At 39.8% G+C, this 71,284-nt stretch overlaps 2 protein-coding genes across 6 annotated transcripts in view; one reads left to right on the forward strand and one right to left on the reverse strand.

The window, feature by feature from the left end:
- The first annotated feature begins 42,827 nt into the window (after nucleotides 1-42,827).
- On the forward strand, nucleotides 42,828-58,577 carry SERBP1 (SERPINE1 mRNA binding protein 1). Of its 4 annotated transcripts, none has more exons than XM_036103725.2 (8): nucleotides 42,828-43,264; nucleotides 46,922-47,072; nucleotides 47,743-47,883; nucleotides 48,014-48,085; nucleotides 48,719-48,838; nucleotides 51,484-51,661; nucleotides 54,871-55,044; nucleotides 56,360-58,577. In XM_036103725.2, exons 1-8 carry the CDS (start codon nucleotides 42,952-42,954, stop codon nucleotides 56,414-56,416), a joined length of 1,206 nt encoding a protein of 401 aa, XP_035959618.1. In that variant the 5' UTR covers nucleotides 42,828-42,951; the 3' UTR covers nucleotides 56,417-58,577. The 4 variants fall into 4 exon arrangements, with proteins under 4 accessions (XP_035959618.1, XP_035959617.1, XP_035959619.1 ...); XM_036103724.2 differs by having other exon boundaries at nucleotides 42,829-43,264; nucleotides 47,996-48,085; XM_036103726.2 differs by having other exon boundaries at nucleotides 42,829-43,264; nucleotides 47,996-48,085; nucleotides 48,764-48,838.
- Nucleotides 58,578-66,446: 7,869 nt separating this feature from the next.
- IL12RB2 (interleukin 12 receptor subunit beta 2) overlaps nucleotides 66,447-71,284 on the reverse strand; it is a 78,621-nt gene continuing 73,783 nt past the window's right edge. For both annotated transcript variants that reach the window (XM_078072945.1, XM_036103723.2), the window contains one exon: nucleotides 66,447-69,202. In XM_078072945.1, coding sequence (XP_077929071.1) covers nucleotides 68,660-69,202 — 543 coding nt within the window. In that variant the 3' untranslated portion in view covers nucleotides 66,447-68,659. The remainder of the gene's footprint in view (nucleotides 69,203-71,284) is intronic.

Genomic DNA, 71,284 nt, shown 5'->3' on the forward strand with positions numbered 1-71,284 from the left:
TTGATACTCATTTCTTAAAGAAGTGACATCTAAATCTCCTTTTCCTGTGTGTGGGCTAATCTTGGTGACTCTCATCTGAGAAACAGGGCAAAGCAGAAGTGACAGTGGCACATTTCAGAGACTAGGTCATAAAAAGCATTGTGCTTTCTCCAGCCACGGCCATATGAGTGAGCCGTCTTGCAAGGGACCCCTGGCCCTAGGCAAGACTTCAGATGACTGCAACCCCAGAGCATCTTGACCGCAACTGCAGGAAAGACCGTGAGTCAAAACTACCCAGTTAAGCCTTTTCTGAATTTCTGACCCACAGAAACTGTGAGAAAATAAATGTTTGTTGTTTTAAACCATTAAGTTTGGGGGTAATTTGTTATGCAACAATAGATCACTAATACAACCCCATAATCAAGCATACGGATAATTTTGTCGTACAGTGTCTAAATATTCACAGCAAGTGGTTTAAATAACATCGGCAAAACAAAACAAAACAAAACAAAACAAACAAACCCTGCAGTCATGTTCAACTGCAAAATGAGCTTCCCCAAACTTAAGACTTTTGGTTTTCAGAGCATTTTTATTTGATCTTCTTTCGGAACTGTAGATGAGAAATTGGGAACTGAGGTTACATAATGCAAAACACTCTGGGGACATTTTTCAGCCCCAGTGTGCCTGTTGGACAACAACCATGGCAAGGAACCAGTGCCATGAACTGAGTTCATTCCATTATAATAAACATCAACAGCAGCAAACTGCCTTCCTCATTAAACTGTGTACTTGGCATGTATGGACTTCCCCATCTTCACAGACTTGCAGCCAGAGGGAGCCTTAGAGATCATCGAGGCCAGAGTTTTCCAAAGTAGAGTAAAGAGGTCAGCCCCATCCGAATTGGGCAGGTTGGGGCAGGTTCTTGTAATGCAGATTCCAAGGACTTATCCAGGCCTACTGAGTCAGATCTCAGTGGTGGACCTAGGAACCATAGGCTTCGTGGTGTTAGGTAAGTCAGTTAATCTCTTTAAACCTGAGTTCCTGCATCTATCAAAGAGGGGTAGTAATACCTGCTTCTTAAGCTTGTTGGAAGGATCAAAGGAAATGATGCAGCAAAGTGTCTAATACAGTGCCTGGTACAAAAAATGATTTCTGAACTGAAGTATATAAGAAGGCTATAGCTTGATTCTTGGGAGACCAGCCTCTGGGGACTATATAACACACCTTCACTGCCATCTGAAGTGTCAGCAGGGTACAACAGTGTGATAATAATAATAACAACAACATAATTGTTGAATGTTTATGTGCCAGGTACTGATCTAAGCACTTATCTAACATGAACTAATTAAATCCTCCTAACAATCCTATGAGGTAGATACATTTTTCAGACCTCGTCTACAGATAAGGACACTGAGGCGCAAAGCAGGTAAGTAACGTGTTATACTTAGAGCTTCCAAGGGGCAGAGCCAAGATTTGAACCCAGAGGACCTAAGTAATTTGTAACACTAAGCTCTACCCAGGTCTGCTTGTCCTAAATTGGGAGAGAAGGGACCCCATGTCCCTAAATGTCCTCCTTTTCTTGATGAATGCTGCTCTGGCTCAGAGCCATAGCTGAAGGCTGAGACTCCAGATGACCCTGTAGATTCTTATAGATCCTGGAAAAGTGGGTTCTCAAGCCATGACCAGGAACACGTTTGGACGGAACAAAGGAAAGCAGTGGAGGCCCCCACCAAGAGCAACTTGGCTATCTCTGCTTGCCTGAGCTGACCTTGACTTCAGAGCCTTTACACTGCCTGGAGGTCTCCCCTTGTTTCTTTATCCTTCATGTTCATTATCCTTTAAGTGCAATCCTTCACATCCTCAGAGCAGTCTCCTCTGATTATTCCATTCAAAATAAATAGTCCTGTCTCATCCTCCACTCTTGATTATTCTCTGTAACAGTCCACTCTTTATTCCTACCCTCACTCACCATAATTTGCCATTATTGAATTTAACTGTTAACTTCTTTCTGATCTTCCCCACTGCTGCAGAAGGGCAAGAACTGTATCTGTCTTATTTGCCATTGTAAACTCCAGGCCCTGATTGTAAACAAGGTCTGGCACATAATTGATTCCATCAGGACTTGTTGAATGAGGGTGAATACACTGAAAACCATGAGTGCACACCCTGGCCTTTCCCTCTCCCCCCTACTTTGACACTAATCCTCATCACTTCACTCTGCACCTTTCCCTTTGCAGGGAATTGCTGAGCAAAGGCTCTTGAGCAAGGGACATACCTGTTTTCAGCACCCATCACTGTCCTCAGTGGGATTTCTCCCACTCCCCCACCTTCAGTCTTTACCACAAAGTGCCCACATCTTTGTGCAGGAAGGCTGAGCCAAGCACAAATGAGTGACCTGAACAGAGTGGACAATGGCTCAGAATACCTACTTACGTATTTGTAAAGCGGACCAGCTTTAGAGCTTTAGAGTCCTCATTCCTAGAAAGGAAAATAGAATGCAATTAAGTGACTCATGCTACAGGAGGCAAACGTCTTTAAGCTAGAACCAGCGTCATTAGCCACTGGACACAAAATCTCTTTAAACCAATCCATTGAATGACACTCAAGGTTTGAACCAATTAATCCACAATTAGATCACTGCTGGAGACAAGTGATGGCAGAGAAAAGGCACCAGGGCCCCATCGCACATCCCAACTGTAGACAATCCACAGTCCTATTGACTTTACCAAGGAAAGGAGACCATTGGGGGTTGTTGACTGTGTTCTTCCCCCACAGGGCCCTAGGAAAATAAAACTGATAACTAGGGATGAATTAAAAGTGGCAAATGGTGCAATTCAATGAGGAAACCAGGCTTTCATAATCATTAAAACAGCAGTATCTCCCAGAAGGCAATTCCTAGAAATAAAATGCCAAGCATAGTGTAAGTCATCAGAAAGCCTCTGGAGCTGGAATTTCCAGCTTGACAGAAACCATCCACTTAGTGTTCAAAGAGAAAAGAACAGCATTATCCCAATTTCTTACACTTGTGCTGTTTCTGAGACTTAGAATTGATTATTCAACTAAATAATTGCTCCAAAATTCATTTGACATTTTTAGCTCCATGACCCTGGGTAAATTACTTGACCTCTCTTGGTCTCTATATCCTGTAGAATAGAAATAATTGTAGTACCTGCCTCATGTTGTATAAAGATTAAATAAATTGTAACATATGTAAGTGCTTAGTACAGTGTCTGACAAATGGTAAATGCTATGAAAGTGTTGAAAACCAACTTCATTTTGCAGCTGTTTATATGGCTACAGCAAATATGCTCACAATGAAGTTTGCACAGACCTCTACCACCTCATCTCCTAAAGCCAGTTTGCTTTTCCACTTCCATTCTAGAGCAACATGAGGGCAAGGACTCGGTCTTTTTCTCTGTGTAAGCAAATTATCTGACAAATAATAAACATCTGATAAGTATTTGTGATGAACATATAAGTAAAGGAATATTTCTCTGAGGTTATAAAATGAGTAATACACAGTACTTGCCCTTGAAGAGCTTATAGTCCAGTGGGGGAGAAAGACACTAAACAAATCCCCATCATGTGATTGGTTAGGGTTCTAAAAGAGGTATGGAAACCCTGCTGTTAGAATTTGTTTAGCTTGGGGGATTGAGGGAAGAAGGTGATATATAAGCCAAACTCAAAGAAGGAGAGGAATTTCACAAGTAAAGGTTTGGATTCAAGGAGGTGCATCTGAACCGAGTTTTGAAGGATGAGTAGGAGTTATTCAGATGAGGAAATTAGAGAGGGCTCACTGGGCAGATGAGATAGCATGTGCACGCTTCAGGCTCTTGTGTGGAGAGGGTGTGTGTATCTGTATGTGTGTGAGAAAGACAGCTCACCATCACACTGTTCCTATAGGACAGGAGTCGGCAAGTTTTTTCTATAAAGGGCTAAATAGTAGGGGCACCTGGGTGGCTCAGTCAGTTAAACATCTGCCTTCAGCCCAGGTCATGATATCGGGGTCCTGGGATCGGGGACCTGGGATCAAGACCTGCTCGGGCTCCCTGTTCAGTGGGGATTCTGCTTCTCCCTCTCCCTGTGACCCTCCCCTCTGCCCGTGCTCTCACTCGAACTCTCTCCCTCAAATGAATAAATAAAAAATCTTTTTAAAAAAAGGGCTAGATAGTAAATATTTTCAGCTTTGTGGGCCATCCAGTGTGTCACAACTATTCAATTCTGTCATTGCAGCAAGAAACCAGCCATAGGCAATATGTTAGACAAGAGATGTGGGCAGATTTAGCCTATGGAGGGCTGGATTTGACCCATGGGCCCTAGTTTGCCAACCCCTACTACAGAACAAGGAAACCACCCTCTGGCCTCCCAAGGACATGGTGCATAAAGGTGACCAACCCACAAGGCTTATGCTAGAGGGCTCTTCACATAATCAGACTTGCCCTTTGCGTGGGTTATCAATTGCTGTGTTATAAATTAGCTCAAAACTTAGTGGCTTAAATCATCAATATCTATCACAGTTTCTATATTTCTTCTTACCTAAGGAGGAGTTTGGGCAGTTCTGGCTTAGGATCTCTTATGAGGTCGTAGTCAAGATATCAACTGGGGCTGTAGTTATCTGACGGTTCTACTGGGACTAGAGAATCTGCTTTCAGGGTGGTTCACTCACTTGGCTGACAAGTGGATGCTGGCTTTGGCAGGAGGCCTCAGTTCCTCCCCATATAGGCTCCTCCACATGGCTGCTTCAGTGTTCTTCACAACATGGCAGCTGCCTTCCCCCAGAGCAAACGATCCCAGAGACCAAGGTGGAAGCCATGACTTAGCCTAGAAAGTCACACACTGTCACTTTTGCCATATTTTATTGGTCATACAGACAAACATGGATTTAATGCAGGGAGAGACACTATGCAAGACATGAACACCAGGAGGCAAGGATTATTGGAGGCCATTTTGAGGCTGGCTACCACATCCTTTCTTCCTATCCACAGTGAGATGTACCTTTCTCTTGTCCCTATCTTCTCTCCCCTCTGTCAGCTGAATATTCTCATGGAAACTTCAAAGAATCTAAATGTTCCACATCCCTCACATTGACCATAAAAGACAAGGAGAAGACCTCTTGGATAATATGGAGACATATGTTGACTCTCCTGAAGAACATGAGAGAGACTGGGCGCAATCACAGGAAGCTCATCTCTGAAATTCTCCCTCAAGGAAATGTCTTATTAGACAGAGCCATTAATTGCTCCCTCTCAGTAAATGAACCCCAGCCTTCCACATCCCAACTTCCTCTCTTGCCTAAAGGTGAGCTACACTAGACAGCCTGTTCCTTCACTCTGTACCTTCCCTTTCCATAAATGAAGTAGAATCCAAAAACTGCTAAAAACTTTACCTAGAAACACAGCTTACTGTTTCTGAAGCAAACCCAGTGAGGGCTATTGAAGGAAACAAGCTGAAGCAACTCCATTTCTCTTAAGCTAGTTGGGGCTTAGGATTCTAAAATTTTAGAATTGATAAGATCTTACCATTCTTTCCAGCCTCCAACTTCATCCCACACCCCTGAGAATAGTCTTCTTGCTTCTGCTTTCAGGCCTCACAGATCCTTTCTGACTGAGTAAGGGCTGGGGGGAAGCAAGGTGACATCTCTTCGGAGTTCTCTTCACCTGGTGCATGGAGGCTCTGTGTTTTGTGGCTGGGGAAAAGAGAGTTTTATTTATTGCAGCTGTCCAGGTGACATGAGACAGTTGAGAAAGAAGCAAAGGTGACAGAGAGGTACGTGAGTTGTAGGGCCCAATTCCATCTGGTGGACTGTCTCTGAAAGTCTATACCCAAGGAGATGAGGGCCAGTAGCTGCGAGGGACATTTTATTGTGAGAGACAGAGGACTCTAGCTAAAAGTATCGTTTCTTGGGGACTCAGATGACAAACTGAGGCACAGAAGTCTCTCAGAACCCAGAAAACCATAGGCCTTGAACCCTATGGACTGGGGCACATTGTGAGGAAGCCCCCTTGGCACACACATTAGTGGTCCACAATTAGTATAATTGGTGAGGCTGTGTGAATAGCACTGAGAGCTGAGACATCACCAAGAGAGAAGCCATGGTGCATGACAGGTGCATGCACCTTATCCACTAGGTTGTAGGTATAGATAGACACTCTCTGGGGACTCCTGGAAATAATCTGGGCACCTCTGGATGAGAGAGCCTAAATCCTATATTTGACATGCAGGAGCCTACGGTCATATCTTGGGGGTATTAATATAAATGTAACCTCAGTATAGGAGTTAAGAGCATGGATGTTTGACCCAGACTACAGTATGGGCCTGGGCAAGTTACTGCACCTCTCTCTGAGTCTTATTTTTCCTCATCTATAAATTGGAGATAAAAATACACTTATTTTAGAAGGATATTATAAGTATTCTGGGAATTATATGTGAAGTACTCAGAATAGTGCCTGGCACATAATAAGCACCACATAATTATTGGAAAAAAGTTTTGCACTCTCAAGTTGATGATGCTTGAAAGAAAGCTGCTACACGGACTTCCTCTGATGAAAATCACCTCCTCAGCTATGGAGCCTACAGCGTGTTGGAAAATTCTCGTTACTAAAAGGTCTTTTTATATTAAAGGCAATTTGCCTCCTTGCAATTTCTCCACGTGGGTTCCAATTTTTCTCTGAGATATTATTCCAAAATAAACTTTTCTCATGCTAGCAGCTCATTGAGACCATCTCAGGATCTCCCTGAGTTTTCTCTTTTGCAAGCTAAGCAGCCCCAGGTCTTTCAACCGTTCCTCAGAGAACTGGCCCCCCAGACCTCTCTCCAACCCAGGTGCATGCCCCCGAATGCAATGCAGATTGCCAGTGTTGGGGAGGTAAGTATACGGCCTCCAAGTAGAGAGCCCGGGGACCGTCTCCAGGAGACCCCACCACCCACCACCCCACCTTCATATGAACATATGTTCCTCAGAGGAAGAATGTCAGATTAACCCAACCGTTTCAAATTAATTTTGTTTGGGAGAACAAGAGGAAGGGGATTTCCAAACAGGGCCAAGGACTTTGTCAAAGCTGTTCCTCCAAGATAGAGATGGACAACTGGCTGCCCTGGAGAGGGGCCAGCTGGGAAGTGTAACTCTGTCCAGGGATGTGAGCCAGGATTGGCTCCTCCTCTTGGGAGGTAAGAAGGAAAAGCTGGTTTCCTCAGTAGAGATAAGCCTATGGTGTGCGCTCAAGGAAAAAATAAGACTTCTCCTTCTACCTGGCCGGGGCCCTAACTGATGCTCCCAGCTGGAACACATGCCCCCCTCATTCCACTTTCACTGTGAGAAGCCGTGGACAGCAGTTGTCTGCTCTTCACCTTCGGGGCATGAGGCTGCCAGATACAAGCACGGCACATTTCTGGTTTCACTTGCTCAGGACTTTTTGAACCATTTTCTTTTATGGGCCTGTGGGGTAGAAGAACAGGAGGTAGGAGGGAGCATGGAAAACGTCACTTTTGATCTCAGTCAGACTTTGTTTTCTATAGAATGACAGCTGAAACTCTCTTGGGTTGCTTTCTGTTGAGCAGAGAGTAAAGATGAAGAAGGATTATACCCAAGGACTGTTTGGGAAATAAGGCCTCTCATTGCTTTTATTAAAAAAAAAAGGTTTCCCCTATTATAAAAGGCCTGCTCATCAATCATAATTCACCATCCAAAGCAGACTTCTTTAACACTTCAGTGGATCTCTTGCCAGAATTTGTCAGAGCTTCTAATCTTCTTTCCAAATAATTGTAATCATAATTCACAATGCACGATTCCAACTCATTCACAAATACCATGAACATTTCTTCTCTTAGTGTATACTTTACACAAATGTATTTTTAATAATTTTATAAAGATATAATTCATATGCCATGTAATTTGCCCATTTAAAGTATGTAATTTAATGGGTTTTGGTGTACACAGAGTGGTACAACCATCACCATAATAAATTTGAGAATATTTTCGTTACCCCAGAAAGAAAGCTTATGCCCATTAGTGGTCACTCCCCATTCCCAACCCCTACACAACCACTAATTTACTCTCTTGTCTCTATAGATTTGCCAATTCCAGACATTTCACATAAATGGAATTATACAATAAAGGTCTTTTGTGACTGGCTTTTTTCATTTAGCATAATTTTTTCAAGTCTCATCCATGTTAGGGCATATATCAATACTTTATTCTTCTTTATTACCAAATAATATTCTATTATATAGATACACTGCATTTTATTTATCACTTTGTCAGTTGATGGACATTTGTGTTGGTTCCACTTTTTAACTACTATGAATAATGCCGCTTTAAACATTTGTGTACAAGTACATGTTTCTATTTCTGAGTGGAATTCTATATGGAATTGCTGGGTCACATGGGAACGTTTTTGTGGAACTGCCATACTTCTTCCAAAATGGCTGCTCCATTTTTCATTCCCACCAGCAGCATTATGAGGGTTCTAATTTCTCCATGTTTTTGCCAGCACTTGTTATTAACTGTCTTTTTTGGTTTAACCATCCTAGCATGGTTTGGATTTGCATTTCTCCAGTGGCTAATGATGTTAAGCATGTTTCATATGCTTATTGGCCATTCTTATATGTGCTTTGGTGAAATGTCCATTCAGAACCTTTGCCCATGTTTTAATTAGGTTATTTGTTTTTTTATTTTGGAGTTGTAATTTTTAATATATATTCTAGAACGATACAAGTCCCTAATCAGATAAATGGTTTGCAAATATTTTCTCCCACTATTTCGGGTTATCTTTTCACTGTTTTGACAGTGTTCTTTGAAGCACAAAAGTTTTAATATTGATAAAGTCCAATTTGTCTATTTTTTTCTTTTGATGTTTGTGCTTTTGACGTCATATCTAAGAAGGCTTTGCCTAAACCAAGGTCACAGTTACTCCTATATTTTCTTCTAAGAGGTTTATAGTTTTAGCTCTTAACCATTTTGGCCTATGATCCATTTTGAGTTAATTTTTGTGTATGGTGTGAGGAAAGAGTCCAACATCATTCTTTTTCACGTGTATATAAGTGTCCTTTTTAATGGTTGCAAAATATGACATTTATTTGAAGATATTTTAATCTTTCTAATTTGTGTCTGCTATAATAAATTCTATGAAGACTCTACATCTAAAATCTATTTTCTTTTTTTTTTTTTAAGATTTCATTCATCTATTTGTCAGAGAGAGAGGGAGAGAGAGAGAGAGAGCACACAAGCAGGAGGAACAGCAGGCAGAGGGAGAAGCAGGCTCCCAGCTGAGCAGGGAGCCCAATGCGGGGCTCGATCCCAGGACCCTGGCATCATGACCCAAGCAGAAAGCAGACGCTTAACCAACCCAGCCACCCAGGTGTCCCCAAAATTATTTTTTTTCAAATAAATCAATAAAACTTAGAAGACTCTACAAATGGATATGTAACAATCTAGAAATAGGATTATCAAATCAAAGAGAATAACCATTTTAGAGGTACTTGATCTGTGTCACCACATTGATTTCTCAAATGGTTTTATTGATTTATATTCCTTTCAGCAGTATATGAGAAAGCTCCTCCCCTTTTTATTGCCTTAATGGCAAAGGAAATTATATATTTTTTTAATTCTTGCTAACTTGATCGGCAAATATTTTCCTCACTAATTTGTTTTCTAGTTGCATCTCTTACCCTATGAATTTTCTAATTCCCTTCCCACATTTATCTGTTTTTCTTACTGCTTTGTTTAAATTCCTCCATCTCATTGTTTGGCTCCCTATCATCCATCACCCTGCAGCATATTGATCAAAACTTCTTGCTGGATCACTTGAATCTTCTGTCTCCACAGTGAGAACTTGCAAAGACTTAAGTCAGATTTTAAAAATGTTTTAGCATCTTTTTACCAGGTGTTCCCACTCCTGGAAATGTTCATCCTGTAGAACTTCTTATGGCAGCACCATAACATTTTTGGCCCTTTGCTTTCTCCTGAAAACTTACCAGTCCTGTGTTCCACGCCTCAAAGCTCTTCTGGTTGGCTCATTTATTAATTTAATTGTGCAAATAATACAGTTATATCAGATAAAGCATTTTTGCATGTAGTACCTCTCTTTAGCTCATGTAAACGCTAAGAGATAATTATCACTATCAACCCTGAGATGGGAAACCTGAGGCACAAATAGGTTAAGTGCCTTGCCCAAAGTCACACAGCTTGTAAGTGGTTGAGCTGGACTTTGATCCCAGGCATTCAGACTCCGGAGCCATTGGGGTGGCTAGCTAGTTCATCTGATCCATGAAATCACATTAAGGTAAAGGGGGTGAATAGGACCAGATGTTACCAATCCAGGTTAACATGTACACTTTAAAAGTCACCTCAGCCCAGAGTTATGACTAGTTCTGAGCACCAGACAAGACTGATACAAGGTAGAGGAGCTATTTTAAGGTCAGATGCCATTCTTTTCCCTTCCTCATAGCATGCTACTTTACTCTATACTGTATTTGAGCTAAATATGTACAGGCCTAGCATAGAGTAAGTACTCAAGAAATGATGGCTTTTTCTCCCTGTTTCCTTGGCCCTCAGACAGGTGCCCTATCATCATCAGTGCAGAACCTTGATGATGGTCTATCAACTTGACTAATAGCATAATAATGAGAGCTACTTCTTAAGTGCAATCTACTGCCAGACTCTAAGCATTTCATATGCACTGCCTCATAAGCTCATGTCAATCTTAACACATGCTTGAGAAGTCAATCTCTAGACACATAGTCAAACCACATGTTAAAACATCTGGAAAGTTGGTCATTTTCCACATGGACCAGATCACGTTATTTCTTTTCTGCTCAATACAACACCCCCTCCATGGCTTCCCAACGCATTTAGAGTAAAATCTAAAGGCTTTACGTGTTCCAGCCACCTTGATCTTCTTACTCTTCCTCAAACATTCACTGAAAGCATAGCTTCCTTAGGGTTGTCACATCTGCTCTTCCCCCCACCTGGAATCTTCTTCTCTCCACTTAGTTCATATTTCAGCTCAGATGTCACTTTCTTAGGAGAGCCTTCCTTGACTACCCCTTCTAAATAGCTTCCCTCTATCCTTCATATATATCCCTTACTCTGCTTTACTCATTGCACTTGCCACCTGGCATCCATATTTATTTATTATCTGTTTCACTCAACTGAACTCTTACATACATGAGAAAAGGAAATTTGTCCTTGTTCATTGCTGTATTTATTCCCAGAGCCTTGAATCACACATTGCAGGTACTCAAAAAAGTATTTGTTGAAGGAGAGAGGGGAGGGAAGGAGAGAGGGAGGGAGGGAAAGAGAGGATGGAGGGAGGAAAGAATCCTTCATATCCCCATTTCATAGATGAGGAGTCAGAGAGGTTAAGTAACTTGCTCAAGGTTGTACAGCTAATTGAGTGGCAAAACAGAGATAGGAAACTTCTGCTCTTAGCCACTACATGGTTCTGTCACTAAGTATCACCTCACACATACATGAGCATTGGAGGGTTTATTTGCAATATTGCGTGACTTTAAAAATAAAAGAGGCCCAAGTCATTGTTATTTATAGACTACTTGTTTAAAAAAAAAAAAAAAAAAGGAAAAAGAAAACACAGGAAGAACCAAAGAATGACACATATATTCTGGGTGAAAACACAAAGAAGTACTTGAATACTATAGTAAGTTTGGGTTTAGTACCTTATTTTAATTCCCTCTCATATGTATGCTCAAAAGGCATGGAATAATCCTTTTGTCTGTGACATAGGGAAGTCGTTGCAAATACCTAGGCATGGGATTTATCTAGAAGGCCACAATCCAAGCACCTTCTCAGAGTGCTAACTTATTCTTTTTATTTAATCCGAAGTGACAATCCTTTAGACATCTAATTTGTAGATCAGCTATAACATGGTTGGGAAACTGGGGGCTGGATATCATCCTTTTTCACTCTTTTCAGTTTATAATAAACAAAAAGTGGTATATAATGTCTGAAATACATAAACCAGAGAGCACAAGTACTGGAAAGCCCTTTAGGGAGCATCTGGTTTACCCTCTCATTTTCCAGATGAGGAATGTAGATCCCTGGGAGGTGAATTTCTACATATATAATAATTATGCTTGACATTTGCTTTCAAATTTAGCATAGAGATATGTCAAATGAACCAAAAAACTGAGAATATGTGGCCAAAAAATTCTATGTGTTTTCTCAGGAAACTCATTGAATCATGACATCAGTTTCTTTTCCCAAGTCTCTAAAATCTGAGTCTAACTAAAAATGACCTCATACCTCACAAGGGAATAAATCTATAGGGACTGTTAACCTCAAACTAGCCAAATATTGACACTATGTGCATTGTGGTTCAACCCACCAATCTTTGTTGAGCCTCTGATTCAACCCACCAATCTTTGTTGAGCCCCAACTCTGTTCAAGAGTACTGACCATTCACTACAGATATGAAGTTGTGGTCTTTAGCCAGGTGTGAACTCAAGTCTAAGGATGGTCTATGTGCCTGCAGTGAAATCCTCTGCACAGGGAACTTATCAGCATGGATGGTCAGAAACAAGTTGCAACAATTTCTTTTCCTCTTTTTTTTTTCTATTTGATTGTCGTTTTATTTCCCACTGTTCCTTCTTTTCTTCCTTCCTGATAGTAAAATAAATACATGTTTGATGTAAAAAAAAAAAAATCTAGAAAGAACAATTAAGTACTGACAACATACATCTATAATTTCAAACATTGGTAACACTTTCATGTGCGGCACTTAAAAGTCCATTGATTAAGCAAACGAGGCTCTTTGGGAGAAATATGGGACCTTGGATTTGACATCTGTAATCGGAACCTCTTCCACATCTTCCCAGGGCCCATATTGAGAAAGAATCTCAGAGTAGATAGTGGAGTCCATGGTGGGAGATTTTGTTATTGAGAACCTGAAAATAAATTGCATCAGCTGGGTACCTTCAGACTGAAATCATGGTAAGGGAGAGACAAAGGTCAAGGCTGTGGTAGGCATATAATGGTTAAGCCCCTTGAGGTTCTGGAGCTTGACTCCTGGGTTAGAATCCCATCCTATTACTTTTAGGCAGGTTGGTTCCTCAACCCCTCACAGCCTCCTCTATAAAAATGGAGATAAAGATCCCTTCTCTGTAGGAAGATTATGAGGATCTCATGAGATGGGCCTACACAGACCTTAGTGCAGAGCCAGGCACATAGTGTGTCCTCACTCAGCATGAGCCACTCTTGTATGGTGACCTCCAGTGCAATGTCATGGCAACCAGAACTCACGGAAGAGTCAGAAAAGGCAAGTTCCCTGCACTGAATCATCCATAGTTTCACAGGGGCTCTGCCAGCAACCTCATGGTAGGTGAGCTATGGAGTCCGGCCTGGGAGCATGCATAGCATGCCCACAGCTCCAGGCTTGGGAAACCAGGGCAGCAGCTGCCAGGGATGCAAAGTTAATTTGGGGGCTCCCTCCTTCATCCCAGCATGCTGTCCAAGTGAAACCTGGTGAAAATGAGAATTTTGGACCACCAAAGCAGCCAGAGGAATGGAGGCCCCAGAGGGACAATCTGAAGGCTGAGGAGGGGCAGTGTGAAGTCAGGGAGGTGATGCCCAGCTCCAAAGCCTTAGTGGCGGGAAAGGAAAACCAAGTCAGTCCAGCTGGTTCCTACGACAGGAAGGGGAACTCTGCAAGCCAGCGCCCTTGGGAAATCAGTTTAGGAAATTAGGCACAGTTTAATTTGTTAAACCATTGGAAGGATAAAGATATGGGAAAGGGATTCCAGGTACCTTGGGAGAAGGGACAGTGGGTGGCACATCCTCTGCAGGGAGAGATAAATGCATTTATTCTTCTGTTGTCTGCTTTTCAGTGGAATGGAAAAATGCACACTCTCTCTCCTCCATAATAAGAGGTTTGGTCTGTGCCTCTCTTTGACTTCCTCACAAACAACCACAGGGAGCAGACAGACTTCTCAGATTACTCTTGACCTCGGGAGCTGACCCTTACAAATGCATTCTACTTCAAGATCTGAGAAAACAAAACCCAACCCAACCAAAAACAACCTCTTGTGGAAGATGGTTTATTTCTGCTGGGGACCCTGTTCTCCCTCTCTACTCCATTGCTGCTCCACAGTTAAGATAGCTTTAAAACACACTCACACTCACACTTACACTCACACACACATATCAGATCATCTCTCTTCTAATCAAAACTCCTCACAGCTTCCCACTGTCCTTAGATTAAAATCTATACAGCAAACTGTGGACAATGAAGTCTCACATGATCCAGCCCTTGCCCACCTCTGGGACCTCATTCCACACCAACAGCCATTCTGGCTGTTCCTTATGTGCCAGCTACCCTGACCTTGTTCTTCTTCCAGGCTTATTCCCACTTAGGGCCCTCGTGCCAGCTGTTCGCCATGTTGGAGATGCTCTTCCCCCCTGATTTTTGCATGGCTGACCCCTTCTTGCGTTTCACATCCCTCTCAAATGTCACCTTCTCAAGGAGACCTTCCCGAACTACCCAGTCCCTATCCCAATCTGTACCCACACTGTGACTTGCCAGCACTTAATCACTTTCTGGCATTTTCTTCTTGTGTACTTGCTCCTTGATTGTGTTGTTTGTCACTCCTACAGAGACATGAGTTCCATGACACTAGTCTCTAGCTGTCCTGGTCACCATTGTATTTACAGAGTCTAGAGTTTTGCCTGACACACAGCAGAGCTCAGCTCAATATCTATTCATAAATGGGCAGAAGGAAGTTCATACTTCCCTACTCTCTCCCACACTGCCATCTTTGATGACTTTATCATCTACCTGGATGACACCTGATTCCTTCTCATCACGCTTCCACACCACCTAGAAACCAGGAGAGCCATATTCGGGTCTTCATCATTATGCTCTAGGGTTCCTACCCAAGCATTTCCTGCTTGAAACCACTCTGTTGTCTTCAGAGCCTCCACATCTTCCAAGCCTCCTTTACCTCCCTACCCTAAGGCAGGCGTTCCAATTGCTCAACTCTTCCCTAATCCCCAACCCCATTAGCTTCCTCTCCACTTGACTCCCTGCACATTTTTGTCATTGTGGCTGGGAAGATAAAGGTGATAGTCAGACTAGTGGCCAGAATTTGAGGATTTTAGTGAGGATTAGGTAAGCACAATGCCTGGCACATTAAAAGTGCTCAGTCAGCAGTTGCCTGTCTCATTTCTATCACTATGACGATGAAAGTCTCTTCTTAGCCTCTGCCTCCTGCCCTTTTCTTTTCTCCCTCCCCTTTCACTCCTACTTGATTAGTTTTACTCTCCTTGGTTCATTTATATGAGGGACAGTGAGGACCTTGCCTGGTCTTCTTGGTGGTGACTCAGAGTTCTGACTGGATAGAACCAGCATGGTGCAGGTTGAAGAAGAGCTGGTTGCTTTCCAGGCTCCGTGGGAACCTTGCATACCAGCAACCAATGCCCTTCAGGCTCTGGCTGTCTGGTGTCCACAGGTGGGCCTCTGAAGCTGTTAGAGGCAGGGGATAAGGCCCCCAGGGCCAGGGTAGGTTGGACTGATGTTCACCCGTGTTTTTACTTATTAGATGTTTAAGAAACCAGTTTCTGTCCCTTGGGATCATCAGTTCAAGATTTACTATAATCCTTTCAATTTTTTCACCTTTCTCGTTCAAGTTCTCAAGAACCCAGAGAAGCAGTCCTTGGAAACAACCATGAATAATTCCTGGCCCAGTTGCCTGGATGGAAGAGCAATGGAGTAAACACAAACAGAGGAAGCTGCCTGGGTCTCCTGGCTGTGATTCTGTGGCCCAGGCAATCTGAAACTGGGAGACCCTTTCCTAGCTTCTCTGCAGATAGGTCTCAGGCCCCAATTGTGGGGAATTTTTCATTTGAGGAAGTCCAATTAATTTCAGGATGACTGATGCCGATCACATACCAGATTGTCAAATATTTGCTAGAAGAATTTATAAGTGACTAAATAAAGGAACTCAGAAATGGATATGACTCTTGACCCTCCTGCTACGAGGGATTGGCAAGTCTGGAATAAGCAGGGTGACTTTATAAAATGAACTAATTATTTCCACAAATGCCCTGGGCACACAGTATGTGCCAGATACTGTGACAGACGCTGGGGATACAGGGTGAGACAAGTAGGCCCAGTCTCTGCGATCATGGAGCTCAAAGTTGGAGTGTACAAGTGAGAAGGATACAGTATGACAGGTGCTACTGCCAGAGGGAACATACTGGGTGATCTATCTGGAAACACACGGGAAAGGACATTTCACTCAAAGCCCCAGGCTTGGAGAGGGCTTCTTGTGGGACAATGTGATGCCCCAAGTGAGGCTTGAAGGATGAATGAGTCAACCAGGTGGCAGGAGGGGAAGCAAGGTTAAAGTAAAGTTTCCAGGCAAAGCCAAGAGCATGTGCAAAGGATGAAAGATGAGAGAGGGCGTGATGCTCTGCAGGTCTGAGGAGTAGCCGAGTAGGGCTCCACCATCAGAGATTCCGACTTAATTGGTTTTGGAGAGAGCCCAGCCTTGGGTATGCTTTACAAGCTCAAGTCTGTTTTAAAGTAGGTGACTTTAATGTGCAGCCCGGGTTGAGAGCTACTGGACCAGAACATGGGATGAAAGGGAGGGAGTGGTAAGAGGTGAGGCTGGAGATGTGAAGTGGGCCAGATCACACAGTGCCCAGAAGGCTGTGGCAAGGAGTTTGAGTTTTCTTCTCTGAGCACCGGGAAGCTATTTAAACATTTAAGCAAGGGGAGAAGTGGCATGATCAGACTTGCAGACTTCAGAACATCCCTGTTGTGGAATATGGATTGGGGGGGGGGGGCAGGAATGGAAGTAAGAAAAACCAGTTGGGAGGCTCTTGCAATACATGACACAAAAGATAATCACAGCCTGAATTAGGTAAGTGGTAGCCGGGATGGAGAGAAGTAGATGAATTCCAGAGATATTTAGGAAGTAGAACTGCTAAGGCTAATCAAAGATTGGCTGTGAGAGGGAGAAGTCAAGGGCCATCCCTTTGTTTAGACAGTTGAATGGGTGGAGCATCATTCCCCAGGACAGGGCTCACTGGAGGGGAAGCACCAGGAGACGAGAAGAAGCTGGTTTGTGGATGTGTGGGCAAGGACATCAACCCACAGCCTGTTGAGTTTGAAGTGCAAGTGGGACATCCAAGTGAGACGACCAGCTAAGAGATGGTAGCTTAGTCCTCAGATAAAATATCTCAGTTGAAGACAGAGGTCTAGAAGTCATTGGAAAAGGATGAGAATGGATGAGATCACCCAGGGGAGAGACTGTGGAGTGGGAAGAGAAAAATATGTCCACAGAACCTTGCAAGTTGCTCCCTTCCTCCAGGTAGACAGCCCTAAACCCATTAAGGGTAATTAGGCTAAGTGGTGATGTGACTTGTCCTAGCTAGTCCTCCTCACATGTGTGAATAGGCTTACCCTAGCCAATGTGAGTCCCTGCTGCTGGCCTATATTCGGCCCATCACTGTCAGTGCAATTGGATCAAGTCAATCTGCAATGAGAAGTGGCTGGCAGTTGTGTCTTGCACCTATGGAGCTTAGCTGCGGGAAGCAGTTCCAAATTCCATGGCTCTGCTTAGAGTTTTCTAAATACAGTGGTAGTTATGTGTTAGACATCAGAGACATTTTAAAGAAAGTCAGCCTGAATCATCTGACAATTGGAACATCCAACAACTAACTCAACACAAAGGTCCTGGGAAGAATTTGCTGTGGAGAAGGGAAGGATGGGTAGGCAGCTAGTAATGCTTTTATTCTAGGCTCTGTGCAATTGTGATTCTATTTTTGGTTTTCAGTCTGCCTGGATCTAAGTGCCCTGTTATGCCCTCAGATTCCAGAACCAACCTCTGTTGTATTGTAAACCATAACAACAAAGCACTTTGACATTAAGCAGTTTCTTTTATTCCTAACAACAGGCTTATCAAATAAATAAGGCAGGTGTTAGTCCCATTTTAAAGATGAAGAAACTGAGACCGCAACTAATTCACTTACCCACGTTGCAGAAAATATAAATGTGGTTAAGGAGGTGATCCAGTTTCTTACTCCAAATCCACACCAACCTCCTATTCTGGCTTCCAGCTCTTTAAAAAGGGCATTTTTTTTAACCCACTCCAGAGAAGAGCTGCAAGAGGGGATGGGTGGGAAGAGTATTTGAAAAGAAGCTTGGCAGGTACCTCCTGTGATAGCCGTGTTTGCGAATTTTTGCTTTGCTCTTAATCTCATTCCAACATAAATCACACATGCCCCATACTGAAAAGTTAGAAGACAGTTGTCTGGAGCAGGTAGCAGAGTCAGGGAACCTGATGACTTGTACACCCTCAGGACTGGAAGGGATCACTGGGTCATCTACTTTAACCCCTGGGTGTACAGATGGGAGAAAGTGAGGAGAAGGTGACTTGTACACACTCATCTGGCTAACTGTGGTGAAAAGGAGAACAGAACCCTACCTAGCCTGCTGATGTATACCCAAATAATAGCGTGAAAGTAACCTTAGACTCTGAGCACTGAAACAGAGAAACAGAACCAAAAACTCTGAGTGAATAAAGAGCTGACCTAAAAGAAACAGTACACACTCTGCTATGCATTCCCTTTTTCTTTTGGATATGTTTTTATAGGGCTCTGATGGAGAAAGTTAATTAGGGAAATTATGATGGTACTCTCTTTCTCTTGTCTTTGACTCAAGTCATGGAAGGAGGTAGGCGGAGGTGCCTAGCAGGTAGAGTGGGTGCAATTGGGAAACTGCTCTGTAAGATTCAGGTTGGTGACAATGGGATTGTTGGTTCCACCAGTTTATTATTCACTAGTCACTAGAATTAAATGTAATAATAGCTTGCATTTGTATGGTATATTCTAATTTACAAAGGGCTTTTATGACGTTATCTCATTTGATCCCACTGACAACCCCGTAAGGTAGACAAGGCAGGTATAATTATCCCACTTTATGGATGACAGAACTAAGGCCCAGAGAAGTGAAAAGACTTGACCCAGCACATTCAGTTATTAAACTGAAGTCTGGACTAGAAACCAGGCGTTCTTACCTACAGAGCTTCAACTTTGCAATGGTCACACAGCTAAGTAAGTGGAACTTGAATCCCAGGGAGGCCGCCTCCAGAGCCTGTGCTTTTGACTACCATGTTTTACTAGTCATCCAAAAGACATTTGTTGACTGTGTCTTGTTTTCTTAATTTCCTGCTCATTGTACATATAATTCATGTGCTCTTGCTGAGGCAGGTACTCATTAGTGAAGGCATGGTAAAGGCTTCCAGAACCTTCTTCATACCTCAACAAACACAAGCCTATGGCCTAATTTCAGAGTCTCCATAAGCAATAATTGCAGGGAATATGTACCAAGAGGAAACTGATGTGTAGCCCCCCCCCCCACATAGATTTGAGGCTCTGGGCTCATGAGAAGCTGATGTGCTACATGTCCAGCCTGGGTCCAACGAGAAGTGAGGAAGCCAGGAGACCCTGGTTCCCCAGGAGTGTTTTGTGTTGTCCTCTCCCTTGCTGTGTTAGCCTTTCTTAGTAAAAATTAGTAGCAGCTGTTGGCTAGTCTTGAAAATTGTCCATCCTCAGGAGAACGTGTCATGAAGTACACAGGGCCTCCTTGGGGCTGGACCCCTGGGACAGGCAGCTCACTCCTGGGACAGGCAGCTCCATAAATAGCACCTGTGCTATGCGAAAGCAGAGGTGGGTCAGAAAAGCAAGCTGACTCTTCTCAGGAATCATAAACCAGTGAGTCTAAGTGATGACTCTCAGAAAAAAACAAGTTCCTATTACGTAGGTCTAACACTGAGGAGTCCCTTTGAGAGCTAATTTGTATTATAAGCTGTTTAGGACTTTCTTTTCCTTAGTCCTTCCCTCTGCTCTCTTTCTCTCAGTTCCTGACTAACATGCCTTCTCCATCCTGTCTGTCAGATGATACTGTATAAGAATCCAGACTGAGTGCTTCTGACTATTTATAGAAGACAGTTGTGCTGCTTTAGCTACTACAGGAACTGGAGTTTGGTTCCCGGTTATGTTTCATGAAAAAAACTTACAGAAATGTATTTGTTCTCAAGTGTTCCTATCCCACTCCTGTACCATCACATTGAAGAGTCCTTTCTGAGTACCATTTCCCTCCCCTGTGTCCTTTTTTAATGAAAAAAAATTTTTTTTTCTGATTACAAAAGCAGTTTGTGCCAGTCAAAAGTGTTAAAGACTGTATAAATGTATAGCTAAAAATGTAAAAGCGCCTCTCGATCTCTAGCCCAGGGATAACAACTGTTGACAGTCGACGGCTCCTTTAGTTTGGAGGCTCTTGCAATGATTCATGGGAAAGGTAAAGGGTGCTGAGAGGAGGTATGGAGGGGAGGGGACAATTACAAAACCAGTCCAAAGCAAAATCACTAGGAGGGTGGGACAAGAGGAAGGTGAAGACGATTAGCCCCAGTCTTTCAGCCAGGGTGAATGAAAGGATGGTGTCTCGTGGAATAACAGGGGGGGACCAGAGCTGAGGAAGAGAGCTGGGGAAGATGCTTGGTCTGCCAAGCCTTGGTGGTCATCTTGTGCCAGTTATTATCCTGGGAGCCGTAGTTAACAACTGCTCAAAGGCCTGCACTTAGCCTCCCAGATGTGCTGTTGAGTATTCTAAACTCAGACGACCTCAGCATCTCCACAGGAATTAAAGGCTGGGAGGGAGGGAGAAAACTCAAATGTAGAAAACACTCGTCTATTTGAGGGATCTGAAGTCTTCAGTCATCACCTCCAAGCAGCTGCTTGGAACATATTTATTAGCTCTGGAATCCACGTTTTCTATAAACTTACCCATAACCTTCTCAAGGTATAAACACTCTGTAATTAATGCAAAATCAGCTTCAGCAAAATGTAGCTGAGCCAAACATACATCTTAAAGCTAACGCGAGATGTAGACTGTTTCTACATTCGAAATGTGAACTCTGCCAGCCAACTTTGGGGGTACATCATCTAATAATTACAGCAGACCAAGACTCAAGCTTTTGACTTCATCACTCTTGCCACTATTAATGTTGCTCATACTCATTGTTGTGTGTATAACCAGGAAAATTCCCATTTTAGGACCTTGACAAACAAGTCCCACTGGTCTTACCCTTCTTAATCCATTATCCTGACAGCACGCGCTATTAAGTAGTCTATGCTAATGCCAGTCTTAGGCACCTTGAATGAGGCCGGTGAGGACACAGTCAGCCCTCAGCCCTGCTGACTTCAGAGTGGGAGGGTAATTGCTGCTGACTTGCAGCTCTACATCCTAGGAGGCTCCTACTCCCTGGGATTGCCCCTCTTGAGAGGTTTTCAATGGGGGTGATGATTGCTGTACTTCTCTTTCTTTTTAATTATCACAAGAGAAAAATAAGATAATATTGTTGCTGCCATCTGGTTATTTTATCTAATTTTACTTTGCCATTTTAGGTTTTTAACGTTGGCTTAACTAAACCAACTTGAATTTTCTCATCATAGTCCCAAAGGCTAGAACAAGGCTCAAGGAAAAGAAGGCAGGTTTTAGCGTTTCTAAAAGCACCAAGCAGGGGTGCCTGGGTGGCTCAGTTGTTAAGCCTCTGCCTTTGGCTCAGGTCAAGATCCCAGGGTCCTGGAACCCTCAACAGGAAGCCTGCTTCTCCCTCTCCCACTCCCCCTGCTTGTGTTCCTTCTCTCGCTGTCTCTCTCTGTCAAATAAATAAATAAAATCTTAAAAAATAAATAAATAAAGGCACCAAGCAAAGGCCAAAAAAGCAACCCATAAATACTGAGTCCCCTCTCTAGCAGAAGTCAAGTGTGATCTTTTGTTAGGACCTTGTCATCTGAATAGAAAGGCATGGGGTAAAGTAAGACGTGACTTGAGCAAGCAAGCTAGTTGACCATCTAGAGAGTTTACCAGATGGTGGCCTTAATTAGGTAGTCACCAGATTTCCAGGAAGGGTTCTTCCCTTTAAAGGCTCATAAATTGAATTACAGGTTCACCATGATTAGATCAAACGCTGAGACTAACTTACCAAACTCACAAGAGACGTATATAAAAACTTAGAATGCTCTTTACTCTTTCCCACTGAGAAGTATAACTACACAACATATAAGATATGTCAACTAATTGACTGCATTATCAGTTGTGAGGGGGAAAAATAAGATTTAAACACATCTACAGAATCCTGGAAATATATCGTCAAGACTGTGTATAGTTAGGGAATTTATCATACTTTTAGTTCTCTGGGAAGAGAACCAGCCTCATAACACGTAAGACTATTGAGCGACTTTAGCATACTCAAACTTTTGGAACATTTTCCCAAGTTTTGACTTTAACTAGTTTTCCAGAATAAGTCTGCCTTTATGTGTTTAGTAGAAACAAGTGTTTCTTGTTTTGAAAGGGGTGGGTTCACAGACCCTCTCTTAGGTCATTTCCTCAGTTACTGAGCTTACGTCTTACATTCTGATTTTCACTGATGCTCTTCTCAGAGAGTTGAGTTGAGACAATTGTGAGAAAAACTGGAATCTCACCTCTGTACTGACTACAGGGTATTCAGTTATGAGAAGGGAAGCTGGACTAGATGACCTTTATGGTCCTTCTATTCACAGGGAATAAAGAGAAAGGTGAGAAAAGTTGGATAGTTGAGGTAGAGGGATAAGGAGAGGGCCAAATCTGATTTAATTAATGAAAGAAATGACTTTTACTGAGGGCAGAGATATGGAATTGCGTATGTTAAGTTTTCTCTACTTTCATCGTTCATAGGTAAATGCCACTTTTGGCAACTGCAAATCCAAGGAGGCTCTCCTGGTAGACAAACTAGGCAGCTGCTCAGAACAGTGTCTATGCAGCAGCCCCCACTGTGTAAGGGTCCACGTACCATGTACACACTTTCTGATAGATTCCATGCAGGAATTGGTTTGGTCTCGATGCCATTCAGCTAAGTAGCCTGTTCTGTCTGGTCATTTATTTGCTCAAGCAGCTTTTACTGAGCACTAAGCCAGATGTTGGCATAGAAATATAAGATATTGTCCATTCACGATCTAAGGAAGAAGAAAGATATAGAAGGAATGGTTTTAAACCAGAGTTTTGTGTTTTGCTAAAGGAAAATGCTGAGTACTGAGGGATTCAGGGGACAGAAGGAGTGCCTCCAAGAGCTGCTTCAGTTGTGTCCCACAAATTTTGGTATGTTGCATTTTCACTTATTTCAGTGTAATTTTTCATTTCTCATGAGACTTCCTTTTTAACCTACAGATTATTTTGATGGGTTTTGTTTTGTTTCCCAGTGCTTGGAGATTTTTCTGTATTGGAGATCTTTCTGTTATTCTAAGTTGATTTCATTGTGGTTGGAGAACGCACTCTGTGTGATTTCAATTCTTTTAATTTTGTGGAGGTTTGTTTTATGGCAAGCATCATAGGATATGGTCTATCTTGGTATGTGATCCATGGGCACTTCAGAAGCATGTGTATTCTGTTGTCATGGTGTGGAATATTCTGTACATGTTTATTAGTTCTTATTGGTTGGTGGCATTACTGAGTTCTCCTGTATTCTTGCTAGTTTTTAATCTAAGTTTTCTATCAATTATTGAGAGAAGTGTATTAAATTTTCCAACTATAATTGTGAATTTATTTCTCCCTTCAGTTTTTCCCATTTTTGCTTCACATATTTTGCAACTCTGTTGTTTGGTGCATACATATTTAAAATTGCCAGTTCCTCTTGGTGTAGTGCCCATTTTATCATTATATACTGTCCCTCTCTGTCTTTGCAGATTTTCTTCTTATTGGAGTCTACTTTTTCTGATATTAATACGGCCAATCATGCTTTCTTTTGATTAATATTTGTATGACATATCTTTTTCTATCCTTTTACTTCCAACCTGCTTATATCATTATATTTGAAGTGAGTTTCTTACAGACAACATATTTGGATTACATGTTTTAATTCACTCTGCCAATTTCTGTCATTTAATTGATGTATTTAGACCATTTATATTTAATTTAATTATTGATATATGAAGGCTAAAGTTTGCCATTTTATTTTTATATCCTCTTTATTCTGTCTCCTTTCTCTATTTTCTTTTTAATGCCTTCCTGTGAGTTACCTGAATATTTTTGAGAATTCCATTTGTATTTATCTGTAGTGTTTTTGAGTATATTTCTTTGTATATCTTTTTTGACAGTTGCTTAAGAGATTATACATACATAATTTATCTGCTGGTGTCATCACTGTACCAGTTTGAATGATTCGGATGATTAAATTATAAGTGAAATTCCTTCCCAAGTCTATGGCATTTCACTATAAAGTATCATCTCTGGCACCTGAGAAAGTCTTGATGTCACTGAAGTCCAGATTTCATTCCTTCCTTATATCTCCAGAGGTGCTTGCCTGTGAAATCCAGACCATTTCTGACATAGGAAAAAGAGGTGTACTGAAATGTTTAGAAAGCTACCAATCATTCATACCAATGAGCAGAGGGATAGACCAGATAATTGAAATCCAGATAGAACTTACAAAATTCCAAATTTTAGCTACATATACCAACCTGTTAAACTTTTAAGAGGAAAGCTTAAAGATAGCAAAATTGTGTTATTTAAGTGTTACCTGCTGATTTTATTCTTTTGCTAATATTTCATGTAAAGGGAGAAATGGGTCATAAATGACTCACAGTGGATCATCAGACTGCAGGGACTTTGAGTGAGGTATTACAGATTGGCAGTTTAGCCTTACAGAAGATATCAAGACTCAGATGTCAGATAGATGTGGGGTTGAATCCCAGCTTTGCCATATATAAGCTATATGACACTAGATAAATTACTTAACTTTTTGGATACTTTGTTTCATAATTTGTTAAGTGTGGTCAATTATAGTTCCTGCAAAAGTTTGTCGTGAGGATTAAATAAAACATAACATATGTAAAAGACCTAGACCAGAGAAGGTGGTCAACAAAAACGAGTTTCTTTGCTATGTTCCTGTTGACTTTCACAGAGGGAAGCCAAATATTTGTGTTTAAGTATATGGGTCTTTCTAAACTAGGCCTGTATCATCAACCAAAGTTTGTATTTTTTGATACCATCTTGATATATAAGCACGAGTGGCTATCCGAGAGCAGAGAAATGTGCGAGATAGTTAATATTTTGGTAGCACTAAAGAAGCCCTTTCTTAAAGAGCTTTTTAAAAAGCCAACATTTGCCCATCACTGACTATGGGATGAGCCGGGGGGTGAGCACTTTGACATCTGACATTGTGGCTTCCTTTCATTGCACCCACCTTATCATCTCTGACATCCAGACAGATGAAGAGTCAGGCAGGAAGGGACTTAACTTGAAATTTAAGTCTGGGATCTAGATCACAGTTGCCTAGGTAATTGTTTGACCTTGAAGAAGTGACTTAACTTCTTTATAGTTCAGTTTCCTCATCTATTAAATGGGACTAGACCTGCTTTGGGGAAGCTGTGAGGGTGAATTAGGTCATGTACATAAAACACTTAAGGTCTTTGAAAGAATAGCTTTTACAAACCTATAAATGGCGTAATTAATGTCATCATTGCCATTATTATTGTTGATGAGGTGGAATATTTCTGCACACATACAAACTTCAGAGTTGGGAATATTTGATACAGAGAATGTGAATCTAAAGATTCACATACTTTAAAGAGTTTCTCTTACCCCACTCTCTTTTTTGCTGGCTTGAAGTATCCTACTCCCACAGAAGTACTTTTGTTTGCACAATTGGCATTTTATTGCCAGCAATAAAATGTGTGTCTATGAAGTCCCCTGAGCAACCACCCCTCTCTTTCACAATGGTTAAGGGTCCCTCAGGAGTGTGTTAGGTGGGGCTAGAAAGATTTCCACCTACCTGTAGCCTCACTGTGATGAAACACTTTCTTTAATAACATAAGCAGCTAATATTGATACAGTGCCCAGTATATTACAGATAATGTGCTAAGTTTATCAGCTTTATCTCATTTAAATCTCACAATGGCCTAAAACACACTTCATTTTCTCACTTTCTTTAGACTCAACTCAAAGGGTACCTTCTTATGGAGGCATTTCAGACCACTCTATATAAAAGCGTAACCTGCTCCCTCACCCCCCCATGTCCTTCTACCTGGCTTTATTTTTCTTCATAGTCACCTTCTAACTTAGTCACCATCTGACATATTTACATTTCTTGGTATATTCTCTGTGTCTCCCCTTAGAATGCAAAGTCTGTAAGAATGGGATCTTGTTTTGTTAACTATCTATCCCCAATATCTAATGGCGTACCTAGCACATGATGGGTACTCAGAAAAAATATTTGTGAGCAAATTAATGACCCTAGGAGTTAGGTAAGATTATACCATTTTACTAATGATGAAAAGGAGACTGAAATTTGCCCATGGCCACACACACAAAAAAAATGGCAGAGCTGAGACTGGAAAGAAGTCTATCTGATTCTAACTTGGTCACTAACCATTGACCTCATGCACCACTGCTTTCAGGAAAGATCACACAGATGATACTTTATTGCTGTGGTATGTTTCTGTCAGAAGAGTCATGAAGAGAATAGCAATGACACAGAGGCAAGGGATACGTGTAAAGTATCAGATAAACTGCGGGGGGAGGGATAATTAGATGCTAGTAAATTGTCCCTTTCTTCCCTTCCAACATTGTTCATATCTAAAAAACATGTATCAGTCAACTTTCTCTTCAGGTCTAGCTAAGAAGATCTGAAATTCTAGGGGCCTACATCTCTCCCATCCTTTGTCTATCTTCTCTAACCTCTCCATCAGTTTGCTGGGGCCACAAGTTCCTATAAGGAGAAAAAGGGAAATAGCATTTATTAAGCATTTAATACGCATCACCACTGCATTAGGCATGCTACATTCTTTATCTCCACTACATGCCGATTTACAGGCAGTAGGTATTTTTAATCCACATTTTATAGAGGAAATATACTGAGGGTCAAGGAGGCTAAATATCTACTCCAAGATGTCTTAGTCTGACTTCGGAGCTCATGCTCTTTATCTGTGTAGATTAGTGAAGATAGTCAGAGACTGGAGTAAACCCACAGGGATTTTCCTAGTAGGATCTCCTCTGGTCTACTAGGAGACTGATGAAGAATTCCAGTGCTTGACTATGATGAATATTCAAAATTGCAGGGATTGTAACACCAGAGTCAAATGACAAGATTGGTATCTCTGTTCTTGGTTGAGATATGTCCTCACTGTCCTTCTACACTTGGTCCCCAGATGCTCTTCCATGTGGGAAAGACCAGGGTCCAGGACTAGACATTCTTTACCCATCAGCCTTTACTCTTTCCAGGTAACATGCTTATGCCTAGGGGGAAAAAAGTCCTGATTAAAATAAGTTATCCTAGGAGTGCGGTAGAGTTAGGCTGTGAGAAAATGGATTTGATTCTGGAAGACAAAAGGGAAAGAATGTTAAGGGAAGTCAGAACTAAGGAAACGAAGGTGGTTAGGCTCCAGGGCAAGGACAGGAATTGGACCTGACACCTTCTTGCACTTTCTACTTTCCTCTTCATCACATCTCTTAATCCCCACTTCCTCCAGTCTTTCTAAAAGGACCCCCTCAGAATAAAACAGGCTTGGGGGGTGGGGGGTGAAGTACAAATGTCTAATAAACATAAGCTGCCAAACTGTCTGGAAACCTGAGAAAAGGAAATTTAAAACCAAGCTAACAAACCTTGAAAGAGTTTTTAACAGGGGAGGAATGTAATCAGAACATTTTTAAAACATGCACCTTTGTTTCACCTGAAATTTTCCCAAAAAACAAATGCTTCAATTTCAGGTTTAAATATATATATGTAACAAAAAACACGCTGATGTTTTGATATTTAAAAACAAGGTGGTAAATGGAAATTTAGTTTTCCAATGGCCAGCTAGTTTTGCAATTGCCAGCTACCTTCCCTTTTCCATCTCTGAAGGACTTCTTTTACCTTGGGACTTTATAAGAAAAAAAAAAGATTAGTGATGAAAAAGCAAAGGGCAAGGCACAGTCTACATGAACAATTTGCAGTTTGGTAAATATTATTGAAACATATTTAGATAGGCATAAATTCCATTTGATATGCAGACATACCTTTAGGGTGGTACTAACTGCATAACCCGGAAATCTTTTGAAACTGCAAAACTCAGAAAGCTTTTGAAAAGTTCTAAAGGCTGAAAGTTGGTGTTTTGTTTTGTAACTCATTCCTGGCAAGACCTGACCTGACCTGAATTCATTTAGTGGCAAACCTGAACCGAGCTCACATGTTATATGGCTATTTACGGTCTTTATTTCCCACTTAGTATGAATATTCATACATTTCGCTGCAGAACTAATGTTTGATCACGGTTACAAGTATGCTGTGTAACCCAGTGGAGTGTTATATAATATACTTTCTATGCACATGTTATCTTTCTTAAATCTGAACAATTTTGAATTCTGAAAACTTCTGGCTCCACATGTTTTAGATAAGGAATTAAGGGTCACCTTTCTTGACTCAGGTGTTCATAGCTGCATTAAAATGATAAAGGAAAATATCTTAGAGATCATGAAGTTCAATATCTTCCTCTTTTTAAAGGGTAAAAACTAGCATCCATAGAGAAATCACCTCCAAACACACAAATGGTAACTCAAAGCTAGGGCCAGCATTGCCAAGACATCTCTCTGATCCTGTAGAAAGTCAGCCAGGGAGTAGTGCCCATGCTACCCTGTTTGAATTACCTACTTTCACTGTCATGATTCTGAACCTGGCTTTCCTCTACCTTCTTGTAGAGAATGAGAATTTTTGAGAATCCTGGTATGTTTTTTAAAAAATGCTAGAAAGAAGTGGTAAAAATTGTGATCATACTTACATTATGGAGTTTTCAGTAACAGTTTTGTTAACATAGCATAAAAGCAATATATTTTTGCTATGCACAACATCATTATGAGATTGTCTTACTAAATTTATTAATATTATTAAAAAATATCAATTGACAACACATTATAGATGGTGTGGTCTAGCAATGAAATGCAAGTTTAAAATCGCATAATGGGCATGACCTTCTTTCAATTCTGTAAGTATATCTCCGGGACAACCAAATATGTAATTTTATTTGGAAAAAACATAAAAAATCTACACTGGAGAGCTTTAAACGTGAGGCCCAGGCCTTGTGTCAAGCCTCCTGGACTGTCCCTGGATTGTTTGTTTTTTCTCTTTTAAATGCTGATCTGCACAGAACTCTCAGTCTCTGAAGCTGCTCTAAGTTGGGTCTTGCAAGCATGGTGTTTCCCTGAATTATGTATCTGTGTTGCTAAATTTATATTATTTTTATGTTTTGTTTCTGTATCTAATACTTATAGAACAGACACAAATACCAGGAACCTTGACCCTCCCCCCCCTCCCCGCCCCAAGTCAAAATCCCTGCAAAGGCACCAGACTGTCAGTGACTCTGCTCAGACCTATGGTGGAAGGACAGGCTGTTAGGGACCTCTGTATCTAAAGTCTGTTGAAATAAAAGGGCAGTCTTCTGAGCCAAGGACCGCCCAGAAGACTTTCCTCTTATTCAAAACTCTTTTCCTCTTTGGTTGTTTCCCGCCTCTCACTGTAATTGTCTCCTACCTGCTCTGGTTCTCTGGGAGCCAAACGTAGCCAACTGACCCGGGTTTTCTGTTTAACTGCTTCATGCCTCTCCCACATGCGTTATTATTCAGGCAAGGAAACTGAGAATGAGAGAGGTTATGTAATTTGCCCACGGTCTCACCACAAGCAAATGGCAGAACAATGACATCAAAATCCATGCTTTATTCCCCTACACTAGATCGGCCAGTTGGTCTATTCCTTCTGACTTTTTCAAAGAGCTTGTAATTGATTGTTGAATCAGTCACAACCTCCTCACTCCACTATCCCGTGGCCCACAATTCCCTCCAGGAATTCATGAAATGTGTTGCTAAATGCCTTGAATTCTTTACAAAATGTATGATAACTTCATCAAAAAAGAAATAAAATTAGTTCATGGGACAAGTATTTCTTGGCTACCTATTGTATGTCAGGCCCTATCTACCATGATTTGTTCCTAATGAATTGATGTGGGATTTTAGTGATCAGTTCTTCCTCTTTTAGTAATTCACAAAGTATTCCTTTAACATGCTATTCCAGAATCTAGCCCAAGATGAGGGAACCAAGCTGTAGTTTGCAGAATCCAGCTTTTTTACTTTTTTAGAAAATAAAGCTATTTTATGCATCCCCAGGAAAATTTCTCATTCTCCCTGATACCTTAGAGAGATAACCAAAGTGGTTCGGCTTTCTCACTTTTAATTTCCTTCCATTGCTCCAACAAATCTAATTGCAGAGTACAACTTTATTCATATTTTGTTTGACTTTTTTATTTTTAATGGCAATGCCTCTTCTTTTAGTTATTTCTGAGGCAGCTATATACTGCCTGCTTTCTCCCAGGATCTGCCCAAGTAAAGAAAATCTCTCTGACCCCAGGGAAGCCATATTCCTGGTTCTGGGATTGTTTGTGTTTTATCGTGTAAAATCAACCTCTTATATGTATTCGAGCAGAGGGGCCTTTGGTAGAGGACCTGCAGCTGTTTGGTAGGAATGTTCTAATTTTCCTTTGCTGCATAACAAACCACCCCAAGACTTAATTAAAATAACAATTTCCCATTATATTTCATAGTTATATGGGTTGACTAAGCTCAGCTGGGAAGTTCTCACTTGGGGTCTCTCAAATGGTCGCAATCAGAGTCTACTATACGGCCAGGGTGGGTTTTATAGCCTGTGACCTATGCAGCCACACAGGGCCCCATGCTTAGAAGGGCCTCACACTTGGTTCATTGCTCTGTTGTTGCTGTCTTGAATCTCTTAATATTTTTTGAACAGGAAACCCAAGATTTTCATTTTGCACTGGGCCCTACCAATTATGGAGCTGGTCCTGGCTGAGGCTGCAGTTATCTGTAGAGTTGAGTTGGCAGGATGTTCAAGATGCCTGACTCACGAGACTGGCAGCTGATGCTGGTTGTTGACTGGGAGCTCCACTGGGGCTGTCACCTGGAGTCCCCACACATGACTTATCTGTATGGCCTGAGCTTCTCAGAGAGAGTATTTCAAGAGACCCTAGCCTTTGGGAGAGATCCAAGCAGAAGCTGAAATGTTTTTTACGACACAACCTTGGAAGACCCAGTATGTCTTGTCATTTGCAACACATTTGATTAGTCAAGCAAATCATTAAGACCAGCCCAGACTCAAGGGTAAGTGCATTGAACTCCACCTCTTGCTGGGGAGTTGCAAGATCACATTGCAGAAGAGCACATGGGATGAGACATTGTTGTGTTCATCTTTAAAAAATATATTCTGTTGGGATGCTTGGGTAGCTAGGTCCGTTGGGCATCAGACTCTTGATCTCAGCTCAGTTCTTGATCTCAAGGTCGTGAGTTCAAGCTCAGTGTGGAGCCTACTTAAAAAAACAAAAAACAAAATACAAACAAAAAAACCCAACATTCTGCCACAGGGCTATTCTATTTGGGGCACACCATTTCTTTGCTTGGGTGCTCTGTCTCTCAGGCTTCCCTGCAAGCTCTGTCCCATTGGTAGGCATTCATTACCAAGTGTAGATAGACAAGACAGCTTCAGGGTATTGGCCCAGTCTTTTGGTGTCTTTCTAATAGGATTAAAATGCGTCTTGCTCAGAATCTCTTCTAACTAAGCATGTGCCTATAAGAAGTGTGCCGTTAAGGAGGATTCTGATCTGGAGGTGGGTAAGGGACTGCAGAGAGACTACTTTTTGAGCTTTTGCCACACTTCATTTGAGTAAAAATATTGAGCATTTCTAGATTACATTGCTAAATCTTGAAGCTTCCAGCTTCAAGTCTTTATAGCAGAGGTGAAAAAGAAGGTTTGTGGCGTGCCTGGGTGGCTCATTTGGTTAAGCGTCTGCCTTTGACTCAGCTCATGATCCCAGGGTCCTGGGATTGAGCCCCATGTTGGGCTCCCTGCTCAGTGGGGAGCCTGCTTCTCCCTCCCCCTCTACGTGCCGCTCCCTTTGCTTGTGCTCGTTTTCTTTCTCTGTGTCAAATAAATAAATAAAATCTTTAAATGAAAAAAAAAAAGGTTTGGTGTTTGATAATTCTCGGATAAATCCCAGTTCTACCACTTACTAGGTAGATAAACCTCTGAGAGCTTCAGTGTCTTTATGAAGTAGTAATGACTCTCTCATAGGGGCTATTGTGATGATTAGGTAGGATAATGTGTTACGTGCTCAAATAGGTATTGTTATTAATAAGTCTATCACTTGACCTTGATTCGAGTTACTCCCTTGTTTCCTTTGCCCTGGAAACTCATGTTTGAGTTCTGAGAATCACTCAAATCCTCTGGGGTTACGGACTGATGTAGACATAATGAAAACAACTGTATGGTCCCACGGCCTCTGTCCTAGAAGTAGTAGTATGAGGTGTCGGTTTCCACCTGTCAATGTTGAGGGCTGTCAAAACTAGTAGTAGTGGTAATTAACATTTACTGAGCAGGGTACTTAAATGTGTTAGGACTTTTAATTTAATCCTCACCACAACCCTCTCAGATGGATCTTGTGTTATTCCTAATATTAAAAATGAAGGCATAGTAGTGGGGTGAGAATAAGCAATTTGTTCAAAATCACCAAGGTGGTAAGTAGTGGGCCAGGATCCAAACCAAAGTTTCTCTGGCACCCAGGCCTGCAGTTCACTACTCTGCTCTGTGTCCTCACAGACAGATGAAAGTATTCACATAGCTAATTCCTTCGCATGTAACCTGAGATCCCAGGCCCTTGTTTACTGAAGGATTTGAGAGCTTAAGACTCTGATATTTTACTATCAAGTCCGGTTGTAGGACCTTATTGGGGAAAAGTTCCCGAGGCCTCCAATTTTTCGGCTGTTGGTATAAAGTCCCCTGGAGGGTGATCTTGTGGTGGGCCAATCCCTCGAGCTTGTGGCTGGGTAGCTTTCAGCAAGGCCTCTGACATTTGGCATTTTTCCTGGCAGGCAGCCAAGGGGACTGAGTATTTCTCTGTTTTCTTTTACTTTCATTCTTAACCATTTCCTCTCAAAATAAACAAAAAAAGAACTCAGGGATTTTACTGGTAGAAATGCATCTTAAAAAGCAGTTTGTGAGGGAAATTTGTAGCTGGAGAGGAAAGGAAGAAAAAGGCGATTGAGGGAAAGGAGGAAACATAGCCATTAAATGATTAACAGAACTCAGAATCCCCTTGAGCTAAAAAGGTTCTAATTTTTAGCCACTTAAATTCCTCGAAAGAGAGATACTCTCTAAGTATAAATACACGGTCAGGCACTTCTTGATGAGCTATGGAGAATCCCTAGGTGATTATTTATTTGTGTTTTGTACCAACATTTCCCTTTAGCAAAAGTTTACAATGGCCTTCTCCTCCTAACCTTTAATCCCCAAATTGATGGAAAGCAGCAAAGAATTGACTTAAGTGTGGATCCTTTTTCTTCCTCTTCTACTCATTTAGAAAAGGTGCCGGCAGCTATTTTCAAACCACTGACAGGACCACTTGGTGTTAGTGACCTTCCCTAAGGGGAAACACTTTTTCCTCCTTCTTTTTCTCTCCTCGAGCACTTAATTGCATGCCCTGCTCTAAGTGTTTTTCATGTCTTAACTCACTGAGTCCTCACAATCTTAAGAGATCCTAACAACGGTATCTCTATTTAACAGACAAGAAACTGATGTTAAAGAGGTTAAGAACTGAGCTCCACACACAAGGCTATGAAGTGGGGCGATGGTTTGATGGGAGGCCTGTAATTCCACATCAGCCCATTGCGAGAGTCAAGTTTACACAGCCCTGGGAATCAAGCCCGGGCTCTGCTAACTCACAGCTGCGTATACTGCTTGGAAGGTGCCTAGAGTTCTCACAGTATCTCAACCCTTCTCAATGAAATCAATGAGAAATTAAGAGCCTCCTTACTCAGACTCCTTAATCCCTCCTTAAATAGGCTCAGGAATCTCGGGCTTTTATTCCTGTCGAAATTGGAAAGGATTCTATTTATTCAGTCCCTCACCAGACAGACACACACAGGCCACAGGGCATAGTGTCAGAGTGCAGATATTGGAACCAGACTACAGTTGATCTTCAAACAATTCAGGGCTCAGAGGCACCAACACGCACACAGTCAAAAATCTGCATATAATTTTTGACTTCCCCAAAACTTAACTACTAAGAGCTTACTGTTAACAGGAAGCCTTATTGATAACACAGAAAGTCGATTAACACATATTTTGTATATGTATTATGTACTGTATTCTTACAATAAAGCTGAAGAAAATGTTATTAAGAAAATCATAAAGAAAATACATTTATAGTACTATACTGTAGTTAATGAAAAAAAATTCACATGTAAGTGGACCTGCACAGTTCAAACCCATGTAGTTCAAGGGTCAACTGTACTTTGTTTGAATTGTGGTTTTGCCATTTACTTGCTCAAGGTCACACCACTTGTTATTGAAACTTTCTGTCCCTCAGGTTCCCTGTGTAAAATGGGTTAATGATACCACTGACCTCACAAAGTTATTACGAGTTTTAAACGAGTTCATCCATATTAAATATTTAGAACTGTGCCTGGCATGTTGTAAATGCTCAAAATGCCTGAAGTATCACTGAAGAGATATTTAGGATACAGAAATATGCTAGGCACGAGAAATAAGAGTTTGAATCGTATGGGATATAAGGGGCACATTCTTCAATAGGGAGATTTATGTGCTAAGCACCAGCACTTGGGGGCATAACAGCTAAACTCAACACCCCCACTGCAAAGATTTACAAACTACTGGACGAGGTAAATAGACAGTGCTAATGCAGTGTGGTAAGTAGTGTAAATGAGGTAGAAAGGGGTAATATAAGAGCACATGGTAGGGCAGGGGGGCATTATGTTTACAGGTCAGAGGAGGCTTCTTATAGGAAGTGAACTCAAGATGAGACCTAGTGGATGAGAAGGAATTTGCCATGTGAATTCTTGGAACAGGATGTGACTTGTAAAGTATCTAAAGGATATGGAACATGAGCATGTGCATGGGGTAGAGTGAGTTAGTCCCATAGGGTTTGAGGGTTAGGGTGCATGGGTGGGAGGCTGTAAAGAAAGTAGTACCAGATTATCAAAGGCCGCCAGTGCTTTGCTGAGGGTTCTGGACTTTATCCTATATATAATAGGGGAAGAGCTGTCAAGCCTAGGAATGACATGATCTGCAATCCAGACCAGATGAAATTTGAAGTCAAGGCCACCAGATAGAGTGATACTCCTAGATACTCTGCATTGGAGTGCTGGTCATGGGGGCGGGGGGAGAAGTGGGATGTTTGGGAGATAATGGGAAGAACTATTAGAAGGTAATGACTGATTAGAGCAGAATGGAAGGGCAATAACACTGTACATTGCTCTCAAAAATGGTACCCTTCTAGCTATTACGGATACTTAGTTAGGAAAAAATTGAGAAGTCCTGGTGGCATAACAGAAGGAACATGAGTTTGGAGCTGGATGAAATTGAATTCAAATTCAGTTTTATCATTTGTTGGTTTCACATTTAGTGTGGATGAGAATCCCCCCTCAAAGTTTGTTATATGATAATATAATACGTGCAAAGCACCTAGTACAGTGCCTGGCACATAGTAAGCACTCAGAACACGACAGTTGTGAGTTTATGGGATTAGAAAATAAGATATGATCAGGGGTTTATGCCAGACAGCAATGGTTCTTAGTCTTTTGAATGTCTTAGATACTTACTATTAAAAATTTTTTTTGAGATATAATTCACATACCATCAAGTCAGCCATTTAGAGTTTACAATTCAATATTTTTCCATATATTTACAGACTTCTACAACCATCACCACAATCTAATTTTAGAACATTTTAATCACCCCTAAAAGAAACTCCATACCCATAAGTAGTCACTGCCCAGTCTTCCCCACGTCTCCTCCACAGCCCTAGGCAGCCACTAATCTACTTACTATTTCTATAGATTTGCTCTTAAATGCTTCAGAAGATCTGATGAAAGTAACCTCTACCCTGGGAATATGCAAAATTTTGCATGCAATTTCTTGGCAATCAGAGACCCCAGATTAAAATTTAAAAGGAATACCCTTAATAAACTCAAACAGAATTTCTACTAAGTTGGCACTAGAGGAAGGAAGAACATCCCAGTGGTGGTGGTGGGCCGCAAGAGCTCGTAGCCCTCACACCCAGATCTGTGCCTAACCTGAGATTTCTGCATACACAAAACTTGCTCCAAAGTTTTTTGTTTGTTTGTTTTAATTAAAGATTTTATTTATTTTTTTTGACAGAGACACAGCGAGAGAGGGAACACAAGCAGGGGAAGAGGGAGAGAGAGAAGTAGGCTTCCCGTGGAGCAGGGAGCCCGACGTGGGGCTCCATCCCAGTGTCCTGGGATCATGACCTGAGCCAAAGGCAGATGCTTAACGACTGAGCCACCCAGGTGCCCCTGCTCCAAAGTTTCTACATATAATCTCCTCCTGTGAACATTAACCACGGAAGCTTCAACTTCTTCACCCTTACCATTTGTTTCCTTTGGGAACAGCAGAAACCTAAGACATTCCAGCTAGCAATCAAGAGTAGTATCACTGAAGATCAGCCAAAGCTATTGAGATAATAGCTATCATTTATTAAGTGTTTATTATGGTTGAGCATTGTGCTTATAATTATCTCTCCTAATTTTTCAGTTTTAGGGATAACACCCAGATATATTCTATCTCAGCTCTATGGTAACTCCTGATAAATATGATATCACTATGAAGAAAGCTTTTGCCGACAATTTTTGTTTGGTGTTGTTGCCTCTAAACCACTTCACAGAAGCCAACAACAGTTGGAGTATGGAGAGGGGGTGACTTTCTCTTAGTTAAAAAAAAAAAAAAAAAAAAGCAATGCTTAAGTTCCCATTAGATCAAGAAGAAATGCCTTAAGTTCCCCTTAAGTTGGATCAAGTAGGGAATGCCTTTGCCCTCAATGCCTAAGGCATCAGGTTAAAATTCAAGAATGTGTTGATCTGGCCTCTTTAGAATAACAAAGGCTAATTTTGATTACAGAATATTTTCCTCATTTAAATTTTAAACTTTATTACCACGTTAGTTGAGGATTCCTCTTTAAATAGGAAACTGGAGGCATACACAGTCTTAATTAAGTTTGTATTCACGTCAGGAACTATTTTCCAGTTTGTCATCCCAAACTTGTGCTCATTTGCCTATAGACTCTTAGAGATATTTGGTTTTCCTCTTGTTTTTTATCTTGGAACCTACAAGCTACTTCCTACCTCTTGGTCTCTTGCTCTCTGTTCCTTCTGTTTTTTGTTTTTGTTTTTTTTTTTTTTCAAATCATTGCAAAGCTGGTGCTTTTGGCCATTGATTCAGACGTCAGCTCAAAGACTTTCTGACCATGTAATCCAAATAGTTGTCCCTCCCTCATATTACACTCTCACTTATCATTCTGAAAATAATCTTAGTGATGTATCTATTTGCTTGTTTTTTCTTTGTTTCTTTCCACCAGAGTGTACACTCCATGAAAACGAAAGCCTTGCTGTTTTGTTCACCACAGAATCCTCAGGGCTCCATATAGTGCTTGACACACAGCCGGGTATTTAATAAATAATTGTTGAATTAAGTGTCTATTCTTAGAATAAATAGATAGTATTAAGTGTGAACCATATTTTCTATTTTCAAAGGGGTTTAGACAGATGCATTTGGAACTTCATTGGATGTATTTAAACCTAAAAACTTGCTAATTATTGTAATGTCCAAAATAAAAATTTTTTAAATAAGATGAATAATAACAGTATCTAGTTTTTCTTCTAAAGTTCTTCTTTTTGGTTTGACATATTCAAAATTAATTCAAATTAAAAGTGGGGGGAGACACCTGGGTGGCTCAGTCAGTTAAGCGCACAACTCTTGATTTTGGCTCAGGTCTCGATCTCAGGGTGGTGAGTTCAAGCCCCACATTGGGCTCTACACTGAGTGTGGAGCCTACTTAAAAAAAAAAAAAATAAAATTTGAAAAAAGGAAGGGGAATACATGAAACAAAAAATTATTTTTATTTTTATTTATTTATTTTTTTTAAAGATTTTATTTATTTATTTGACAGAGAGGGACACAGCGAGAGAGGGAACACAAGCAGGGGGAGTAGAAGAGGGAGAAGCAGGCTTCCTGTAGAGCAGAGAGCCCGATGCGGGGCTCGATCCCAGGACCCTGGGATCATGACCTGAGCTGAAGGCAGACGCTTAACAACTGAGCCACCCAGGCGCCCCAACAAAAAATTATTTTTAAATGGTTGATAGGCCTACATGTAAAAGCTAAAACTATAAAAAAATCTATAAAACTTTTAGAAGAAGACATAGATGAAAATAGATAGATGAAAGACATAGATACATAGATGTAAATCTTTGTGCTTTGGGGTTAGGCAAAGTCATGTTAGATATGACAACAAAAGTACAAGTGACAAAAGAAAAATGGATAAATTGGACTTCATCACAAAAGACCACATCAAATTAAAAGTTTTTATGCTGTAAAGGTTACTGCCAAGAAAGTGAAAACTCAGCCCACAAAATGGGATAAAACATTTACAAATCATATAACTGATAAGGCACTTGAAATCTAGAATATATGAAGAATTCTTATAACTTGATAATGAAAAGGTAAGTATACCAGATAGAACCTAAATAGATTTTCTCCAAAGAAGATACAAAATGGCCAATAAGCACATGAAGAGATGGTCAACATCATTAGCCATTAGGGAAATACAAATCAAAGCTCCAGTGAAATAGCACCTCACACTCACTAGGATGGCTATAGTCAAAAAGACAGACAAAGCAAGCATTCATGAGGATGTGGAGACATTAGAACCCTCATAATTGCTGGTGGGATTGTAACATGATGCAACCTCTTTGGAAAACAGTTTGGATCCTCAAAATGTTAAACATAAAGTTACCATATAATCCAGCAACTCCATTCCTAGATATATATACAAGAGAAATGAAAACATGTCCACACAAGCCCTGTAAGCAAATATTCACAACAACATTACTTATAATAGCCCCAAAACAGAAACAGTTCAAATGTTCATCAACTGGTAAATGGATAATTAAAATGTAGTCTATCTGTATAATGGAATATTATTCAGTCAAAATAAAGTACTAATACATACTACAATATGAGTGAACCCAGAAAACATTATGCTAAGAAGCCAGTCACAAAAGACCACATGTTATATAATTCCTATATAAGTTGTCCAGAATAGGTAAATCTGAGACAGAAAGTAGATTAGTGGTTGCCTAGGGCTGGGGGTGGAGGGAATGGGGACTGATTGTTAATTGGTATTGTTTTCTTTTTGGGGTGATAAAAATGTTCTAAAATCAGCTAGTAGTGATAGTTGCATAACTCTGTGAGTATACCAAAAACCTTTGAATAGTACCCTTTAGATGGGTGAATTATATACGGCGTATGAATTATATCTCAGTAAATCTTTTTTTTTTTTTAAGAGTACAATGCAGGGGAATAAAAGGAAGGGAAGTTTAAAATTAAGAGGATCAAACTTCAAAGTAAGTTTGAGGTGGCAAAATAGAGAGTGTAATATTTCTATTTTTAGCTTTGATATTCTAACTTTAGCAAGAGCATAGACTTGCAATTTTATACTTAGCATTGCATTCTCAGACACAGAGGATTTGCCCTTTTCTCCACAAGTACCATCTTTATTGCTTTTGTTTTAAAAATGCATAATGTATTTAGAGTGCACTAAAAATTAGAGCCTTTTATTTACATTTATGTGTTGCCTATATCTAGTGCCCACAAAGTGTTATAATAATAGTTTTACTTTGCTAAAATGTAATAGCAATATAAAGATGAAAGACTTTGTTCCCTCTGCCATGTCCCTCACAAGTATAATAGTTGGGTGCCCAGGCTATGAGATCAGACTTCCTGAACTGTTCCAGGCAAGGTGAACTTGGGAGAGGCAGTTAACCTCAGTTTCCCTATATGTAAAAGGGAGGTAGACGTCATGATACTATTTACTTCATAATGTTGTTCTGAGAATTAAAGGAAATAATGCATGTGAGGAACTTAGCACAAGATGTCAAGAGCATAGTAAATGCTCAAATTACAGTAGTTGTAAGCAATTATTATTTTAATTTAGCAACAGTGATAAGTGAGATTATTAAGAAATGGGTAGAAACAAGTTATAATGTGGTTGAGAACTGAGTATTAAAATCCTAACAGTGAGGAATGGAAGGATGTATAATATTCTTATTCTCAGTTTTGTTAACATTAGGTAACTGCATTCAACATTTAAACAAGATATTTGGGTAGTTTTCAGGATTTATCGCTAGAAAACTCTTTAGAGAGCTTGCTAAAGATAAAGCTTTGAAGTTGCATGAATATTTTTCAGAGAACAATATGTGATTCAAGCATTGCTACAGAGTCCTGATATTTTAGGCTACGTTGCTAATCAGTGGTGTCTTATCACTTGTCACTTTACAACTCAAGCCTTTGAGTAACAGATTTGCCAAAAAGTCTCCTTTCCTCCTCCCTTGAGGTTTATTCAGCCAATATTTTTTTCTATGGAGAGCAGCAGGAACTTCTAACCATTTTTAAGGACTATTTTAACTTTTTAGGAGAAGGAAACATTAGTGAAAATAATTACTTATAAAATAATAACTGATTGTGAGGTGTGAAAGAATTGCCGTTTTGAGCTTTGTTTGTATACTTTAAAAGTGGGCTTTAAAACTTTCCCGGATTAACCAAAATTCTAGGAGAGAAGAAAGGGAGAGAAGGAAGTTGAAAGTACTTAGAAATTTCTTCCCTTTTCCTCAAATGTTTATTCTTATTTTTATGTTATATTAGTAGGTAAAATTCTCTAAGGAGTGTAAGTAAACCTCAGAAACTCATAGCCACACAATTCCCCTCTGTGTAGCTTATCTGTAAATATTCTTATTGTAATAACACTTGGTGGTCATAAAGATCTGTTTGAGGAAACAGAGGATCTGTACATAAGATAAAAATTACTAAGGACAGGCCTACCCCACGCTCCAGTTAGTCTCTCTTTCTACTTCATTTTCCTCACCTTAAAAAGGGAATACATGAACTTTCTCATAGAGTTGATAAAAGGGTGAAATGAAATCAAACATGTAAAGTGCACCAAGCACATAGTAAAATGTCAAGTTTTTGCTCTTATTATTGTTGTTGTGGCAGTGACCAGAAAAAGGTAAAGAGGAGCTGTAGCAGATGTCTCAAAGATGCAAATATTAACAGGCCATGGTAAAGAGGAAGGGTTTGTTAAAGCATGGACATTGCACTTGAGGTATTTTCAAAGGGGCATAAAGAGTACTGTCAAAAACTCCTTGTCTTTTGTCTTGGTGGGAGCCACAAGAATCAGAGCTTGTGGAAGGTGGTGGGATGTGTGTGTGTAAAACGAGAGTGTGTGTAGCAGGGACTGAGGCAACAGAGAAATAAGTGACTTTGAGGAGTGGGGCTGGTGTTAGAAACTAGAAAACCACCAGGCTTGCTGCCACATGCCTGAACTATGACTCTTTTGTTTTCCCTGTTAAGGAATTGATTTAAAATCTCAGAAATTGATAAGATTATATTCAGCCATGTTTACATACCCTGCCTGACATGCAACAATATTTAAATCTTATTAAAGATTGGAAATAATTAATAATGGACTGATTTCTATCAGAAGGCAGAGTTTGGATTTAAAAGCTGATGTTAACAGTCTCACTGTGGAGTTAGAAGACTGGGTTACCTCCTGGTATTAGCACTTAAAGAGGTGTGAACTTGGTAACTCATTTCACCTCTGAAATGGTTTCATCATTTGTGAAAAGAGGAAACTACCTACCTAACAAGTTGTTGTTGAGATTAAGGTTATTCACAGCACCTGGAACATAGAGATGCATTTTCTATTTTGTGTAAATGGGAAAAGGTTGAAAAATTATGGTGATATATTTAAACACTTAAGAGTGTTACCAAATATGTTTGAATGTGCACTGACATCTATTACCTTAATGGACCTTAATATTCTCAATTAATATCAATGCTTTTAGTAAAGGCAATTAATTTGCTGACATATTTTCCTCCCCTCACTGCATCTCTCAGCACCCTGCACACTCGGATGCTTTAAAATGTTATTTCTTGAGCACATGTTACTAACACCTAATCCTTAGCTTGCCGGACACTAATGGACAATTGGATTGACTTCCCTAAAGCACCCATCGCAACACCCAAGAAAGGCTCGCAACACTCCCCTGCGATGGTTCAACCTGTTTTTTCGATTAATTCTGCTAACCGAGCTCGTGTCCCCGCGAGAAAGCGTATTCCTCCTCACATTAAACAGAGGAGTCTCGATTCATTATTGGCCGTGCAAGACGGCGACTCCAGCACCTGGGCAGGTAGGGACTTGGAACAGATCGGAACCTGCCTTTGGGAGGCCAGTGGGGTACCTCAGCAACCCTCCAGCCCTGGAAGTTTGCGAGTCCCCACTTGTAAAATCTAGAGTCACCTTGACCTTCCCGGGGAGGTGGGGAAAGTTAGTCCGGGGATGGAGGCGGGGTGAGTAAAACTAAAGACAGAGAACTTTCGCGAGCGAAATACGCCGTCACGTTTTCCTGTTTTCGGCGTAGCTCGAGACCCAGAGAGCTCGAGGGTGGCAAGAGCAGGTGGCAGGACTCCGCCCACCACCGCGCTTCCCCGCCCTCCGCTTGCACGCTCCACTCCCTCCGTGGGGTCCCGCCTCTTAGGCGCGCGCGAAGAGTTGTCCCGCCGTGCCTTCTGGGAATTGTAGTCTTGGCGCCGGGAGACGCCTCAAGAGAAGCGACTTTGGCCTACATACCCCATAGTGCCGTGCGGCGCTGGCCGCTCCCGGATGTGTGCCTGGCGCCGGAAGAGAAGACGACCCCCCTCTCTCGGCCCGGCCATCTTGTGGGAAGAGCTGAAGCAGGCGCTCTTGGCTCGGCGCGGCCCGCTGCAATCCGTGGAGGAACGCGCCGGCGAGCCACCATCATGCCTGGGCACTTACAGGAAGGCTTCGGCTGCGTGGTCACCAACCGATTCGACCAGTTATTTGACGACGAATCGGACCCCTTTGAGGTGTTGAAGGCAGCAGAAAACAAGAAAAAAGAAGCCGGCGGGGGCGGCGTTGGGGGCCCTGGGGCCAAGAGCGCAGCTCAGGCCGCAGCCCAGACCAACTCCACCGCGGCAGGCAAACAGCTGCGTAAAGAGTCCCAGAAAGACCGCAAGAACCCGCTGCCTCCCAGCATTGGCGTGGCTGACAAGAAAGAGGAGACGCAGCCGCCCGTGGCGCTTAAGAAAGAAGGTAAAGCTGTGGTAGAAGGTGGGGGAGACCCGGGATGGAGGGAAGGAGCGAGGGGACTTAAGGCTACCACTTGCTTCTGGACTTCCGAGGGTCCGCGGGAGAGTTTGCCTCCGATTTCCTCACGTTTCCCCCACACGACAAAAGCCAGGTCCCGCGAAGGTGCTGGGAGCGTGGTAGCCCCAAGTTGAAACCACCTGCAAGGATCCTGGAGCCACCCCCTTCCCGCCTCAGTTCCTGAGCGGGGGAGCGTGCTCCAGAGATAAGCCGCTCCTCGAGCGTGTTCGCAATCCTGGGAGGCTGTTGCCTTCCCGCCGGATTCCTTGGCGGGCAAGCGCATGGACCGAGGTTCGGGGAGGCTGGCCACTTAACTGAAGCTTTTGTAGTTACGGGGTAACAGCTTCTTCTGCTCAGAGCTCTCCCTCGGCGTGCTGCTTTGAGGTGCGGTTGGCTTCTCTCCTGCCATCTTGTCCCACGATGGCGCGGAGTACCCCCACTGAAAAGCTGGGGGTCGGAGTTTGCACCTGAGCTAGTTCGAGGTTCTGTGGAGTGAGCTACTGTTTCAGGTGCCTTATTGTCCCCCCTCATCACTTCAAATATTAAAAACTACTAACTTGCTGGAGTGAATTAAGCTTTTGAGAAGAGAAATTTGGTTACACTGTAGTAAGCAGAAGCGGGAATTCTGAACGAAGACTAGTTATTGCGGGAAATCCTGAGGCTCGTCCTCTCTCCCGACACCCCCCCCCCCACCCCGCACTTAGTATTTCAAGTGGTGGCTCGGCTTGGGCCTCGTGGTGAATTGAGTGCAGAGGCTGTCACAACTTTTGCCACAGCAGAGCTCTTTTGAGTGTAGCTTTTTCTCCACATGTGCGCGAAGCATGGTCGGGATTCATTGGCGGGGAATAGTTGCTCCCAGAGGTCACTGTAAATTTCACAGGATTGTCTTGAGGTTGATTTTTTGCATTTTCTTACTACTGTTTTGTCTTGTGGTGGACGAAAAAGCTGAACAGTTGAGGATAAAAAGTGTACGTGGTCAGTAGCAAGTAGGTGTAGGACCCTAAGACTGGATTTTTATAAAGTTGCCCTTTTATGTTGAAAGTTGAAATTAGCCTATTCGGCCACGTGCTCCTGAAAGAAGTGTTTCTCATTAGTTTTCGTTGAATTCCGTAGCATTCAGCTAATTTTAAAAATCACAGCAATGGTGCTAGGTTTTGGTTTAGGATTTTTTTTTTTTTAAATAGAGAACTTCTGTGATGCTTGGAATGAAGAACCTATGTGGTGAATAAAACAAAAGAATTCTTGTATTAAAATTACAGTTGGGGAGAAGGACAAGGTGGGAGTGTTGGAAAGCCCTGTATACATCGTTTAGAGCAAATATCTCTTCAGTCATCTTAAGTTTTAAAGCAACCTGTAGCACAGTTGAATAATTATTTAATTTCTGCGTTAAGGAATACGGGCCTGTGTTGTTTATTATTTCTGTTCAGTTTTACCTCCTTGATCTCACTAATCCAAAAAAGTGCATGAAAAAATTGAATCTAATGTATAAATCTCAAGTGTACCAGGTAGATGTGTTTCACGCATTTTTAATGCTCAAAGCATGAAGCCTGGTTTAAACCCCTCAGTTGTTTTGATCATAAAGCCCATATTTGAGGAGGTAAGCTTTTAACTTGGAACCTAGTATTTTAAGTTGCACAGGTGGGGAATTATTTCATAAATTTATAACCAGGACAGAGTTCAACATTCAGTACTCTTTACTTGGGAGAACTTCCATATTAGCTGTCACCATCTTTAGATCAGCAATACATAGCACTCTTAACCTTAAATTGCATAAAACATAAGCTAATAAATATGGGAAAATGTTGAATGAGAAAGGTTTCGTTTTCAGATTCTACTACCTGTCGGTTGATGTTCTGGGCATTGGAGACATAGAGACCTGGAAAAAGTCTCCCTACCTCTTGTAGTGGGAAGAATTGCTACCTGATTATGTGTTCTTTGCCTTTGGATGTAGGTGCTGGCAAATACTACACATACCTTAGATATATGTATTTAATATTAAAGGAGTTTTGTAGCTTGTCTTTTGTTCATTTGAAGAATTTGAGAACTGACACCGCAGAACTTCACTAACAGTGTAGACCAACGTGTTTTTTAAATTTTTTTATTCAAAGCCTGGAATCTACTGAAAATCAAGTGAGTTTGCAAGTACAGGTAACTAGATTAAGAGAAGCTTGAATTTTTAAATGTCATTCATTGGGTGAATTTATTTAGCAAATTTTTTAGGCTCTGTAAGCATAATGAATATTGGGTGGGGAAGGAAGCCATTGTTCACATTTGGGTGTGTTTGGCTTGGATATCATTATTATAAGGACTGGTTCCATATCCCCACCCCAGTATACTATACCTGTGACAACATTTGTTTAAGATGCCTTAAGATCTAACATTTGTGGTCTATCCTGAGAGTTTATGTGGCATGGACCTTAAAATTTCATTTATGAGTTTGGTATTTACCATTTGACTTTAGTTACAAGCAACTGAATGACGGGGTGCATCCTGGTGGTGGGTCACTTTCTTAGAATCATTGAATCAGTTTAAGATCTTGTTATAAAACCCAATTCCTCAGCTTTTTTTTTTTAACTTTGTCAGAAATTATGGTTTGGGAGTTAGAGCATACCTGAAATTTTCCAGTCATGAATTTATCTACTTATCCTTAAGGCCAGTAATGCATACTGGTTGCCATTGTGGGCCTCAGACACTAGCAGGAAAAAAGTAATACAGGGGGAAATCAGTAAATGCTTCAGCCATCACTTAGTGCCACAAGTTTCTATTTCTTAAATACGGTTTTTAAAGGGGTGTGTGTGTGGTTTTTAAAGATTCTTTGGAAACAAAGATGTGTTAAGGCAAAAAAAAAAACTATCCATTTATAATAAAACAACTGGACTATTTCCTAGTGGTTGCATAGCAGTATGGTTTTTTTAGTCTGTGTATGGATATGGATGGATACATATGTGACTACATATACAAAAACTAATTGAGGAAAATACTTTTTTCTGGTTAATTAGTTGTTTGAAACTATGGAGATGTAATCCTCAATGCTCTTTTCCTTTCAGTTTTGTGATTTATAAAACTATCACTCTTTTTACTCTACTGTAGTTTTATTTTCTCCAGATCATGTAAAATAGTGTGGTCTTCACTGTTTTTTTGAGGGCCCTTATCTGGTGAGTGTGTTGATTTGCTTGGGTATTATTAATGAATGGCTACTGGTGTTAATCTTTTTGGTATCTTTAAAGCCAAAACGTAGCATGCCTAAAATTTCTTAAAAGTTAGAATTTTAAATTAAGAGACTGTGGCATTTTGAAAAGAGGAATGATGGTTACCCAGATGACTTTCAAGTCAGTTACAGAGACTGCTTCTTGGGGGAGGCATAATTTGGCAAACTAAATAGAAGTTTGAAACCTTTATGGTCTTTAAATAGGAATTTCTCAGGTACTTTGTTACGCTTTATAGAGATGCCCAGTTTTTGCCTTCTTCAGCAGCAAGTGCTAGTTACTGATTTGAAAGAATAGCAGCTTTTTTTTTTTTTTTTTTTTTTGGTCTTTCAGTATTCTGCCAATTTTTTTGTGTTGCAAAAAATAATTTGCTTATGCAGGTTATTTATCATTTCAGGAATAAGACGTGTTGGAAGAAGACCTGATCAACAGCTGCAGGGTGAAGGGAAAATAATTGATAGGAGACCAGAAAGGCGACCACCTCGTGAACGACGATTTGAAAAGCCACTTGAAGAAAAGGGTGAAGGAGGAGAATTTTCAGTTGATAGGCAAGATTTTTTTTTAATCTCTTAATGTTTTGTCAGTTTAAGAGTCATATCTTAATACAAGGCTATAAATTGGGCATAATTTGCCAGGTAGCAGTGTGGCTGGTTACATTTATCAGAGAAATATGAGTGTATTCATTGTTCTACTATGAACATTTTGGTAACAATTTTTAGTGTTCAGTCTTGGATTTCTGGTAATGAAACACTTCAGTTGAATCGATGGACAGTTTCTTTTCCTTGGCATCCCTAGATGTTAGCAGGAAAGTTCTGTTGGGTAATTGTTTATAGCAAAACAGATTATTCATATTATGCATGTTATATGCGTTTATTTACTCATTATGCATGTTAGATATGTTTAATTTAGAACTGTATTGGTAAGGTGTAGTGGTTTTACTGGATTATAATACGAATAATCATGAAAAAAGTATAGGCACTAGTAGTAAAGTTTTAGAGAAAGCAAAAATAATTTTCTTGTTTTGGGGGGAGCTTCCTGGTTCGGATTTCTTTACGTGTTTAGAAGTAGATTGTTTTTGAATTTTCTAAAACGTGTGTTTACTTAGCCATTGAATTGTTAGCCAGTAAATATGTTTTTACATTTGAGCCTTTGGATGCATTCCCCCCCTTTTTTTTCCTGGAAACCTTGGAAGTATATGATATTTTTTATTTGTTGTAGACCGATTATTGACCGGCCTATCCGAGGCCGTGGTGGTCTTGGAAGAGGTCGAGGAGGCCGTGGACGTGGAATGGGCCGAGGAGATGGATTTGATTCTCGTGGCAAACGTGAATTTGATAGGCATAGTGGAAGTGATAGATCGTAAGTCTTATATTGGTTTTTATTGTATTTTTACATGTGAATCTACTTCTTTAATAAAACAAAATTTGAATTTCTAGAATTAAAGAGTATTATGTTAACTCAGTTTTGTTAGTTCTTTTTCACATTACAGTGGCCTGAAGCATGAGGACAAACGTGGAGGTAGCGGATCTCACAACTGGGGAACTGTCAAAGATGAATTAACGTTGGTATTCTGTTTTTTAAAAATAAATAATATTTAAATAAGATTTTATGCTTTATTAGAGTTTTATCCATAATACTAAATTTTACTTGTCCCTAGGACAAGAACAGAGGCTCTCATCTCAGAGCTACTTCCTTACAGTATCTTGTTGGATATGTTTGAGTACAGTATGTCACATGACCAATTTTTCTATATTTAAATAAATGTGATTTTTTTTTTCATATGGTTATGTAACTTTTCCTGAAACCCTACATTTAAGTTATTTGGGTATTCTGATTTTCTGTGTGTCTTTAATAGTTCCTGTTGTAGCTCTTGATCCTTGTGGTCATTACAAAAATTTGATAGGCTATCTGCGTTGGTGGTATAGTGGTGAGCATAGCTGCCTTCCAAAAATTTGATAGGCTGGTGAAGCTTTGTCTTAAAGCAAGCTACTCTGTCCTGCTACTTTTGGAATAAAGTACTTGAAATATAACTTGGATCAGTATGCATTTTTGAATTATTTTCTCTTGGACGTCTACTAGGAAGTAAATTTAGTAAGAAAAGACTCTTAGAATGTGAAGATTTTAAAACTGTGTAAAGAATCCTTAAGCTACATGTAAATGGACCTAGATGCTTTTCTTTTTCTTTTTCCCTTAGAGAGTCCCCAAAATACATTCAGAAACAAATATCTTATAATTGCAGTGACTTGGATCAATCAAATGTGACTGAGGAAACACCTGAAGGTGAAGAACATCCAGTTGCAGACACTGAAAATAAGTAAGTGGTTTTATGTACAGTGGTGATGCCACAGCATTGGAAGCAATCTGGGTTTCTACCGAGAAAATAACATATAGGTTTAATGCTATTATGTGATGGTTTTGATAGGAGACTTGTACCCCAATTCCTCAAATAGTATCTATTTAGAAGAGTGTTTTACACATTCATATATTAGGCTATAATGGTTTAAAAAATAGAAATGGTTATTTTTATTTGAAATTATCATTGTCATCTTTGAAAAGATAAGGAAAATACATTATTTTACCAATACCTGTTTACCTTAAGAACAAAAATTAACTATTTAACTTGAGAATGGAGAATAGGAATAAGATGTCCTGCATTATTTTACTTAGCTATATCTTATTTGGTAGAGAAGTTGTAATGAATAATCCTGGTGATGATAGCTGTCCAGAGACACTGAATAGGTGGGAACTGGAAGCTAAAGTTGGGGGTTTCTAAAAATTTGACCAAATGGTTATCAGAAGAGAGAATTTAGAACACATAGTTCAAAGTACTTTGGACTCTTAACTATATAAATTTTATTCCGAGACAGTTTAAAAGTAGAAAATGTGACCATTTTAAAATTAATTTCTCTGAAGTTTTTTTCTTTTTCCATCAACATAGAATTGGAACATAGCCTTATTGGCTTATTTTAAAATGTATGAGGAGAGCAAGGGCCAGAATATGTTATTAATTCACTGGCTTTCTTAATCCTTTTCATTTTCTGAGTTTTTAGGTATAAGATTTGGTTTTGAAGTTTTCATTCAAGAATGGAGGAATTCTAAATATACAAGTTAACGCTGGTAGAAATAATTTAATGCCTTCCTTTATTAGTTTCCATCAACCCAAGCAGAAGTTATATGCCGGCCATTGCTTACAGTATTTGTGGTTTAAAGTCTTAAATTACCAATTATTTAGGGTTTGTAATTCTTAATCAGAGCTTATTTAAATCAGGGAGGGGATGCTTTTCTGCTTTTTCTCCAAGAATTGCTCCTACAGTGAACCACTATTGGTAATAACATACTCCATAGGTTTGTTGGAAGAAGGAGTAACAATTGATTTACTATTAGATAAAAATACATGGTATTAAGTGATATGTTGAACTTGGGGTAATATGAAGTTAGAATTTTGAGTGGTAAACAATGAAATTATGATGGGCGACTGAAATGAACCTTAAAGTAACAGAAGTATTTCACAACGCCCAACACAACTGTTCCTTTAATAAGAGCCCATGTTTAAATCACCTTAAGAGTGATTTGCAAAGATTATAACTGTTTATCAGAAGAAATGATGTATTGACAACATATTGCAAACAAATCCTTCTCTCGGGACCCAGGAATGAAATTGGGGATATTTGGGCTAAAGAAGATCAAGATGATGACATGAGAGCAGTCTCTAGTCTTACTCCAGAGTAGGGGGAATCTGAATATAGCATTAAATCTTGCATGTGGAAATATAAATTTAAGAAGCACAGGCTGAACTTTGATTAACTCCCTTAATACATAGTTGCCAGAACTTTTATTTTGTTCCATTTGATCCTCAAAACAACCTTTGAAGGTAGGTGTTGGGGTTTCATGACGTGGTAAAGGTATGCCAAGTTCTGTTCTTGGCTATGTCATGACTTGGGAATAACTAGGATCTTTTCTTGATCCTCCATTTTCTCATTTGTAAAGTGACAGAGTTGGACTTGATATTGATAGCCAAGATCTCATTAATTAAATGTAAACTTGGTATAGGCAGTTTTAAGATAAGGATTTGTCAAACAGGAGTAGCATGGAAGGGAGATATTTGATCTCTAAGGCTAACTGAATCACCTGCTATCTTTGGAAGGAAGCATGTCTCCCAAAATAGCAAACAGCTTGTTTGGTGACAATTTCAAGTTGAGATTAGACCAAAATAATGGATTCTTAGGCCCATGCTTTGTTTTTATAAAAAGGGAAAAGGATTGTATATAACAGTTACATCCTGAGAATTGTATTTGGAAATAACTCATTTCATATTAAGTATTGAAGCTGTGTGTTTTGTGGAGGGTTCCAATACTAGTGGAACCGCAGTTTCCTGTCCATATACAGGCTGGCTTGAAAATTTGGAGTATACAGGATTTTGGATTTGTGGCAACTTGGCTTTTAAAATTGTTTTGCCATTGAGTGTTGATAAAAGAGGAACAGTTCTTTCATATTCTAGAATATGAATTTTGGTTGTTCACAGGCATCCTAGATGACTGCCTTTATTTTTGTTACAAGTCCTACATTGTGGGAAATTACGGAAATTAAAAGTGTGTTTTAGGAGAAGCTAGGTTAAATATTTTAATCACATAAGGGTATGGTTTTAAAGCGGTATAGTTTTAAGAAATATGTATTTTGGGTAAAGACAGTTCAAGGTTGTTATTACTGATAGTTGATTTCATAGTTTATGAAGTTGAATTGTATATTTCTCAGTTATCCATGCTTTCACTAATTGAATAAGCACTGAATTCCTAGCCTCCACCAAGTTATGTGTTAACCATTGGGTGACAGAAGACTGGGATCCTCTTGTCCTTGGATAATCTCTTAAAGATTATCAATAAGCCAATATTAACTTCTTATAATCATAAGTTATGATTTTATCAATCCCTTACCAGCTATAAAACAAATATATTTTCACAGGGAGAACGAAGTTGAAGAAGTAAAGGAAGAGGGTCCAAAAGAAATGACTTTGGATGAGTGGAAAGCTATTCAAAATAAGGACCGGGCAAAAGTAGAATTTAATATCCGAAAACCAAATGAAGGTGCTGATGGGCAGTGGAAGAAGGGATTTGTTCTTCATAAGTCAAAGAGTGAAGAGGTAAAATTAAGTTTTGGGTTGTTTGAAAATGTTCAGATGTGTATTGACTTATACTTCCTGTTTTAAAATATCACATGGATAATCTTTATAAAAAATGAAAGCTTGACTTACATAAGATCATTTGGGGTAGATAAACTGTTCAGAAAGGAAAATAAACTGCATTACCATGTATTTCAAGAAAGGTAGTCCGTCAGTCAATCCACAATGTATTTAATGTGGTGGTTTTGTTGTTTTTTCTAGAAAGCAGTCAGTTGTATATAATACATTTACTAGTATTTAAGGTAGGTCTTTTCAAAGTTGTGGTAATATTTTTTAAAAATCTTGCCTAACTGTGAATAAGTTGAAAGATTTGCATTTTCATGTGGTTTAAGCTAAAAGAGTGGCTTCATCAGTATTCAATTTTTCAAACTCTCTGCCTTTGTCATTTGTAATGATCAAGACTCTTCAATAAATGATGCTGTCCTTTCTGAGGACTGATGTCTTATAAGAACCAGCAAATTAATTTACTAATGAAAATATTTGAAAAAGACACGTTGGTGGTTTTGATTTGGTAACAATCCCTGGGGCAGGTCGTTAGAGGAATGGCTCACTGCTACATCATTTAGGGCTTGTGCAAGTATGAGATTTTAGTCATAAAGTTAAATTCAAATGTTATTAAGGCAACCTGTAATGAAAAGATTCAATGAGCTATTGCATGTTAATTTTCTTAAATAGCTGTGACACAAACTTGGGATATTTTGAAATAAAATCAAGGTTGAAGAGACTTAAATATTATTCTAGGTTTATAGATCATTTTTTTAAACATTGACTCCATAAAACAATATAAATGGGGACATTGTCTTAAGTGCCAAGTCCTGTGGGAAAAAAATATTTTGCTTCATTTGAATGCTTTTGCTTATTTTTTTGGTAATTCATTCAGATAAAGTTGTGTATCTGGGTTAAACAAAGTATTCCTCATTAAAGAAACCATGAAAGTTCATCTTGGGGGAGATTGTTTATTTGTTTGAATCTCAAACTAATGATTAAATTGCTTAGGTTAATATGAAAAAGATTTATTTAGGCACCTTTGACACAATTATCTGTAACTCTTTTGGGTCTTGACAGAACTTTTCTCCAGAACGAGACACATTCACAAAATACTGATGTATTTCACATAATTCATTAGTTACTTTGAAGTCTCTTTATGCGTTTTGTAGACATCAGGTTAGATACAATCTTACAATGAGCTTTTCAGAAATAATTATTATATAAGATACATGATTAGAAATTTTTTTGAAAATTAAAGTGTGAAATTGGTTATGAATAATTTTGAAACCATGATATTTTTGTTACCAAGCCACTTTTATTTGTTTGGATTCATGTTGCCTTTGTGATGTGGCCACCTGTTTAGATCTGATCTTACTGGCATATATGGTCTTGTCTTTGAATATGTATAGGTCTTCAAGTTTGTTGTATATTTAAGCGCTCTTTCTTTTCATGTATCCTAATCCTCAAAACAAATTAGTAGTAGTTAGGGGAAATAAGAAACTTTAGAAACGGAAAACTAAATTAAGGTGTTAATTGACAGGGCTGAAGCCAGAGCTCTTATTTCCTGATTATCATTTCACTGCTCTAGGAAAAAAGAAAAAAAAACTTTGCAGATTTATTTGCTGCCTTTAAAGGGATGTTCCCTGAACATCCAGACTTCCTCTGTATTACTGTAGTAAAACCTTTGAGGTGTTTCGGTAGTATATCGATTAGGTTTTTTTGCTTCTGTGCTCTAGAAACTTAGAAAATGCTTCTAATTAATGAATTGGTATTGTTGCCTTGCAGTAGCAAACGTTTAAAAATTAAACAATTAGTATATGTAATTGATTTTAATTTGCTAGTGGTTTTGTGGATTTACATTTAAACATTAATTTAAAATTGCCATTTTAAGAATAACCTTCTGCTGCCTTTAAATTAGGTTGGCCTAGCACTGAGGAATGACAATTTGGGTATTAGGTGATTAAAGGGTGAAAACATAAGTACATAACTACAAAATTTATTGGTACTTTCAGGGATAGTTATTAACAGTATGTAGCGTTACAAGATTTAGAAAGGACAAAATCTTTATTCCTTCAGAAAAGGATTATACCTGTATTTAGAAAAACTAAAACATACTTTAAAGTAGTGTAAGAAAAGTTATCAACTAGAAGATTTTAAAATTTATTCATCGCAAACATACAGGAAGAAATTAGGAATTAAGCAGTGTAAAACTGGGTTTTGTTTTGTTCAGAGTGGGGTGATGTACCTTATATATAAATACAAAGGAGGATCTGGATTTCACAAACATGTTAACTTTAAGGTTACCGGTCTATAATTAAGGCTTGGATTTATTTGTGCTTGGCTTTTCAAGGTTCCCTGATGTAAAGTTTTGTTTCATTTGAATCTGTACTTCTCCAGTATATAGGGAAGAACACAGAATAGTTGCATATGAACAGAAAAGCATTATGAGAAGTTAATACATGATTTTTTTTTCTTTATTTTTTAAAGATTTATTTATTTGACAGAGAGAAACACAGCAAGAGAGGGAACACAAGCAGGGAGAGTGGGAGAGGGAGAAGCAGGCTTCCCGCGGAGCAGGGAGCCTGATGCGGGGCTTGATACCAGGACCCTAGGGTTCATGACCTGAGTGGAAGGCAGATGCTTAACGACTGAGCTATCCAAGCGCCCCTATACATGATTTATTTTCCCAAGTAATACTTGTTATAAGAGTACAGAGCCAGGGTGTTCTTTATAACTTAAAAAGTGGTTCATTATTTATCACCAATAGAGACCTCACATGCCACCTATCCAAAAGTCTTCATCAGGGGTTCATATTGGAATCTAATCTGAAGGACATATTTAAAATATACTTACCAGACTTCATTCCTAAAGATTATGATTTGGTGGATTTCAAATGGGGCCCAGCCACTTGAGTTGTTTGATTATATACCTTTAATTAAGACTTGACAGTATCAACTGTAGTTAATAAAGTTAAGAGAAGAGTGAAAGGGGTTCTTCGTCTAAGATCACTATAGCTGATCCACAAGCCTTACGTATTACATTGGCAGTTTTTATTATTGATATATTTGTTCACATGAAGTGCAGATTAGATTTTTGGTCTTTTTAAGAGAAAGTTCAATATTTAGAAATTTGAAGTGTTGCTTTCCTATTAATCACCCCATGGCCTGCTCTTAAATTTTTAGGCTCATGCTGAAGATTCGGTTATGGATCATCATTTCCGGAAGCCAGCAAATGATATAACGTCTCAGCTGGAGATCAATTTTGGAGACCTTGGCCGCCCAGGACGTGGTGGCAGGGGAGGACGAGGTGGCCGTGGGCGTGGTGGACGTCCAAACCGTGGCAGCAGAACTGACAAGGTAATTTTAAGAATTCTTTTACTTTTTCAAGTAATTTGAGGACCTCTTTTGGTAAATCAATATCCTAGGTCCTTTTGGGGGTAGGATTAGAAGGGAAAAAAAGTAGGTATACTTCCAAGAACTTGAATTACATTTTAGGCTATATTTTTGTTTAAAGCACTTAACTGAACAGCAGTGCTAGTAAAGTTATATTATCACTGTTTATAGAGTACTTATAGGTGCTGGTCATAGTGCTGTGCTAAGTATTTTATGTACTATGACATTTATTCCTTGTTACTACATTGACATCCCCATTTTATAGGGGAGGAAATTTAGGTACAGGGAACCAAGTTAACTCTTGGCTTTGGCTGAGGTCTACTTCCTTTGCTTTGACTCTGCTACTTTTGTAGGTCTCAGTATAGCATTTGTGTCCATAATTGTGTGCCACTAACTGGATGATGATTGGCACTTTTTTATTCTTGATTTTTTTTTCTTTTTTACTACATTGTGAGAGCTGAGTTCATTTTTGTCCTACTTTTATAATTTAATGCCTTGTACAATGTGTATGACACAAAACCAGTTCTTAAATATTTTTATAGAAGCCCTGGTAATTGATAAATTTGCACTATGATCTTTTTGATGCCCAAGTATATGCTGTTAATGACTAGATATTATTTAAGTATTAGCAGTAACCTTTGGGTTAGGTTAGTTCATTGTCTCTTGTGGTCTGGCTAGGGAACAATGATGTCCTCCTGAATTCTCAACACCTGATATGCAAATTGGGGACCTACCTGCTTGATTGAGTCTGTCAATGTTTGATTTTAGTGGTAGCTTAATATAGATTTTTATAGTTGATAATGGGGTGATGATTTCTTTTTCTTCCTCTGAACATCAGGTTTTTTAAAAGGTCAATAATGTTGTGTATATGGATCTTTCAATATGTTTTTGTTGTTATTCTTTGAGTGTAAATAGTAGTTGGGTCCCTTTCTAGCATTGATGAATGAATCACGTAATAGGTTTCTTAGCCGGCTTTCAAATTGATGCCATTTTTATTTGCAGGTGAGGAGAATAATAGTAAACAAAGAATCCACATACATATCCCATGTGGATCTATTTATGTGATTTATTAGAAAACTAAACCCATGATGTTATTAAGGAATACGTCTTGATAGACACTCAGGACAAGGCTCATTGCAAATAATTATAGTCCTGTTCTGATCCATAACAGTAAAGCTTTGACACGTTTTTACTTAGTATCTTAGAGTTATGTGTGTAAATGCAGACACTGGCAGTCCAAGATTTGAGAATTGTTAATTTCGATTTGTTTCTTTTTCAGTCAAGTGCTTCTGCTCCTGATGTAGATGACCCTGAGGCATTCCCAGCTCTGGCTTAACTGGATGCCCTAAGACAACCCTGGTTCCTTTGTGGACCCTCCCATCTGAGGTTTTGCATGCTTAAGGATCCCAAACGACTTAAGAATTTAAAAAAAAAAAAAAAAAAAGACTGTCATTCATACCATTCACACCTAAAGACTGAATTTTATCTGTTTTGAAAATGAACTTCTCTCGCTACACAGAAGTAACAATATGGTAGTCAGTTTTGTATTTAGAAATGTATTGGTAGCAGGGATGTTTTCATAATTTTCAGAGATTATGCATTCTTCATGAATACTTTTGTATTGCTGCTTGCAAATATGCATTTCCAAACTTGAAATATAGGTGTGAACAGTGTGTACCAGTTTAAAGCTTTCACTTCATTTGTGTTTTTTAATTAAGGATTTAGATGTTCTCCCAATTACAAACTGGTTTTAAATATTGGACATGATATCAGTTTTAATACCTGCTTTGCATTTTCACACATGGACAACTGGGTCATGTAAACTTTGATTTGTCAAATTTTATGCTGTGTGGAATACTAATACTACTTTATGTATTTTAACTTAGTTTTAATATTTTCATTTCTGGGGAAAACCTTTTTTCACTTCTCATGATAGCTGTTATATATGCTAAATCTTTATATACAGAAATATCAGTACTTGAACAAATTCAAAGCACATTGGTTTATTAACCCTTGCTCCTGCATGGCTCATTAGGTTCAAATTTATAATTGACTCACAATTTCAAGTATATTTACTTTTAAAATGTGTGACTTTCCCATTTTAAAAACCAGACTAGACACCTTACTGGTGGAAGTTTAAGCTACTTTATTGTTGATAACATCATATCAAGTGAAGTAGTTTTATGGGTGTTGGGTTTTCCCCCCCAAAGGGTGGGTGGAACAAGTTGATTTGGCTACTGCAGAATATTTAAACTGTTGTGTAAAATAAGCATCTGGCCACTCAGTATGATTTGTGTGTATGGAAGGTCCCAAATCAAAATTGTTCTTCCATAATCAACAACCCTTTAATCCTTCCTTTTTCTAAAGAAACCAAAGGGCACTGGTTTGTATGGTAAGATGGGGGAGTATGTTAATTTTTGGAATTTGGAAAGCAGACAGCTTTACTTTATAAGGTTGGAACAGCAGCACCGTCCATGAAATATAAACCAAAAATCTTACTGTTTCCGAATTTCCTATATTGCTGTTAATTTTGATCGATGACTGTTCCACAGAAAGTGATAAGTATCTTTTACCTCTTCCTCCATTAGAAAATTAGGTTAATGGATTCCTTGAATGGGAGCATCACCACTTACTAAAACATACATGGAGAGAATTGTCAACACACAGATTTTCTAGGATTTTTTTTTTTTTTTTAAATCTTAGGCCACATTTATTAGTAAATAGGAAAGGAATTTTCATGTATAGTTTCAAAGATCTTTTTTCACTCAGTATTTTCTACCTGTGTATGGTAATGTCCAGTTTTGAAATATTGAAGATCTTAAATCATAAAATGTCTTCTATTTAGCTGATTCATTCTCCCGTATACTTCTAAAAGAGAAATTGTACAGTACAAGAGTTACTCATTTGGGTTAGATTTATTAATCTAGTTACCTGCTAGTTTGACATCTTAGGAAGGAGGTAATTGGTTTTTAATGATGGATAAACTTTTGTGCTGGTGTTTTGGATCTTATGATGCTGAGCATGTTCTGCACTGGTGCTAATGTCTAATACAATTTTATATTTACGAACATACCTGCTACCCAGAGGCAAGTATTAATTTAGTCCATATGGACTATTGACCCCTCTTGAGATTGCAACATACATGCTCCGAAATCATTGTGGTTAGACTTTCAAGTATCTTAACTTGTTTCTGGACATGTAACATGTTTATAAACCTTGATTTTTAGCAACATAGAGAAAACACCTCCTATTAAAAAACACAAGTTCTACTTAGTGTCAGCCATTGCTGGCATTCTGTTACTAGAGAATACAGCAATATCTGGTATGTTGCAAGCTTTCAAGATAGCCTGAACTTTAAAAAGTTGGTCCATTAGTTGTATCTGATGGATGTAAATTTGCCTCCTAGTTCACTTTTGTGTCAAGAGCTAAAACTGTGAACCTAACTTTCTCTTATTGGTGGGTAATAACTGAAAATAAAGATTTTATTTTCATGCTCACTTCTTAAAAGTAATGAAAACAAACAAATAGGAGCCCATTTATCGTCACGTGTTTTCTGACCTGTGTGTGCACCCCGAAGATAATGTTCATATTTCATTTTTCCTCCTTAGATTTAGATTTTGTGTATGTGGGCTTTTTGTTAAATCAGGACGTTGGATCACATTTGGAAGGGATGAAACCTACTACAATTAGAAAGTTGAATTTTTAACTTATGAATTTCAAGGACTGACATGGCAGTTGGCATTTCTCTTAGCCAATCACATTTTGAGCCTGAAGGTTAATCATACTGAATGCCACTCTTTTTTTAAACCAATGATATAATACTAAAAAAATCCCTTAATACAGATCTCTAAATAATAGTGGTGGCTGATTTAATGTTTTAGTGAACATTTATCTTGATGCTTTTACAAGGGAGTAATGCCAGAGTTGATGGCATTTTCAGCTTGCATTGAAATAATGGGAATCTAGTTTCGTTTTTAGTGAAATAGTTTTTGGAGACCTGTGTGGAATTAGGAAAGATTTTAAAATGTGCAGTAGGTATTATATATCTAGTTAATTTACTCAGTTTTATTTAAAACATGGAAGCAAGACACATCATCTCCAGGGTTGTAAATAGATTTGGGGCTTATTTCTAGATATGGGTTTGGAGGGAGAATATTAAGTACTCATTCTGCTTTTATTATTTTTCTAAATGCTAGAGGTCATTGCACTAAAATAGAAAAATTTTATTGTGCCATTAGGGAGTTGCATACAAAGTCTAAATATTATGTATTGGATATTTAAAACACATCTTTAAGAGCACTAGTATTATGTGGAAGGAACCAACAAGTATTAAAAGGTTAAAACAGAAGTGTGAAGCTGCTGGAACCTGAATGATACTGACTTCAAGGTAAGATTATATCAGGTATATTAATGGCCATCTGTCCCAACTTTGAAGTAACTGGTATGCAAATTCTAGGGCTGTCAGGTACATTTAAGTTGTACTTTCTAAAGAAAGTAAATTAGTACTTAGATTTTAACCCATACATTTGTAATTTTAAAATTAACCTGTGTTTAGCAAGTCTAAAGCTGCCACATCTCCACATTAACTGGAGAAAGCCCAGAGTGTGATTAGTGGTACACTTTACAGAATATTTAGTGACAAGTTGTAAAATGATCTCTTACCAGATTTTCAGACCTAGTAAATAGTGAACTAATTATTGATGTGATTTGCAAAATTGTCAAAAGTTTTAGCATTAAGATTATATTGACTGGCAGCTTTTAGAAATTTGGGTGGTTTCTTTTTGCTCAGCCTAGGTTTACCTTGGAAGTGTTCTTATTGAAAAATCCTGCTTGATTTTTAGGTTAGATAAATAGAGATGTACGAGGACTAAAGCTTGTTTTAGGCTGAGAGGAATTCACTAAATCAAAGAATCTAAAAAATTGTAACTAAAGGATGAGAGGCTTAATTTCAGAAAATGATTAGGATATAGAGATACATTGTTGAAGCTATCAAGATTTTGGCCTCAGGAAGAATAGTGTTGGAAATGAGTATTGTTTAAATAAGTTCTGTATCTAAGCTAGGAGTCCCCAAACTTCAGCCTTTGGCCTGCTTTTGTACACTTTATGAGTTAAGAATACTTACACATTTTTAAAGGGTTAAAAGCTATTTGTGTAGCCCACAAATGTTAAAAATCTGTCCCTTTGTAGAAAATTGCTGACTCCTGATCTATCATTCCCAGGTCAACATATAATGAGTTCTTTTAAGTGAAGGTTTAGTTCTAGGTACAAATTAAATCATCCTACCCCATGGGAAATTGTGAAGTTAGAAGTATATTAAAGCAAGTTACCTCTTAACTTCTACAATCAAAATAAAGGCAAGATATCTTACCTGGTAGCCTCTAGTAAAGATGGTCATGTTTTAAAAAAGATTATATAACTTGTAACTTAAATATATCTTCTGAAAACTTTAGGAGGGTATAAATTTGCTGTAAGAGTAAGCTTAATGCCATGATTACAGTTTTATGTTTAGTGCTAGTTTTTGTCAGTGCTAAACTCCTGTTCTAATTGGTTTTTCCCATGAGGTGAGAGTTGTGAACATTTTGTATAGGTGAGAAAACAAACGTCTTTTAATTAACTCCATAGGTTGAGCTGGGGTGTGAATCACTGGCTTCTTGATGACTGCCTTTCTCAGAGCTTACTCAGGAAAACACTCATTTGGGCAGAATTTAGATTTTGTGCCATTGATTACCTCATAAATAGTCGATTGTGCATTTCTAAATGGAAAGAAAAGATGAAAAATGACCCATACAGGTTAGGAAATTACCAAATTATGTTTTTGTTTGAGGTGTCAATTATGTAGGTACTTGAGTGTTTTAAATTAGTTAACGTCCCTTTTGCTGCCTACTTGGCAGGGTGTAATAGTTCCTAGTGTGCTTATATGTATGCTAAGTTTGTGCTTGGAAGATCCATAAAATAACTGGTGATAACTAGTATCTGATAATTCTGATTAATTATGGATTTCTTAAGCCTACTTTGGATGACTGATACCAGGTGTTGAGAGAGTTGCTCTTACCTGATCCTGGCTTTATTTCTTAAATAGCTGCATAAAGTATCACTGGTATGGAAATGTGGAGAGCAAAGGGCTAGTTAATATTCAGGGTTTTGATATTTGGTGAACTGAGTACTGAAAATGGACAGTATCGATTACCCTATATACCTTCAATTGCAGTTGTAGCTGATCATTTATCTCTTAAAGATTTTAGGACTTAAAGAGTTGTCTTAGTTTGAAGAAATGGCCCTGGTTTTCATCTGCCTAGCATGAAGATTCTTTAAAAAGTGGTCCACCTGAACGTGGTTCTTGACGTTTGACTGCATAGAGTTTTGTTACCTTGAGCCTAAAATTTATTAGCTGATGAATAACGTCAAAAACTTTGTTTTGGGAACTTACTGAATTCTTTAACACCTTGGGTGTAATAATGCATAGTGAAATGTTGCTTTGTTTGGCAGCCACACTCAGAGTGCTCAGACTGCCAGAGGTAGTTGTGTAAAACAGCAAAGAAGATGGTAGTTGTCGCCACCCCCGCCAACTTCCAGTTTCATGGCTGAAAATGTTTAGGCTTTCATTGGTGAATTGAACTAAACATATTTTGCTGTCTAGAGAGAGTTTGTCTTTTACCTAGAAATTCTGAGTTTCCAGTGAGGTTTCCACACTTTTTTTTTTTTTTCCAGTAAAGGAACTTTTCCAAAATGACAGATAATTTTGTTTCAGCATGATTTTATGTACATAGTTACCAATGTTTTACCTAAGTGCTAACATCTAAAGAGCTGAAGAGTCCATGAGAAGAATGGATTGGATAAAGGTACTTTTAAGACCCGTTAACTGGTGACTAGGAAGGAAATCAGCATAATTTAGCAGGTATATTTTATTCATAATGGTATCCCTTCAAGATTGAGTGGCATTTAGTCACTGTATTAACAAAACCCAGTAAATCGAAGTTTTTAACAATTAGACTGACCCCCCCCCCCCCCCCCCCACACACACATAGACACTTCTTGGGTCATGGTAGAACTCTGGAAGTCATGTTGACTGAAGTAGAGAAGGACTTTGGATGCTGTGTAATGCTAAGTGAATTAATCTGAGAAGACGTTTCCTTCAGGAGAAAATGGGCAGGATTTATCAAGAGAAAATTGCCAATATATTGTTGGAAGAACTGTAATAACAAGCACCTCCAGTTTAAAGGAGGGCATGGATGTTCCCCTTTTTTCCAGGATCATCAGTCTTGCCACTTAAGAGTTATTAGACCTTAAAAATAACTGCAGATTTTTAGAGGAAAGAAATCTGAATTGATTTGAAGATTGCATCTGTAGCTGGAGAAACGACTTACTGACTTAATTATCCTTGCAAGTTATTTTAGTCTGTTGCAAGCAGGTCAAAGGTGTTTTCTAAAAACTGTCTTTGCAGCTGCTTTGAAATCTACCCTGCCATAGACCAGGAGGGGTAAAGTAAAGGGGGTGTATAGGAATGCAAAGTAATCTAGTCATAATGACCTTGTAGTACAAGTAGGAGAAAGCCTTTTTAAAAGTATTCTTTGCAGTGTTGTGGAAAGATGGCAAGTGATCGTTTTACTCTCTGTGATGGAATAATAGAATTCTGTTTCTAAATGAAATCTTGCGACACCCTATTTCAACCTTGAGAGTTTTTGTTTGGGGAAGATTGAGGATGGGGGTCTCCAGGCTCCTTGGCTTAGGTGGCACAAGAAATGTGCCCTCAGCCTAACATAGGCCACATTGTCTGCTATGATTGCCATTTTAGCAGGTGAATTGAGATTTTCTTTCATAAAGAACAAGTGTCTCATGTTACTGGTTTTCATTTGATTTTGAAAGAATGTTTTTGCAGTTTTTTGAACTAGTAAAAGTATTCTGCTATGGGGCGTTCAGGCCTTTTCAGTGACAATTCAGGGCTTTTGAGAACAGTTTATTCTCTGAGGAACTCCCTAATAGTTATTAGAGTATTTCTTTGGGGTCCTATTATTAACTTACAGGTAGTCAAATTGACAAGGAAGGGTATTTTGAACCTCACCTCACATTCTTTTGCCTAGGGCAAGGCCAGGGTCTCTTATGGAAGAATTATTTAAATTTGTAGAAATTAAAAAAAGGCATGAATTGACTTTTGAAGGGAACCCATGACAGCACATAAATAAGTCTGTATGTCTCTTAGAAATGTGATTGAAATCTCAGCAGATCCAATTAACACTAGTTTTGCTGCTATAAATAAATGATCAGTAGCAAAATGTGGAACCAATTACCACAGAATGGAGGAAGGGCATTTATGTTTCAATAATTCACATTCACAACAAAATTAAGTCAAAAGCAACCCCAAGAAAGCCTTCATATATGGAAAAAAAAATAGGTAAGGGGTGGGGTAATAGCTGTTTTTTAATTAAAGGGAAAACACATTGTTCTGGTTATTTTTCTATTTAGAAGGCATAATGTACTTAAAGCTTTAAATACTCAATTTATCAATTCCTTAAAATAATGGACTTTACTGGGAGTGTTACTTTCTGTGGCCTACCTTTGCCTTCTATTACAGGATTTAGATTAGCTGGGTAGATAAATTTGCAAATTCAGGAGTGCCAGATTTTTTCTGGTCATTAAAACTTTACCATGGTTTTAGGTAGATTTCTCAAGAACCAATAATCTAGAACTTCAAAAGTATAGAAATGCCATTTTTTGGTTACCTAGTAAAAATAGGCATCAAAGATTTTTATGGAATTAACAGTCAACTACAGTCAGAACCCCAGTTGATGTAAATTAGTAGAGCAGTCTTGCACAGGAAGGAATTAGAGTAAAGCTTATGCTCTGAAACAAGACTGCCCAGTATTATGTACTGGTTATGTGACTTAGTTTGTATCTGTTTCCCCACCTCTATAGTCAGCACTGCATTACACCCTTCAAAACTGCATGTACTAAGGACTGTATTAATGTGTTATTGATCATTATTCCTGTTAAAATGGGGGATTTGGGAAAAATTGGCTTGTGATATAAACTTTGTATTTCCAAGATCCATCGTTTAAGTTATTACCTTAAAATCTGCAACCCCCACCCTCACCAAGTGTGTCATCTACTTTGCCTTTTTTACTTTTCTGCTATACCCTCTGACAGGAGTACTATTGGTCAGTGAAAGTGCCAGACACGGTGGAGGATGAAAGCGGCATGGGCTTAAAGAAAGTGCTCAGCTCAGTAGGGTCTGTCTCTAGATCCACTGTTTCAAGTCTTCGGAAAGAAATTGGTAATACTTCATATTTTATTGACTTTATCCAATTATAAAAGTAATGAGTATTTGGTGAAAAGGATGCAAAGATGTAATTTAAAAACCTATGGTTGGAGATAACCACTAGCATTTTGGTGTATATTCTTCCAGGGTTGTTTTTTGTTTTTGTTTTTGCATTGATTTTATAAAAGTGAGATGATTCTATTCAGCCTTTTGTAACTGACCATTTCCATGTCAAATATTGTTATACTTTTATAAAGACTGTATAGTATGCTTTTCAGCAATTCTAAAATCCATTCCAATTTCAGGCATGTTAAAATGGTGGTGGTGGGGGACGTTCATCATAGAAATTGATGGAATATTACAGTTTAATTTTCCTGCTCAGAACATAAAGTAATGGTGTGTCCTAAAACTGGTGGAATCAGATTCCATGAAACTGAGTGTTTCATTATATGGATTATGCTATAACCAGGTCTCTACTGAAGGGCATTTAGGCCCCCTCTCCATTTTAATCTATGCTGTGATCAGTCCTTTATCCAGTGGAGTTACTTATCCAAATTTTACTGAATATTATTGCCCAACTGCCTCCAGAAAGGAGCCAGCTAACATTCCTGGTTGTGAGCACCACTTTCTCTGATTAATACTGGCTAATTTTTCCCTTGATTTTGCTAATTTGGTAAGTGAAAAATGGTATTTAACTTTCATTTCTTTGATTACAGGTGACTGTTTCTTTCATGTTTCTTGGGCAGTTACATGTATTGTGAGTTGGTCCAGTCCATTTTTCTTTAGTGTTGGCTTTTATCGTACTGATCTCTTAAGGGCACCTAAGTTAGTTATTTTGGGCATATATTGCAAATATTTTTATCTAACTTAGTGTATGTGTTTTGCAAAGTTTATTATTGGAGATTTATTCTCATTTAGGCTGTGATGTAAAGATCTCTTTTCCGTTGACAGCCAATTGATTGCATATCTTTTATTAGTGGAAAGGAGATCTTTCTGATCTCTAGTTATGCTAGAGAAGTGACTTCAGAGTTCACTTATCAGCCTTTCACAGGGTGGATAATATGAATGTCCAGGAGTCCTTCACATTGGGAAGAGAAAAATGGGGTTCTTTTGGAGGGTTTGAGCTGCAGTATTGGAACAGATCACAACTGTATCAGATGAAGGAAAAAGAGGCTAATGGAGAAAAACCAAGAATCAAACATAAGGGATTGACTAGAATAGAATGTGCCTAGCTTGGCATGTCTTTCACTGGCCTCGGCCTTGGTGAGTTGCAGCTGTGGGCTATTAATGGAAGCTGAGAAATTAGGACAGAATGGAAGGGAAAAGTCAGTAAAGGGAAAGAACTAGATAACACTAGTTAGACTTTATTGCCAAAAAAGAAGACAGAGGCCCAGGAAATACAATCTCCGGTTTCTGAGAAAGAGGGCCCTTTCAAGAGGCAATTTAAGATAAGGATCTCTACACAAGAATTAGTGGTGGAGATTCCCATGAATCCACTAAGACTGAACTTGGACTCCATTTGTAGTATCTAGGTCTCAGAGAATAAGGAATTTGATGTGTTTCAATAGAGCAGAGATTTCTGGGTTGACTTTGGGATGTACAGGAGTGAGGATTAAAATCATAGCTAAGTATCCTGAGTAATAAAAACTGGGCATGTCCTGGTTAAAGGAGGCAACCTGATTCGGTATTTTGACTGCATCTGCAGGATGAGGGGATTGTGAAAACTACTTGGCAAGGGCAGAACAAGGTTACCCGTCCTCTGTTCTTCATGAAAAGAGGGTATTTTATGCGGCAGAGTGGAGTAGCTAATGCCCAAAGAGGTCTTTAAAAAAGAGCTACTGCTACATGTATTATATAGCAATGTTGTTAGTGACAGTAGGGTAGAGTGTTGGGAATGAAAAACAAATACTCAGTTGTCCCAATAAAGAGGAAGCAGGCACAGCTAGACTGGCTTCTGGAACAGAAGGAACAAGTGAAAGCAGTGGCAGGTGATCATTCTTACTTTTTATTGATAGCCTACTATGAACGAGGCATGGTGCTGGGGAAGCAGATTACCATCGTTCCTGCCTTCATGTTATTTACAGTCCAGCAGAGGAAGTAAGTGGTATGGGCATCATGCTTAGGGAAGCATTGAGAGGGTGAGACCTCTGTGGTCTTAGAAGGAGCCTTTAGAGGTCAAGGAAGTCTCTCTTAATTTTTTTTTTTTTTTACTTTTTAGGAAAACAAATGCAGTATCACCTGGAGCCAGGAAAGGGTCTAGGGGGTAATAAGGAGATTGGAGCTGGGTGTTGAGTCCAAGCGGGGAGGGGATGAATGACTAAGATGGATATCAGGCAATCAAAAGAAAATCAGAGATAGGCAAAGCAGGTATTTCAAGAAGAGAAGTTGGCTCCCATTGTCAAGAGGCGATAAGTTAGCCAGCTTCTGAGGAGGTGGCCTTGTCCTTTACGACCCATTGTAAACAGTCAAACATGGGACACCACATCCTGGGTATAGACAAGCTAACACTGAATCTTCTGAGATGCAAGAAACCATGTGCAAGGGTGCTGCTTAGCACCTAAATAGAGTAGAATAGAGATGTAAGGAAGGAACTTAAGCTTTTCAAAGAAAGCCTGAGGAAACTATGTTCGAAGAGCAGGGAGCATAGATAAAGAATTAAACATGAATAAGCGGAGCAAATGTTCATGATTTCAATTTCTAGAGCTCTGAGGGACATCTGGTAAACAAACACTGTCTTGGTGCCAGTGTTTGGGTTGGGGTCAGGGTAGGGGGTAGGCCTGGGGCTTCACAGGGATTTAAGAAGAAGGTTCTTGGACCTTTCATCCTGTTATTTGGGAAGGGCACTAAGCATTTTGAAACTTCCCTACCAGCTTTGCAGAAGGGCCTATAGTGAAGGGATAGAGGCAGTGATGGGGTAGGGGAGGGTGATAAGCCAGGGGCCACAGCTTTAAATGAGTAAAACATGTATCATGTTCCAAGTTCTCATGCTGAGGAAAAGAGAAGTATCTTTTAGGCTCAACTTGAGCTGTCTGAGGACCAGCTCAGAGTCTTCCTGAGGAAGGAAAAACAGGATGCCCTGGGGAGAAGGGGATGACACAAGTGTAACCTTAATGATTTGGGTCTTAGACCCTGAGACATCCCTGATCCTGAAGGCAACAGCTGCTGCAGCAGAAGGAAGAAGAAACAAGGTGTCAGCCTTTGGCCCACTACTTTCCAAGATACTGGATTGCAGAGAGGGGAAGCTTGGCCCAGGGTTTTAACGGCAGGTTTATGGTAACTTTCCACCATCAAGCTGCTCTTGATTCACTGAAAGAGGGTGAAGATAAAATAAAACAATAGGAAAAAGGTACATTTGTGTAGGCTTTCACAAGGACAGTTGTGACCATCTGCGGGGGGGCGGGGGGGGGGCTTTTATATTGGTGTTCACCAGGGTCTTCTATGTCTTCATCTGTAAAACTGGGTTGATCTGTTTTGAAAACTCTATAATGCTTACTAGTGTATCCGTCATTTAGATCTGTGCCCTCCAGTACAGTAGCTACTAGCCATGTGTGACTAATTACAATTAAAATCCACTTACTCCCTCAGTCCTACTACACACATTCCAAAGTGGTCAGTAGCCAGTGTGGTTCATATCTACTGCACTGAACAGTGAAGATATATAAACATTTCTACCTTAGGCCTATTGAATGCTACTGACCTAGGTGTATGACCTGCACGCACAGTCCCCTGGACTATTAGTGATTGCTAGTAAGAGCTTTGGTTTCTACTCTACCCTTTTGCTTTACTGGCCAACAGAGCCGAGGAAGTTGCAGGAACCCAGATTGCAGTCTAGGTACACACGGTGTACAGGTGACCGTTGGACAACATGAGTTTGAACTGTGTGGGTCTATTTAGGTGGATTTTCTTCAGTGAATACAGTACAGTACTATAAATACATTTTCCATATGATTTTCTTAACATTTTCTCTAGCTTTATTGTAAGAATATAGTATATAATACACAAAATAAGTTATCAATAAGAGTGGTCACCAGGCCAACAGTTAACTTTCTGGGGAGTAAAAAAAATATATATACTGATTTAAGCCTGTGCCCCTAACCCTCACACTGTTCAAGGGTTAACCATAATCCTAAGGCTCTGGAGAAGGCAAGACGAGGTATCTGGGTTAAGGCCAATTCTCAGTTCCCAAGATTGACTCTGAACTGCTTGTCTGCCCTCTAGTTGCAAACCTGATGGCAGCACCCAGAAGTATTGACCACTGGAGCAGGAGGCTGGGGAGGTGGGACACATTGGGGACTGGGGACACATTGACTTTCCAAGCTTTACCACTTACAGCATGAGGGAGCTGCACCCCATCTTTAACCGATCCAGAGTCAGCTTCTTATCACAGGAGAAGGTGAGCGGGTGAAGGGAACTTGAAGGGAAAACAGAAAGAGAGATGTGCTGAGTCTCTAGTTCTTCCAGAGGGTCAGTTATAGGAACCTCATGTGAAGGGAGATACTGTATGTTGGAGGGTAAGTATCCCTCATGGGTGGGAAGGTAGTCCACTGGAAGGACTGTCAAGGGGTTGGCTAGGTGTCCTGGCTTTGAGTCAGGGCCCCTGCTCCCCAGCATCTTGTACAGATCCACTAGTTGTCCTGTCTCTGCTATAAGAGCTTTTGAAGGTGGTAGGCTTGAGGCACTGTACCCTGTGTCTTCCTCAGAGGTATAGTGACCTTGGACTCCTTGTCCCTTGTCTGGCCAGTTGGGGTGATAGGGATGTCTGAAGACTGGGGTCACTTGATGAAGGACTTCGGTGATGACCAGGGTCTCAGGTTCTTCAGGACTGGGCCAGTCTGTCAGGAGCCTGTCCAAGGCCAGCTGCGTCTTCTCCTGAGAAAGGGGAGGAAGAGGCTCATACAGCTATGTTACGTAAGTAGCCCTTGACAACTGACTTCTCTGGGGTTATGAAAGGCCTCGCAGCCTGCGCTGCCTAGTTGGCTCAAGGTGGGACACTGTGGGCCCTTGACTTTGTGACAGGAGTGAAGCAGTTAACATCGTCAGGGAAGCAGACAGACAGGAGCCAAGGACTCCTTAACCCCCCAGCCAGTGAGTGACTCACTACCCAGCTCAACCTTCAGCCAGACTGTTTCTGATGGGTCCAACTGCACGAGCTATTTCTCTAGGATAGAGGGCACAGTAGGTTCAAAGGGAAGGCTGGGCTTGCTCCTGTCTCGGGGAAGAGGCAGGGAAGACTTTCAAAAAGTCACACTGGAGCTGAATCTTGAAAGAGATACTTCCCAAGTAAGGAGGTAATGGGCCAGGAGGACTGGTCTGTTCTGGAACCTGCTAGTTCGTTCTTTTGCCAGGTAAACTGAGGTTTCGGAAATCTGAGGTCATATGATGAAGAGGTTTTTAAGGGATGCTAATGAGTTTGGGCTTTGATTAAAGGTTCAGGGTAAACTGGAAACGAGTAACTTGGAAAAATGTTCATTCTTTTTTCCCCTGTGGCTAATTTTGTCTGTTACTTCTCTGCCTTCTCTTTGTCAATATCACATCAGTTACTAGCTCTTCAATGTCCTAATTTTTCTTTCCCAAATTATGAATTCCTGAGTCCCAAGTCCAAGCACTTTGTTAACATTTTTCTTTCTAGGCTTTATTGGGCTCTACCTAACCCTCAAAACTATCTTTCACACTGACTGCTTGATCTTTCTAAAGCAGAGTTCCAAAGCCTTCATCAACTCAGACTTAGTATCTGCAGTGAAGCTTCTAGCCCTTAGTGGGGTAGTCAGGTTCCTGCACCACCTTCTACCTCCCCATGTGTCCAGTCAGAAACTACGTCAGGCACACCATCCTGGTCTTTTTAAAACCACTTTTCTCAGTGCCACCCCCACGCTGGTGCTTCCACTGCCAGCCGCTACCCTGCTTTTGTTTGCTGCACCATTTCCTGCTTGATGCCCTTCCTCTCTCATGAAGCCCCTCCTGATTGTCTCCTGCACTGGACTCCTACAACAGCAAAGAAATCACCGTCAGGTTCTTGGCACATGATGTTTTATACTGTCACTTTTTCTTCTTTTTTAACATGCCCATAAACCATCTAAAAACAGGGATCATTCATGCCTTAAGAGAGGAGGAGGACAAAAAATAGCCTTGGGACAGGGGAAACCCTGAGGACTAGTCCCAGCTCTGACACTCTACAGCTTGGGCAAATTCCATCAACCTCTCCGGCCTTTGGTTCCCTCATCTGTCAGATGCCAAGTTGTGTAAGAGTGCTTAGGCCTGGATCGGCCTCTCATGTCCCCTTCTTTCCTTGAGCATGGCATGCATCCAACAAGTGAATGATGGTGCTGTCTCAGGACAGACTTCCGCAAAGGCCACTGACAAGCTAGAGGGTAAGTGTGTGTTTCCTTCTTGGGAGTGTGCTCTTTTCTGATCATTACCCAAAACTGGCAGTGGCACAATGGTCTGGCTTGGTGGATGGCCTTCAGCTCTGGGAAGCAGAGCTGACAAAGCACTGTTACCCCAGATGTGGGAGAGACTATATAGGATACAGAAATGTTTTGTTTTTTTCTTAAGGTGAAGCATTTGCTATGCCTTCTTGAAGGCTTTGACAGTAGTGATAGAGCCTGCTCCTCAGAGTTGTACAAAGCAGGCCCTCTGGCCAACAAGACCTGGAACCACTATTCGTTCAGGTACCTCATGGACATGGTTTAGTTTCTACAAGCTCAAAATGGAGAACATCCCAGTGATCCCCTTTATGATTTGGCCTTTTCTCTAGAGCTTGAAGACCTGTTATATTTTAGCCACATCTTAAAAAGTAAGGGGGGATCTAAGGCCTGGAAACTCAAAAGAATTCTGAGAATTTTGTTGGAGGTGAAAGAACACTGTGTTTCTAATGTTTGCCTCAGCCTATTACCAGGAGAGCAGTTTGGGTCTTTAACAACAGTCCACCCACGTCAGGGGTCAAGTGACATG

The sequence above is a fragment of the Halichoerus grypus genome, chromosome 5 (genome assembly GCF_964656455.1).
Source record: "Halichoerus grypus chromosome 5, mHalGry1.hap1.1, whole genome shotgun sequence".
Taxonomy (NCBI): domain Eukaryota; kingdom Metazoa; phylum Chordata; class Mammalia; order Carnivora; family Phocidae; genus Halichoerus; species Halichoerus grypus.

Excerpts from the sequence above, each read along its gene's own strand:
- SERBP1 (XM_036103724.2), top strand. The coding sequence starts at position 42,952 with ATGCCTGGGCACTTACAGGAAGGCTTCGGCTGCGTGGTCACCAACCGA. Across the intron at positions 48,086-48,718 it reads ACTGTCAAAGATGAATTAAC|AGAGTCCCCAAAATACATTC; the intron begins GTTGGTATTCTG and ends TTTTTCCCTTAG. Across the intron at positions 55,045-56,359 it reads GTGGCAGCAGAACTGACAAG|TCAAGTGCTTCTGCTCCTGA; the intron begins GTAATTTTAAGA and ends TTTCTTTTTCAG.